Raw genomic sequence first — 65,168 nt, forward strand, 5'->3', positions numbered from 1 at the left:
CCGAAAAGAGCTCGGTAGTGTTTGTTGGCCCACTTACAGACCCTTAATACGGGATGAGAAGGATTTAATGTATACTTCGCAATACCTCGAAGCTTATCTAGAACATATACGGCACGATTATACATGCCCCTCAGACATGGATTTCATACATACATGCTTTTACTATCCCACTAGGTCATAAATTTCCCGCCTACACCTCTCCTCCTACCATCCAATCATCTGTGCATAATGTATTGTATATTTTTTTTATCCAACCGTCTTTAGATATTGTATTGTATATTTTTCTGTTTAATGTTTAGATAGTGGCAGTTATTGTTGACTGCCAAAGGGTGGACTGTCAAAGTCGAAAAATATTGTAATGCATATACCCTGTACTAACCCCATGCACATGCCCGCTGCTCGTGCACTCAGTCCGCCGTGCGTGCACATATCCGCAATTTGCATAGGATCGCTCCTGCGATCATGCGCGTGGTATGGGTATTTACGGCGGAGTTTGTGAGCGCGTAGAGGGTTATTAGAACATGACATATTTAACCCAAATAGTGCATTTTGTACCCATAGTTCCCCTACACCACATTAGCGAGTATCTACAGTTTAAACAGTTCCAGGACTAAGGGATTCGCCTTTGCATGATAGGAAGGGTCAGATAAAGGTTAGAAGGTGATATCTAGTATCCAGCTGTAGGGTATTTTAAGGGTAACATTCCGGAGTTGGTTAGAGAAAGATCGCATGTTCCAGCGTATAGTTATGTGCAGAAGTAGAATATAGATATTAACTGTATTTACTGTATATTATGTATGCGGCGGGAATCCAGTGGATACCACCCACCAGAGCAGTTGGGGAAAGACATCGCCCATCTTTTCAAATCAACCTATGACCTCTCCTGTAATGAAAAGACACATCTGTGTCCAACGGACAATGAGATTACAGTGACCATTGTATGTGTATGTAAGTTGTGTATAAAAAGCCCATTGTTGCCTGGCCGGTCAGAAGACTCTGAACGCTTTCTACCTGACAAGCGGAGGACCGGCCGGGTTGCGCTTGCGAACATTCTCATGTATGTACATTCTCTGTAGCCATTACTCTGTTTTAGATTTACCTTGTTAGCCTGTAGTGTATGATTTGTACTGTTTTACCTTTTGAAATAATCCACGGTGGCCTTAGAACCCTGTGGTTTCAACTACAAATCGGTGTTGTGGCCTCACTTTCCTGCAAGGGTTTAAAAGCATATTTAACTGTATAAGTTTTATAAGCATTGATAAGGTGTACGCACTGCGGGTACTTTATACCGTCAGCGCTACTTAAGGTTTAAGGTATAACATCGTTGCAGTAAGTTGCTGCTAAGGGTTTAAAGTGTAATCATATCATTGCATTGTATCACTAACAAGGTTTAAAGGTTATCAATTGTGTGTGCGTGCGCTGTGCATACTTTGTACCCACAGCGCGGCGTGTGACTCTATTTGTCCTGTATGATCACAACAAGATTGGCTGTCCTGCTTCCAAGCAGACTATTGCACGTTGGATTAGAAATACGATTCAGCAAGCTCATACTACGGCTGGATTGCCGTTACCGAAGTCGGTAAAGGCCCACTCCACTAGGAGGGTGGGCTCATCCTGGGCGGCTGCCCAGGGGGTCTCTGCAGTACAACTTTGCCGAGCAGCTACTTGGTCAGGGTCAAACACATTTGCTAAGTTCTACAAGTTTGACACTTTGGCCGATGAGGACCTCCAAGTTTGGTCAATCGGTGCTGCAGGGTCATCTGCTATCTCCCGCCCATACTGGAGCTTTGGTATAGACCCCATGGTCTTGATGTTGTCCCCAGCATCCTCTAGGATGTATGAGAAAATGGGATTTTGATAACCTACCGGTAAATCCTTTTCTCCTAGTCCGTAGAGGATGCTGGGCGCCCGTCCCAGTGCGTACTTTACCTGCAGTTTAGTTATTAGAGTTACACAAGTTGTGTTATCTTGGTTTCAGCATGTTGCTGCAATTGGTTCATGCCTGTTGGCGTGTGTTATGTTGAATGCCATGTGTGCGGCATGGTTGAGGGTGTGAGTTGGTAGATATCTCACCACTAGTTAAGTAATTCCTTTCCTCGAAATGTCAGTCTCTCTGGGCACAGTTCCTACAACTGAGGTCTGGAGGAGGGGCATAGAGGGAGGAGCCAGTTCACACCCAATAAAAAGTCTTTAGAGTGCCCATGTCGCCTGCGGATCCCGTCTATACCCCATGGTCTTGATGTCGTCCCCAGCATCCTCTACGGACTAGGAGAAAAGGATTTACCGGTAGGTTATCAAAATCCTATTTTTTGGTCTGTTAGCGAACCTGAATAACCTCCTTTGTCAGAAGTGTAACCTGAATTCCCCTACAGCCACCATGAGGAACACTGAAAATATACATGGATACATCCGCCTTACATAATCACTGTAATGAGTACTTCTAAGGAGATTATAAGGGTGGCAACACCAAGGAAAACTGGTACAAAGATAGATGTTATGCCTATGTGGGAAATGTTGTAGATAATAACTGCCATGAACAGCAAGTAAATCACCTACATCACAGGAGCGTTCAATTTCTGTTGGTTAACAAATGTAATTATGTACTGAGCTAATGCTTTCTCACTTCTCAGGGCTCCCCACACTTAGTAAAATCATCTGTGTTCCCGATAAGCCTAGCTATGGGCAGCCTCTGACTCTCTGCTGCGAGGTGACTGGCTGTAAGCGTGATGACGTAACGGTGGACTGGCTAGAGGATAATAAGCTGCTGGGCAAACACCGGAGAACAACCGCACAAGTCACTGAGGAGAAGGATACAATACACTGTACAATGACTATAACTCCCACAGCTCAGGACTCCAGGAAGGTCTACATTTGCAGTGTGAAACACAAGGATTTTGCAGAAGCAGTCAGGAACGAGATCCATGTAACTCTCCCAGGTAAGGAACCATCTTTTATGGTCGCTTTCTTACACTGTGTGTGGGAAACGCTATGTATTACTGTGCTCAATAGTATATATTTAATAATTGGAGCATTTATACTTTAGAAACTACCAGCTGAAGTACCCGGCGTTGTAAGTTATCAATGAGTTGGATGTAACGGTCAGCATATTAAAAATAATTAGTAGCTTAGCAGCTCTTCCACCACACCCATGAGGTGGCTGCTCAGTGTACAACAACGGGAAGTCCGACTGGGACCCCAACTCCCTAGTATGTCTTCTGAGATCCAATGTTACCACTCTGTGAAGTTTTCCTCAAAACCCATCCAGTGGAAGGTCCAAAACAGGCTCCCTGAGTCAAAGTTCTGCCTAGGGTACAACAACTGGGACCTCATCCCCCTAATATGTCTTCTGGGATCCAATGTTACCAACCTGTGAAGTTTTTTTCCAAATCCATCCAGTGGCAGGCCCAGAACAGGCTTCCCGGGTCAAAGTTCTGGCCAGCGTACAGCAACGGGAGGTCCAACTGGTACCCCAACCCCCTAGTATGCCTATTGGGATCCAATGTTACCATTCTGTGACGTTTTCTTCTAAATCTATCCAGTAGCAGGGCCAGAACAGGCTCCCTGGGTCAAAGTTCTGCCCATCGTACATCAACAGGAGGTCCGACTGGGACCCTAAGCCCTTTAAAACTTGGCCAGGATACAACTGAAACACCTTGCATTGGTTTCATCTCAATTGGTGCAGGGGTGTCCGAATGCATAACCGGATAGACAAACAAACAGACCAATGATTTTTATACTAGGTGCTTCATCGCGCCCTACGGGCGCTCTTCACACCGTCGGAAGGGGCTACGCTCCTTTAACCCCTGCACGCCTTTCCTGGGGTTCAATATATGGAGTATTCCCTGCATTCCTAGTTTTGTTAGTGTTTGAATATTGCACAATGAAAGGCCTTCCGATGGTGAAGGGGGCGTAGTCCCTTGCAACAGGAAGGGGTTTGGGGAGTGGGGACCGCGGATGGGGGAGGGGGTATGAAGGCGCTGTGGGTGGGGTAGGAGCAGGGGTGTCGCAGGTGGGGGATGGCAGCTGCAGGGCTGTTGCGGATCGAGGAGGGGTTCCGAAGGCGCTGCAGATGGGGAAGGGGTGGGTGCGGGTGTGCAGTGGATGGGGGAGGTGTCCAGGGGGCGCGGTGGGTGGGGGAGGGGTGGATGCGGGGGTAACGTGGGTGGGGAAGTGGCGGGTGCGGTGCTGTTGCGAATGGTGTAGGCGATGCGGATTGGGAAGGGCCTGCTGCGTGGGTGGGGTAGGGGATCCAAAGGTGCAGCGGGCGGGGGAGAGCCAGATGCGGGGTGTGGCGGATGGGGGAGGGGGTCCGGAGGTGATGTAGGTGGTGGAGGGGCGGGTGGCATAGGGGGTCTGGAGGCGCCGCGGGTGGGTACCGGGGGAGGGGGCCGGGGGGGCGTTGTGTGTGTGGGAGGGGCAGGTGGGAGAGGGGCAGATGCTGGGCTGGATGGGGGAGGGGTTCCAGAGGTACTGCGGGTGGGAAAAGGTGTGGCGGGTGGGTAGGAGGTGTGGAGGCGTTGCGGGTGGGAGAGGGGGGGGTGCAGTGAATGGGGTTAGGGGTCCGGAGGAGGGAGGGTCCGTGTGTGTTGAGATGTGGGGTCCGTAGGCGCTGTGGGTGGGGGTGCCACGGGTGGTGGAGGGACAGGTGTGTGGATTTGCGGTGGATGGGGGAGGGGGTCTGGAGGTGCTGCAGGTGGTGGAGGGGTGTGTGCGCGGGTGGGATAGGGGGTGGGTGCGGGGGTGCAGCGGATGGTGGAGGTGGTCCGGGAGTGTGGGAGAGGTGAGGTGCTGTGGGTGGGGGAGAGGCGGGTGAGGGGCTGTTGCGGATGAGGGAGGGGTTCCGGAGGCGCTGCAGGGTTGAAGGGTGCAGGTGTTGCGGGTGAGGTAGGGGGCCTGGAGGCGCTGCGGGTGGGGGTGCGGTGGATGGGGCGGGGCTGCAGGTGGTGGAGGAGCGGGTGATGTAGGAGGTCCGGAGGTGCAGTGGGTGGTGGAGGGGTGGGTGCTGAGGGTGGGGTAGTGGGTCCGAAGGTGTTGCGGTTGCTGGAGAGGTGGGGGTGTAGGGGATGGGTCAGTGGGTGCAGCGGATGGGGGAGGGGTGAGTGCGGGGGTTCAGCGGATGGGGAGGGGGTCAGGGGATGCGGGAGGGGTGGGGGTGCTGTGGGTGGGGGAGGCGGGTGAGGGGCTGTTGCGGATGGGGGAGGGGTTCCGGAGGCGCTGCTGGTGGAGAAGGGTGCAGGTGTTGCCTGGAGGCGCTGCGGGTGGGGGAGGGAGGGAGGGGGGTGAGGGTGCGGTGGATCGGGAGGGGCTGTAGGTGGTGGAGGAGCAGGTGGTGTAGGGGGTCCGCAGGTGGAGTGGTTGGTGGTGGGGTGAGTGCTGCGGGTGGGGTAGTGGGACCGAAAGTGTTGCGGTTGCTGGAGGGGTGGTGGTGCAGGGGATGGGTCCGGGGGTGCAGCGGATGGGGGAGGGGCTGCTGCAGATGGGGGAGGGGTTTGGAAGACGCTGCAGATGGGGGAGGGGTTTGGAAGACACTGCGGGTGGGGTAGGGGGTCCGAAGGCGCAGTGGGTGGGGGTGCCACGGGTGGTGGAGGGGCAGGTACGGGGGTTTGCGGGGGATGGGGAGGGGTCCAGGGGCGCTGCAGGTGGTGGAGGGGCAGATATCAGTGCACATAGTCTCTGTGGTAGTTAGTGAGGGTTGGTGATGGTGTGAGAGGGGTGAAGGCCAGTACACAGACAGGCAGTTAGAGAGCAGGATGAGGGTGACAGGGCATAGTGACGGGGAGTACTTAGCAGATATAGGGGTGGGCTACAGGTGTGATGTCACAGTGTGTGTACCTTTGCTGTCATGTGTAAGGTATGTGAGGTATATGTGAGGTATGTGTGAGGTATGTGTGAGGTAAGGATGTGCGGGTCGTGGTGGCCACTAACCTCCAGGCTGCTGCTGTGAGATGGTGACTGCAGAGGGAGGGAGCTCAGACCCAGCAGCAATGGGTCGTGGTCAGCATTCCTTCCTGGCCCCGTTCCGCCGCACACTGTCCGCCCCGTCTGACGGGCGTCATTCCTCCATCCTGCATGGCAGCGTCAGCTGCTGTGATCGCGGAGCATAGGTAAGCGTTCGGAGCCCTGTGGGCGGGCAGGCACGGTGTTTCCCTGGAGAGGTGCGGCGCGCGTCCTTAGGCTGCAGACGGAGGGAGCTCCGGCCCAGCAGCAATGTTGATTAGTGCGTGTCCCGTCCTGGCGCTGTCCCGCTGCACATGCTCCGCACCGCTTGCCGCTGAGCATGGCAGCCCTTGTGTGTATGCTGCAGATGCTGATCTAGCGGTGCCTGAGCTAGAGCCCTCTCCCTGGGGTGTGGGTGTCAGGCGGCAGGTATGGTGTGTAGGTGGGAGAGGAGCTGCGGGCGGCAACTCGCTGGCTGCAAGTACCCTCCATATCAGCGCTGTTCCCCTCCCTGCAGATAGTGTCAGTGGCCGTGGTGTACTTTTGCTACTGGTGGCCTGTGCCGGTGCTAGGGTGTTCGGCGCCCCCCTGCAAACTATGAATTTTGCGCCCTCCCATATTCCTTTGTTGTGCATCGGGAAAAGTGGTGTGGTCTCACAACTAAGGGGCATGGCCACACAATAGTACCCCCATTTAAAATTACGCCACAATGTAGCACAATCTTATTCATCTTATACGTAATGCCCCACCCGTAGTAGTAGCGTCCTTATACGTAATGCCCCACCCGTAGTAGTAGCGTCCATATACGTAATGCCCCCCCAATAGTAGTAGTGTCCTTATACATAATGCCCCCCCATTAGTAGTAGCAGTTATATGTAATGCTCCCCAACAGTAATAGTAGCATCCTTATACGTAATGCCCCACCCGTAGTAGTAGCGTCCTTATACGTAATGCCCCCCAGTAGTAGTAGCGTCCTTATACATAATGCCCCCCCAATAGTAGTAGTGTCCTTATACATAATGCCCCCCCAGTAGTAGTAGCAGTTATATGTAATGCCCCACAACAATAATAGTAGCATCCTTATACGTAATGCCCCACCCGTAGTAGTAGCGTCCTTATACGTAATGCCCCCCAGTAGTAGTAGCAGTTATATGTAATGCCTCCCAACAGTAATAGTAGCGTCCTTATACGTAATGCCACCCCTGTAGTAGTAGCATCCTTATACATAATGTGCCCCCAGTAGTAGTACCGTCCTTATACATAATGCCCCCCCAGTAGTAGTAGCATCCTTACATGTAATGCCCTCCCAGTAGTAGCGTCCTTATATGTAATGCCCCCCAGTATTAGTAGTCTCCTTATACGTAATGCCCCCCTATAGTAGTAGCGTCCTTATACGTAATGCCCCCCCCCTATAGTAGTAGCATCCTTATACGTAATGCCCCCCCATAGTAGTAGCGTCCTTATACGTAATGCCCCCCCCCATAGTAGTAGCGTCCTTATACGTAATGCCCCCCCTATAGTAGTAGCGTCCTTATACGTAATGCCCCCCCTATAGTAGTAGCGTCCTTATACGTAATGCCCCCCCTATATTAGTAGCGTCCTTATACGTAATGCCCCCCCCTATAGTAGTAGCGTCCTTATACGTAATGCCCCCCCTATATTAGTAGCGTCCTTGCATGTAATGGCCCCCCCAGCAGTGGCGTCCATAAAGTGCGCACACACAGACATACCTCACACACACACAATTCACACATATATACAAACACACACACCCCACCATATATATACACACACACACACACACACACACACACACACACACACACTATATACACACACGCACACACATTTCTCTCTCACCCTCCACTTACCAAGTCTGGCTGGTCGTCACTGCAATGCTGATTCCACCACTGTTCAGCTGTCTGGTCCCGTGTAGCTCCGCCCCTCTATTCCGTGTAGCTCCTCCCCTTCGTGACACCGTAGCTCCGCCCCCTTTTCGGGACCCGCACTGCACAGTACACAGCCCGCTGTCACAGGTGATTGGGGGGGGGAGGACAGGCACAGCAGCCGGCAGCTAGTGGCCATCCTCACCTCCTATACTGTAAGGTAGGGTCTTGCACCTGACTGCTGCTGGCGCTGGGTATGGGGTAGCTCCCTGCAGCAGATGCAGATGACTCCGCCCAGCTCTGTGACTCCGCCCAGCGTTACGGGCACAGAGTCACAGATTAAGGCAAATATATAGGAGATATATAAGATAAAATATATGGACATGGCACCTAAAGGGGTGTATTTTTTATTTGAAACCAGCCTTTATTTGAAGTAACTCCCTATAAGGCCTATAGATTGTAAACTGGCGAGCAGGGCCTCTGACCTTTTTCTCTGGTTTTGTCTTTTGACTGTTTTAGTCCCAATTGTAACACACAGTGAAATATGCTGGCACTATATAAGTAATTGTTAAAAATAAAATAATAATGTCTATCAGAAGAGTTTGATGGTCCTTTTCCCAATGTTTATTCCAGACATACACTTCAGTTCATGATGTAAGCATACTGCGCAGAAGTTCCATAACAACTTTGGTCCTTATTCAGAGATGGGCGCAGTTACAGCCGTGGTAGCAACTTTTTAGCAGCAGCGGCAATAATATACAAATGCCGAGATGCCCGCTTTCAGTGCCCGTGGAGAGTGCAACAACATCAGTGGCTCCAAACACTCCACCATTGGCGCCCCATCGCTTTCACCGTTAACACTTGCCCTAGCCTATGGCTGGCACAGGATCCAGCGTCAGATGCGACCATGCCAAGCTTGGCTTTCCCTGCCATAATCTTCCAGCAGCTGGCAATCCCAGAAAGACCTCCTGGCCCATCTGCACCTTTATTTCCTCCCCCCGTACTTGGGCAGCTCAGTGGCACCCCCACCTGGTGGCTGCTGAGAGGGGCAGCTGCCGGTCAATTCAGCCTGACCCCAGTGTATAGCCCCAGCAGCTGCTGAGAGACGCAACCATTGATCAGCCCAGTCTGACCTCAGTATACAGACCCAACAGCTGCAGAAAGTAGCACCCACTGGTCAATTCAGCTGACCCATAGTGTACAGACCCAGCAGCTGCAGAGAGGAGCAGCCGCTGGTCAATCCAGCCTGACACCAATATACAGACCCAGTGGCTGCAGAGAGGGGCAGCCACCGTTCAATCCAGCCTGCCCACAGTGTATAGACCCGGAGGCTGCAGAGAAGAGCACCCACAGGTCAATCCAGCCTGACCACACTGTACAGACCCGGAGGCTGCAGAGATGAGCAGCCACCGGTCAATCCAGCCTGACCACACTGTACAGACCCAACAGCTACAGAGAGGAGCACCCATAGGTTAATTCAGCCTGTCCCCAATGTATAGTCCCAGTGGCTGCAGAGAGGGGCAGCCGCTGTTCAATCCAGCCTGCCCACAGTGTATAGACCCGGAGGCTGCAGAGGGGGCAGCCGCCGTTCAATCCAGCCTGCCCACAGTGTATAGACCCAGAGGCTGCAGAGAGGAGTAGCCACCGGTCAATCCAGCCTGACCACACTGTACAGATCCAACAGCTACAGAGAGGAGCACCCATAGGTTAATTCAGCCTGTCCCCAATGTATAGTCCCAGTGGCTGCAGAGAGGGGCAGCCGCTGTTCAATCCAGCCTGCCCACAGTGTATAGACCCGGAGGCTGCAGAGGGGGCAGCCGCCGTTCAATCCAGCCTGCCCACAGTGTATAGACCCAGAGGCTGCAGAGAGGAGCAGCCACCGGTCAATCCAGCCTGACCCCAATATACAGACCCAACAGCTACAGAGGGGAGCACCCACAGGTCATTTCAGCCTGTCCCCAATGTATAGTCCCAGTGGCTGCAGAGAGGAGCAGCCACTGGGGACATATATACTGTAAATAGCAGAGCCTCAGCATTCTGTGATTTTGCGCTAATTATCAATTTCCCGATATAATATAGATATTACTATGGAAGGTAATTATGGGGTCTCAGATTAGGGATGAATAATTATCCTAAATTGACTGAATCAGTCTCATCTAGTCATCAACAGTGTTCAGCCCAGCAGTCAGACAGCGGTCAGTGGCAGTAGGCAGTGTTCAGCCCAGCAGTCAGAGGCAGTAGGCAGTGTTCAGCCCAGCAAGTCAGACAGCAGTCAGTGGCAGTAGGCAATGTTCAGCCAAGCAGTCAGAGGCAGCGGTCAGTGGCAGTAGGCAATGTTCAGCCAAGCAGTCAGAGGCAGCGGTCAGTGGCAGTAGGCAGTGTTCAGCCCAGCAGTCAGTAGCAGTAGGCAGTGTTCAGCCCAGCAGTCAGACAGCAGTCAGTGGCAGTAGGTAATGTTCAGCCCAGCAGTCAGAGGTAGCGGTCAGTGGCAGTAGGCAGTGTTCAGCCCAGTGGTCAGTGACAGTAGGCAGCGTTCAGCCCAGCAGTCAGAGGCAGCAATCAGTGGCAGCAGGCAGCGTTCAGCCCAGTGGTCACAGCGGGCTGTACATCTAAAAATAGCACCAATAATAAAGCATACATTAAAAAATAGCCTTAATAATAATGTCAACATCAAATAATAGCAAATATCAGTGTGTTTGGTACTGATGTCTGCCATTGTGCATTGTATTTATACTCTGATACTCTACTGCTGTTTTATATATTTACCCTGTAACACACTGCATACATTTTGTGGCGTCTTATAACTGAAAGTTAATTTTAATAAAAATAATAATAATTATAGTGAGGAACATTTGGAGGCAGAGGCGGATTGGCCATAGGGTTTACAGGGAAGATTCCCGGTGGGCCGACGCACCCGTGGGGCCTGTTTTGTTTGAGGACATGTGGTCCTATTTATAGACATAATGAATAAGATGCCAAACAATCTGCATATATGAAAATTTCTTTGCCACTTAGCCTGTGATTGCAGATGAACTAGTGTATGCTCTGTCTGCCTGCTTGGCTGACATATAAGATTGAGTGAATAGTGATTGGGATACGGTTGGTGTAATAAGCAAGAAAATATATCTTTCTAAAGAATTATACAGTTTCCTAAATTCTGAAGGTGTATCGTATAATGTGCTCATGATATTTAATTCTATTTCCTTTTAACTTCCCCTTGATGCTGGACACCCACTATCTGGAAAGTCTTGGGGGGAGGGTGCAGCTGCCATGGCCCATGGCTAGACCATACACCTCTGGTGCTGCCCAAGTGGGGCCACTAGTACAAATTTTTTCCAGGGCCGCTTTTTGTTTCCAATCCGCCCCTGTTTGGAGGTGTCTGTGATATGTATTTCTACAGCTGATCACTGGGGATCTGACATATTTATATTTTTTATTGTAGATATTCCACCCTCATTATCGGATATTATTGTCCAACCGGCGAAGCCTGAAGCGGGGAAGGAAGCCTCACTTACAACAACGATATCTGGCTTCTCACCAAAAGACATTCTAGTGCGATGGTATAAAGGATTTAGCACGTTTCCCAATAGCGCTGTGACATCATCAGATCTGCGGATTGGGGAAGACAGTTTATACACTTGTTCTAGCACCCTGAGATTTACTCCTGAGCTAAGTGACCGTAACACGTCCATCCGGTGCGAGGTGACACATGCGGCCACTAAGACCGTCCGACAGATACAATATGATCTGTGTCTCACAGGTAAATGATTCTCACTTGATATTTCTCTCATATTTCCTCAGTATTATTTAACTTCTCATTTCTGTTTGTATTTATTTTATTGTGATGTCATAATCTTACTAGCTGGAATATTTTAGATGGGTGCAATAGATTAAATACTGTGACAAGAACACTGGGATAGTGTTTGAGGGCAGGTATATTTGTCCCAGGTTCTTGTCTTACATGTTTTAGAAAATGTTAACTTCTAGGAAAAATGCTTTTTGTTTTGTCTGAACCTTTTCAGTTTGCTGTAAAAGCTGGGTAAAGGCTCTGAGAGAGAGATAAGGCGAGTTCTAGACATTGGGCCCAGTTCGGGTCTTTGGCCTCACAGAGGGCTAATCAGGGTTTCAGCTGTGTAAGAGTGATATAGTGCTTCTAACCTGATTAGTATGGGCAGACTGCCTGGGAAGGCTGCAGGATCTGTGTGTGAGAGACACGCTTTCTGATGCAAGTAAGCTATACAGTATGTACTGAAGAACTCTGTGTTTTGTTTAGTGACAGTTAGGAACATCTTATGTTTAGTTAGTGCCGGACAGGCAAGGTATTTTTATTTTGGGGTTTGTTTTATTTTCTGTTTCAATAAAACTGGCCGGGGTCAGTTGTACCAGAAACTGGACTTGTGTTGTTCCTCAAACTGCTGCGTGCTGCCATATTCCCCAGGAAAAGGCACCTTGCACCCCTACAGTGTTACAACTTGGTGGAGAATGCGAGCAGGCCGTTCTGCGCATAAGTGAAAGCAGCAGCTTTGTGAGGCCTGCAGAAAACGGTGGTTTATGCAGATACAGCCCAGTGTGAAGTTACTGAGACTCACCCCTGAGGGTTTGATATATGTCCTGGGTGAAAGCAGCTGCAAAGCCGCCTGAAAAATCTGTTGACATGGAGGATCTGCTTAAAGCCTTGCTGCAAGCTACAGCGGCTCAGCAGGAGGCCAACCGACAGCAGCAGGTGGCAATGGAGGAAAATTGGAGACTACAGCAGGAGGCCAACAGACAGCAGCACGTGGCAATGGAGGAAAATATAAGACAGCAGCAGGTGGCAATGGAGGAAAATAAGAGACAACAGCAGGCAGTTGTTGATGAACTTTACAGGCAACAGCGTCAGGATAGAGAGGCCTTAGCAGAAGTGGTGCAGAGACTTGCAGCTCGGGTTGGAGATGTGGCCGTCAGTGCTCCAACCAGCTCTAGTTCTATACGAGCCAGTCACTTCCTGCAGAAAATGACAGAGGCTGATGATGTGGAGGCCTATCTGACCACGTTTGAAAGGACTGCCGAGCGTGAGAACTGGCCGAAAGCACAGTGGGCCAGTCTGCTGGCACCTTTCCTGTCAGGTGAGCCCCAAAAAGCTTACTTTGATTTAAGCCCTGCTGAGGCTCGGGACTATGATAAACTAAAGACTGAGATCCTGACCCGCCTGGGAGTCACGCTGTCAGTACGAGCACAACGGGTGCACCGTTGGCTGTACGCCATGGAGAAGCCTCCGCGCTCCCAGATGCACGACCTTATTCAGCTAACAAAAAAATGGCTGCAGCCAGAGACATTAACTGGTCCCCAGATGGTGGAAAGAGTCGTCATGGACCGCTACTTGAGATCTTTGCCCATGGTCCTGCGCAAGTGGGTGAGCCATGGAAACCCGGGTACTGCTGACCAATTAGTGGACATGGTAGAGAGGTATTTGGCAGCAGAGGAACTACTGATGACCACCCAGCAACCCATAGATCCTCGACAGCGCCCTTCAGTAAAGACTGGTAAGACTGTTCCGTGGGAAAACGTTGCTGGGCGGTTAAGAGAACGCAAGGCTGGAGAGACTGTAAACACTGGCCCTGGAAACAGGCCAATGGGGCTAGAACGGTCTATGCTGCCCAAATGGGTTGATAATCGTGTGGTTAAATGTTTTAGGTGTGGTATGCCAGGTCATGTTATTGCCAATTGCCCAGTCACGCAAGAACCCATGCAATGTGATGCTGCCTTTGAATGTCGCAGAATGTCTTTCTTTGCTAGGTTAGCCTGTACTGTGGTACCTTCACCTGAGCTGGAAAAACAAATGTGTGATGTGTTCTTAGAAGGTAACCGGGTAGAGGCCTTGCTAGATTCAGGAAGTTTAGTTACCCTCGTGAAAGCTGGGTTAGTGAACCCCTTAAAGGTCCAGCAAATACCTATTGGGGTAACTTGCATACATGGGGATACCCAATATTATGCCACTGCTGAGGTGAATATAGAAACTTGTTGTGGGTCAGCAATGGTTAAAGTGGGACTGGTCCCTACCTTGGTGCATGAGGCCATAATAGGGAGGGATTTTCCTCATTTTTGGAAACTGTGGGAATCACGGTTATCAACAGATGTGAGAAGTAAAAAGCCAGTTGATGATAATACCGGTGATTTTATGGATGTACGTGGGTCTTCGGAACTTTCTGGCCCTTTGCCTTTTGCTAGTTTGGCTGGGGAAGTGACAGATGGGGAGTCCAGTGAGGACCCTCTTGCCGGGAACAGAGACATAGTAGTTAGAACTGAAAGCGTGCCTGACCTGGAGGTAAAGAAGGATCTGTTTGCGTCTGAACAGTTAAAGGATCCTACCTTAATAAAGGCTAGAGAGAATGTTAAGATTGTTAATGGGGAACCTGTGGTACCAGGTGACAGGGTTACGTATTCCCACATGGCCATCTGTAATGAGCTCTTGTACCACATTGTCAAAAGGGGTGAGGATGTGGTGGAACAGCTGGTAGTTCCCCAGCCTTATCGGAGAACGGTACTAGATTTAGCTCATAGTCACGTTACCGCAGGACATTTAGGGGCAGAAAAAACCACTGAAAGAGTTTTACAAAGGTTCTTTTGGCCAGGGGTTTATAAAGAAGTGTCTGAATATTGTTCTTCCTGTCCTGAATGCCAGTATCATGCCCCTAGACCCCATTTCAGGAGCCCACTAGTTCCCATGCCTATTATAGAGGTCCCATTTGACAGAATAGCCATGGATCTCGTGGGGCCCTTGTTAAAGTCTGCTCGGGGCCATCAGTATATCCTGGTAATTATGGACTATGCCACTCGATATCCTGAGGCTGTCCCTTTACGCACTATCACAACCAAGGCGATAGCTAGGGAGCTGGTGCAGGTATTTAGTAGAGTGGGAATACCAAAAGAAATTTTGACTGACCAAGGTACTCCATTTATGTCAAGGATCATGAAAGAATTGTGCAAGTTATTTAAGGTCACTCACCTCAGGACGTCCATCTACCATCCCCAAACTGACGGGTTGGTGGAAAGGTTTAATAAAACATTAAAAAGTATGTTAAAAAAGGTTGTTGAGAGAGATGGGAAAAACTGGGATTGTTTGTTGCCCTACTTGTTAATGGCCATCAGAGAAGTTCCTCAGTCCTCTACGGGGTTTTCTCCATTTGATTTGTTGTATGGTAGACACCCCAGAGGGCTGTTGGATGTTGCCAAAGAGACGTGGGAAGGACAGCCCACTCCTTATAGAAGCGTTATTGAGCATGTAACACAAATGCAGGATAGGATTGCAGCCGTGGTACCTGTTGTCAGAGAGCACATGGAACAGGCCCAAAGTGCTCAACAGAGGGTCTATAACCGGAGTGCCAAGATACGGGAATTTGCTCCTGGAGATAGAGTTCTTGTTTTGGTACCCACTGTGGAAAGCAAATTCCTAGCTAAATGGCAGGGTCCATTTGAGATTAGGGAAAAAGTGAATGAGGTTAATTACAAAGTATACCAGCCGGGAAAGAGAAAACCCGAACAGATCTACCATGTTAACTTAATCAAACCCTGGAAAGATAGGTTGTCTCTGTCAGCGGAGCCTTGCCCTTCGGTGTCTTCACCCCGGTTGCTTCCCGCAGTGAAGGTGTCAGAGACATTATCAGCTGATCAGAACAATCAGGTTAAAGAATTTCTCATCCAAAATAGGGAGGTATTTTCAGAGCTGCCTGGCCGAACGACCATAATAAAACATGACATTGTCACAGAACCAGGGGTCAGGGTTCATTTAAAGCCATATAGGATTCCTGAAGCTCAGCGAGAAGCTATTTCTAAGGAAGTTAAAACCATGTTAGAACTTGGAGTCATAGAGGAGTCTAACAGTGAGTGGTCCAGTCCCATAGTGCTCATCCCGAAGCCCGACGGTAGCATACGCTTCTGTAATGACTTTCGTAAGTTAAATGAGGTGTCCAAGTTTGACGCATACCCCATGCCCCGTGTGGATGAGCTTGTAGAAAGGCTGGGAACAGCCAGGTTTCTCACCACATTGGACCTGACCAAAGGTTACTGGCAAATACCTTTATCTGATAGCGCCAAAGAAAAAACAGCCTTTTCGGTTCCGGAGGGGCTGTACCAGTATAAGATGTTACCCTTTGGGTTGCATGGGGCTCCAGCAACCTTTCAACGGGCGATGGATAAAATTTTGAGGCCCCATAGAAAATATGCAGCTGCCTATTTGGATGATGTGGTAATTCACAGTACAGACTGGGGGTCACATTTGGTTAAAGTACAAGCAGTACTGGACTCAATCAGAGAGGCAGGGTTAACTGCTAACCCAAAGAAGTGCTGCCTCGCAATGGAGGAGGTCAAATACTTGGGCTTCACCATAGGCAGAGGTCTGATTAGGCCCCAATTGAATAAAGTTGATGCTATTCAAAACTGGCCTCGTCCAGTGAATAAAAAACAGGTAAGGGCTTTTTTGGGAATTACTGGGTACTATAGACGGTTTATTCCTAATTTTGCGACCACAGCGGTGCCGTTGTCAGACCTTACCAAAGGGAAGCAGTCAAATGTGGTGAAATGGAACCCTGATGCAGAAAAGGCGTTCCAAGCGTTAAAAGTGGCTTTGTGTTCACAACCGGTGTTGATAACACCAGATTTTTCAAAAGAATTTGTGGTACAGACAGATGCCTCAGAGGTAGGGATAGGTGCTGTGCTGTCCCAAACCAGAGATGGGGACGAACACCCTATCATTTATTTGAGTAGGAAACTCAATGAGCATGAAAGGAAAAGGAGGCTTTGGCCATTAAGTGGGCACTAGATACCTTGAGATATTACCTCTTGGGTAGACAATTCAGACTAGTGACAGACCATGCCCCTTTAAAATGGATGTATGTAAATAGAGGCAAGAATGCTCGTGTAACTAGATGGTTTCTAGCGTTGCAGGACTTTAAGTTTACTGTCGAACATAGACCGGGAACACAATTGGCCAACGCAGATGCATTGTCTCGCATCTTCTGTTTGGGGGCTACAAGTGTTCCGGCCCCTAGGTCGAAACAGGGGAGGGGGATATGTGACAAGAACACTGGGATAGTGTTTGAGGGCAGGTATATTTGTCCCAGGTTCTTGTCTTACATGTTTTAGAAAATGTTAACTTCTAGGAAAAATGCTTTTTGTTTTGTCTGAACCTTTTCAGTTTGCTGTAAAAGCTGGGTAAAGGCTCTGAGAGAGAGATAAGGCGAGTTCTAGACATTGGGCCCAGTTCGGGTCTTTGGCCTCACAGAGGGCTAATCAGGGTTTCAGCTGTGTAAGAGTGATATAGTGCTTCTAACCTGATTAGTATGGGCAGACTGCCTGGGAAGGCTGAGGGATCTGTGTGTGAGAGACACGCTTTCTGATGCAAGTAAGCTATACAGTATGTACTGAAGAACTCTGTGTTTTGTTTAGTGACAGTTAGGAATATCTTATGTTTAGTTAGTGCCGGACAGGCAAGGTATTTTTATTTTGGGGTTTGTTTTATTTTCTGTTTCAATAAAACTGGCCGGGGTCAGTTGTACCAGAAACTGGACTTGTGTTGTTCCTCAAACTGCTGCGTGCTGCCATATTCCCCAGGAAAAGGCACCTTGCACCCCTACAGTGTTACAATACATATACTAATGTCTACTGTAAGAAATACAGATGTGCCATAGGAATGCGTTTGGCATCCTGGCGGTTGGGATGCTGGCAGTCATGTGACCGATGCCGGAATCCCAACACCGCTCAGGAGACCAGCGTCGGGACGCCGACAGCTGACAACCCGAAGGTAAGTATCTGTGGGGATATTAGGGTTAGGGGAGGGGGGAATAGGATTAGGTGCTAAGGGGGTGCTAAGCCGTAGCCCCCCTCCCCAAAATTTAGCCCTAGCTGCCACCCCCCCAGATTTAACCCTAGCCATCACCAGAGGAGGGTTAGGGTGGAGGGAGGGTTAGCCTACTTACCCCCCAAACTTGTCAGGATTCTCGGGTTTTGGGATGTCTGGGTCCGTCATGTGACTGCTGGCATCCCGAACGCTGGGATATTGTATCACACCCATGTCCTCATACACCCAACCTCAATACACCATACAACCTGAGTAGCCTAAGAAATGTTATACCAGCGCTGGCTGAATAGATGAATCAGTTAGAATTTGTGTTAATACTATAATAATAATAAAAATGATAATAAGGATGGTTTACTCTGTGTAAAAAAGTCACAATTTATTTAACATAACATCTGTAACAGATCTAAAAGAAAGGAATTCCTATAGCCACTAGGTGGCGATAAAATTTCAATATATCTTGTCTGGATAAAGTTTCATAGGTTCTCCTGTGTTAGAATTGTCCATTCCTAAAGGCTAGGACGACTTCCCTTTATGCATTCACTGTATGGGTAAATAATTACCAGATCCCCACGTTGGTATGCATCAGCGTTGGAACAAGTCCTTTGGTCGCTGTAGGGGTAGCGTAGACCGATTTGATGATAAGGTCCAGTGATGGGAGAAACGTCCAAATTGTACAGAGGAATGACACGGCTTAGCGGGCCGGTTTGGAGAACAGGATCCAGGCAGATAATTAGGCTCAAGTCCCAATGGACAGGATAGGCTCAACGCGTTTCACTGGTAAGATCCAGCTTCCTCAGGAGCATAAATTTTATGAGCATAGGGTCCTCCATTTATACCCTTCCTAATGAACTGATTAGCATCACCTGTTTGGATTAACACTAATGCACAAAGAGCAAACCATCCACAATAATAATGTAAAAAACTCTCATTCCAAAGTGCAGACTTAGTATCACTTTATAATTATATTATGTTTAAAAAACGAGTATTTCTCTAACGTCCTAAGTGGATGCTGGGGACTCCGTCAGGACCATGGGGTTTAGCGGCTCCGCAGGAGACAGGGCACAATAATAAAAGCTTTAGGATCAGGTGGTGTGCACTGGCTCCTCCCCCTATGACCCTCCTCCAAGCCTCAGTTAGATCTTTGTGCCCGGCCGAGAAGGGTGCAATCTAGGTGGCTCTCCTGAGCTGCTTAGAATAAAAGTTTAAGTTAGGTTTTTTATTTTCAGTGAGTCCTGCTGGCAACAGGCTCACTGCTACGAGGGACTTAGGGGAGAGAAGTAAACTCACCTGCGTGCAGGATGGATTTGCTTCTTAGGCTACTGGACACCATTAGCTCCAGAGGGAGTCGGAACACAGGTCTCACCCTGGGGTTCGTCCCGGAGCCGTGCCGCCGACCCCCCTTGCAGATGCCGAAGTTGAAGAGGTCCAGAGGTCCAGAAACAGGCGGCAGAAGACTTTCAGTCTTCATAAGGTAGCGCACAGCACTGCAGCTGTGCGCCATTGTTGTCAGCACACTTCATACCAGCGGTCACTGAGGGTGCAGGGCGCTGGGGGGGGCGCCCTGGGCAGCAATGTATTATTGCCCTTGAGGCTATATGGATGTATTTAACCCCTGCCAGATCTCACAAACTCCGGGAGAAGAGCCTGCCGTTTTAGGGGGCGGGGCCTATTCTCCTCAGCACACGGCGCCATTTTCCTGCTCAGCTCCGCTGTGAGGAAGGGTCCCAGGCTCTCCCCTGCACAGCACTACAGAAACAGGGTTAAAACAGAGAGGGGGGGCACTTATTTGGCGATATGATTACATATGTGAAAATGCTGTAAGGGAAAACACTTGTATAAGGGGTTGTCCCTGTATAATTATAGCGTTTTTGGTGTGTGCTGGCAAACTCTCCCTCTGTCTCCCCAAAGGGCTAGTGGGGTCCTGTCCTCTATCAGAGCATTCCCTGTGTGTGTGCTGTGTGTCGGTACGTGTGTGTCGACATGTAGGAGGACGATGTTGGTGAGGAGGCGGAGCAAATTGCCTGTATTGGTGATGTCACTCTCTAGGGAGTCGACACCGGAATGGATGGCTTATTTAGGAATTACGTGATAATGTCAACACGATGCAAGGTCGGTTGACGACATGAGACGGCCGGCAAACAAATTAGTACCTGTCCAGGCGTCTCAGACACCGTCAGGGGCTTGTAAAAACGCCCATTTACCTCAGTTGGTCGACACAGACACGGACACTGACTTCAGTGTCGACGGTGAAGAAACAAACGTATTTTCCTTTAGGGCCACACGTTACATGTTAAGGGCAATGAAGGAGGTGTTACATATTTCTGATACTACAAGTACCACAAATAAGGGTATTATGTAGGGTGGGAATAATCTACTTGTAGTTTTTCCTGAATCAGATAAATTAAAGTGTGTGATGATACGTGGGTTTCCTCCGATAGAAAATTATTGGAGGTATACCCTTTCCCGCCAGAAGTGAGGGCGAGTTGGGAAACACACCTTAGGGTGGATAAGGCGCTCACACGCTTATAAAAACAAGTGGCGTTACCGTCTCCAGATACGGCCGCCCTCAAAGAGCCAGCTGATAGGAAGCTGAAAAATATCCTAAAAAGTATATACACACATACTGGTGTTATACTACGACCAGCAATCGCCTCAGCCTGGATGTGCAGCGCTGGGGGCGCTTGGTCGGATTTCCTGACTGAAAATATTGATACCCTTGACAGGAACAATATTTTATTGACTATAGAGCATTTTAAGGATGCATTTCTATATATGCGAGATGCGCAGAGGGATATTTGCATTCTGGCATCAAGAGTAGATGTGATGTCCATATCTGCCAGACGATGTTTATAGACACGACAGTGGTCAGGTGATGCAGATTCCAGACGGCACATGGAAGTATTGCCGTATAAAGGGGCGGTCCATCGGACCTGGTGGCCATGGCAACAGCTGGAAAATCCACTTTTGTTACCCCAAGTCACATCTCAGCAGAAAAGGACACAGTCTTTTCAGTCTCAGTCCTTTCGTACCCATAAAGGCAGGAGGGCAAAAGGCCAGTCATATCTGCCCAGGGTTAGAGGAAAGGGAAGAAGACTGCAGCAGGCAGCCCATTCCCAGGAACAGAAGTCCTCCACAGCTTCTGCCAAGTCCGCAGCATGACGCTGGGGCCATACAAGCGGACTCAGGTGCGGTGGGGGGTCATCTCAAGAGTTTCAGCACGCAGTGGGCTCACTCGCAAGTGGACTCCTGGATCCTACACGTAGTATCCCAGGTGTACATTGGAAATTCGAGACGTCTTCCCCTCACAAGTTCCTGAAGTCTGCTTTACCAACGTCTCCCTCCGACAGGGAGGCAGTATTGGAAAAAAATTCACAGGCTGTATTCCCAGCAGGTGATAATCAAAGTACCCCTCCTACAACAAGGGAAGGGGTATTATTCCACACTATATTGTGGTACTGAAGCCAAACGGCTCGGTGAGATCTAAAAGATTTGAACAATTACATACAAGGGTTCAAATCAAGATGGAGTCACTCAGAGCAGTGATAGCGAACCAGGACGATATGGTGTCACTGGATATCAGGGACGCTTACCTACATGTCCAAATTTTGCCCTTCTCACCAAGGGTATCTCAGGTTCGTGGTACAGAACTGTCACTATCAGTTCAGACGCTGCCGTTTGGATTGTCCACGGCACCCCGGGTCTTTACCATGGTAATGGCCGAAATGATGATTCTTCCTAAAAGAAATATGGACGCTTTCCTGATAAGGGCAAGGTCCAGAGAACAGTTGGCGGTCGGAGTAGCACTATCTCAAGTAGTTCTACGACAGCACGAGTGGATTCTAAATATTCCAAAATCGCAGCTTTTTCCGACGACACGTCTAATGTTCCTAGGAATGATTCTGGACACAGTCCAGAAAAGGATGTTTTCTCCCGGAGAAGAAGACCAGGGAGTTATCCGAGCTAGTCAGGAACCTCCTAAAACCAGGAAAAGTATCAGTGCATCATTGCACAAGGGTCCTGTGAAAAATGGTGGTTTCTTACAAAGCGATCCCATTCGGTAGATTTCACGCAAGAACCTTTCAGTGGAATCTGCTGGGAAAATGGTCCGGATCGCATCTTCAGATGCATCAGCGGATAACCCTGTCTCCAAGGACAAGGGTGTTTTCTTCTGCGGTGGCTGCAGAGTGCTCATCTATGAAAGGGCCGCAGATTCGACATTCAGGACTGGGTCCTGGTGACCACGGATGCCAGCCTGAGTGGCTGGGGAGCAGTCACACAAGGAAAAAATTTCCAGGGAGTGTGATCAAGTCTGGAGACTTCTCTCCACATAAATATACTGGAGCTAAGGGCAATTTACAAGGCTCTAAGCTTAGCAAGACCTCTGCTTCAAGGTCAGCCGGTATTGATCCAGTGGGACAACATCACGGCAGTCGCCCACGTAAACAGACAGGGCGGCACATGAAGCAGGAGGGAAATGGCAGAAACTGCAAGGATTCTTCGCTGGGCGAAAAATCATGTGATAACACTCTCAGCAGTGTTAATTCCGGGAGTGGAAAACTGGGAAGCAAACTTCCTCAGCAGGCATAACCTCCACCCGGGAGAGTGGGGACTTCAGCGGGAAGTCTTCCACATGATTGTAAACCGTTGGGAAAAACCAAAGGTGGACATGATGGCGTCCCGCCTGAACAAAAAACTAGACAAATATTGCGCCAGGTCAAGGGACCCTCAGGCAATAGCGGTGGACGCTCTGGTAACACTGTGGGTGTACCAGTCAGGGTATGTGTTCCCTCCTATGCATCTCATACCAAAAGTACTGAGAATCATAAGAAGGAGATGAGTAAGAACGATACTCGTGGTTCCGGATGGGTCAAGAAGGACTTGGTACCCGGAACTTCAAGAGATGCTCACGGAAGAACCGTGGCCTCTACCTTTAAGAAAGGACCTGCTCCAGCAGGGGCCTTGTCTGTTCCAAGACTTACCGCGGCTGCGTTTGACGGCATGGCAGGTGAACGCCGGATCCTGAAAGGGCATTCCAGATGAAGTCATCCCTACCCTGGTCGAAGCCAGGAAGGATGTAACCGCAAAACATTTTCACCGCATTTGGCGAAAATATGTTGCGTGGTGTGAGGCCAAGAAGGTCCCTACAGAGGAATTCCAACTGGGTCGTTTCCTACATTTCCTGAAAACAGGACTGTCTATGGGCCTAAAATTAGGGTCCATTAAGGTTCAAATTTCGACCCTGTCAAATTTCTACCAGAAAGAACTGGCTTCAGTGCCTGAAGTTCAGACGTTTGTAAAAGGGGTACTGCATATACAGCCTCCTTTTGTGCCCCCAGTGGCACCTTGGGATCTCAATGTTGTTTTGAGTTTCCTAAAGTCACATTGGTTTGATCCACTCACCACTGTGGAATTAAAATATTTCACATGGAAGGTGAAGATTCTATTAGCCCTGGCTTCAGCCAGGCGTGTGTCAGAATGGGCGGCTTTATCATATAAAAGCCCTTACTTAATTTTTCATTCTGACAGGGCAGAATTGAGGACTCGTCCTCAATTTCTCCTTAAGGTGTTTTCTGTTTTTCACATGAACCAACCTATTGTGGTACCTGCGGCTACTAGGGACTTGGAGGACTCCAAGTTACTTGACGTTGTCAGGGCCCTGAAAATATATGTTTCCAGGACGACTTGAGTCAGAAAATCTGACTCGCTGTTTAGCCTGTATGCACCCAACAAGATGGGTGTTCCTGCTTCTAAGCAGACGATTGCTCGCTGGATTTGTAGTACAATTCAGCTTGCACATTCTGTGGCAGGCTTGCCACAGCCAAAATCAGTAAAAGCCCATTCCACAAGGAAGTGGGCTCATCTTGGGCGGCTGCCCGAGGGGTCTCGGCTTTACAACTTTGCCGAGCTGCTACTTGGTCAGGGGCACACCCTGACTGAGGAGGACCTGGAGTTCTCTCATTCGGTGCTGCAGAGTCATCCGCACTCTCCCGCCCGTTTGGGAGCTTTGGTATAATCCCCATGGTCCTGACGGAGTCCCCAGCATCCACTTAGGACGTTAGAGAAAATAAGAATTTACTTACCGATAATTCTATTTCTCGTAGTCCGTAGTGGATGCTGGGCGCCCATCCCAAGTGCGGATTGTCTGCAATACTTATACATAGTTATTGTTACAAAAATCGGGTTATTCTTGTTGTGAGCCATCTTTTCAGAGGCTCCTTCGTTGTTATCATACTGTTAACTGGGTTCAGATCACAGGTTGTACGGTGTGATTGGTGTGGCTGGTATGAGTCTTACCCGGGATTCAATATCCTTCCTTATTATGCACGCTCGTCCGGGCACAGTATCCTAACTGAGGCTTGGAGGAGGGTCATAGGGGGAGGAGCCAGTGCACACCACCTGATCCTAAAGCTTTTATTATTGTGCCCTGTCTCCTGCGGAGCCGCTAAACCCCATGGTCCTGACGGAGTCCCCAGCATCCACTACGGACTACGAGAAATAGAATTATCGGTAAGTAAATTCTTATTTTTTCTCCTATTTAGACAGATAAAACAGAAGGAAACATAAGATAGTGCCGATCACGTGACTTGTCTCGTCACGTGATCGGCAAAGGTAGCAATCCCATTGGTCAAAAATGTTACTCTATGGTCACATGATGACTAGCATGTGACCCCGTACTAAAAACCCTTCGTCCAGGGTACATCCCTGCTCCCACTGGGACCTAGACGGTCCTCCGCCCCTCACACAGATCTATCCCACCCGACGGAGCGCCCACGTGACGTGCGTCAGCACCCGACACGTCACGTGAGCGCATCCCACGTTCTGCTGGCTCCCCTTCAAACCAAAGACCCGGAAGTCTATGGAGTAGTTTAATATAATGTTATGCACGCCGCGGGTCGCAAAGGATCCGCCAGGTCCTGTGTGACTCCGCTTGTGCCAAGCATTTTTATTTGTGTCTCTTTCACCTGAATTTGCATCTTCAGGCCCCCATACATCAGCAATCACAAAAATAAACAATTTGCAGATTCTGAGTTTTTTGCCCAGATTTAAAGATTCTCACTCCACCAATTTGCAACCATACATTACAGATTTTTCAGTGATTTCCAGATCATTTTCAGCAAATACAGATCTTCCCGTCTTGAAAGGCTCCTCACAGTCTGCAAATCAACTGATTGTTACCATACATTAGCAATCTACAGCCCCAATTGATCTGTGAAATCCATCACGTTGGAAAACCTGATTTAACTAATCAATTGGTCATTGACTGTGGGTAATTGTATACCCCCCATAATGTCTGACGGTATACTGTGAATTATATAATAGACCTAAGCCATTGAAATATTTTTATATTGTTTTTTTATTTATTATTTAATAGTGAGATTTTGAATTGAGTGGCAGTTAACAGGTAGAAGGTGTGTGTGTGTGTGTGTGTGTGTGTGTGTGTGTGTGTGTGTGTGTGTCTGTGTGTCCCTGAAGCAACTATTCTTTTACATACATGACTTCTCCTGTGCACACAGCACCCGGCTCCTGCACCCAAAATTCCCTATGAGCGCACAACAGGAGAGGAGGGAGGGGAGGCACAGCGCACACTACAGGATAGAAGGGAGGGGAGGCACAGCGCACACTACAGGATAGAAGGGAGGGGAGGCACAGCGCACACTACAGGATAGAAGGGAGGGAAGGCACAGCGCACACTACAGGAGAGGAGGAAGGGGAGGCGCAGCGCACACTACAGGATAGAAGGGAGGGGAGAAGCAGCATCCACTACAGGAGAGAAGGGAGGGGAGGCGCAGCGTACACTACAGGAGAGAAGGGAGGCAATGCGCAATGCACACTACAGGAGAGGAGGGAGGGAAGGCACAGCGCACACTACAGGAGAGAAGGGAGGGGGGCACAGCGCACACTACAGGAGAGAAGGGAGGGGGGGCACAGCGCACACTACAGGAGAGAAGGGAGGGAAGGCACAGCGCACACTACAGGAGAGAAGGGAGGGGGGGCACAGCGCACACTACAGGAGAGAAGGGAGGGGATGCACAATGCACACTACAGGAGAGGAGGTAGGAGAGGCACAGCGCACACTACAGGAGGGAGGGGAGGGGAGGCGCAGCATCCACTACAGGAGAGGAGTGAGGGGAGGCACAGCGCACACTACAGAAGAGAAGGGAGGGGGGGCAAAGCGCACACTACAGGAGAGAAGGGAGGGGAGAAGCAGCATCCACTACAGGAGAGAAGGGAGGGAATGCACACTACAGGAGAGGAGGTAGGAGAGGCACAGCGCACACTACAGGAGGGAGGGGAGGGGAGGCGCAGCATCCACTACAGAAGAGAAGGGAGGGGAGGCACAGCGCACACTACAGGAGAGAAGGGAGGGGAGGCACAGAGCACACTACAGGAGAGGAGTGAGGGGAGGCACAGCGCACACTACAGGAGAGAAGGGAGGGGAGGCACAGAGCACACTACAGGAGAGGAGTGAGGGGAGGCACAGCGCACACTACAGGATAGAAGGGAGGGGAGAAGCAGCATCCACTACAGGAGAGGAGGGAGGGGAGGCGCAGCGTACACTACAGGAGAGAAGGGAGGGGAGGCACAGCGCACACTACAGGAGAGAAGGGAGGGGAGGCACAGCGCACACTACAGGAGAGGAGGGAGGTGAGGCACAGCGCACACTACAGGAGAGAAGGGAGGGGAGGCACAGCGCACACTGCAGGAGAGAAGGGAGGGGAGAAGCAGCATACACTACAGCAGAGGAGGGAGGGGAGGCACAGAGCACACTACAAGAGAGGAGGGAGGGGAGGCACAGCGCACACTACAAGAGAGGAGGGAGGGGAGGCACAGCGCACACTACAGGAAAGAAGAGAGGAGAGGCGCAGTGTACACTACAGAAGAGAGGGGAGGGGAGGCACAGCGCACACTACAGGAGAGAAGGGAGGGGAGAATCAGCGCACACTACAGGAGAGAAGGGAGGGGAGGCGCAGCGCACACTACAGAAGAGAAGGGAGGGGAGGCACAGTGCACACTACAGGAGAGAAGGGAGGGGAGGCACAGCGCACACTACAGGAGAGAAGGGAGGGGAGGCACAGCGCACACTACAGGAGAGAAGGGAGGGGAGGCACAGCGCACACTACAGGAGAGAAGGGAGGGGAGGCACAGCGCACACTACAGGAGAGAAGGGAGGTGAGGCACAGCGCACACTACAGGAGAGAAGGGAGGGGAGAAGCAGCGTACACTACAGGAGAGGAGGGAGGGGAGGCACAGCGCACACTACAAGAGAGGAGGGAGGGGAGGCACAGCGCACACTACAAGAGAGGAGGGAGGGGAGGCACAGCGCACACTACAAGAGAGAAGGAAAGGGAGGCGCAGTGCACACTACAGGAGAGGAGGGAGGGGAGAAGCAGCGTACACTACAGGAGAGGAGGGAGGGGAGAAGCAGCGTACACAACAGGAGAGGAGGGAGGGGAGGCGCAGCACACACTACAGGAGAGGAGGGAGGGGACAGAATCTGAGGGTGTTACATATCACTGAGGACCCTGCTGTCCCTGAGACGAGGGTCTCTATGTTTAAAGGAAAGAAACCTGAGGTAACGTTTCCTCCCTCTCATGAACTTACCGCTCTTTCTCCTTCATCCACTAGGGGCCACTGGAGCGTAGTTACAATGGGGAAATAGTAGGCAGTAATTGGGAGCTGGCACTTTAAAATTCTAACACTGTGGCTAGCTCCTCCCCTACTATCTCCCCTCCAAGCCAGTCTTAGTTTAGTGCCCGAGGGAGCTGGTTCACTTGGGTTTAGCTGAAGAATTTTTTCTTTTTACTTTATTATTTTTATTTTTCTTACTTACACACACAGACTGGCAGCTCTGCCACTGCCAGTCTGCACCGCGGGAGCTGCCGGTGGGGTCCCATCGCAGCTGAGGGAGACACTGAGCTCTCCTGAGTTGGCCGGACACCGCTGCGTGCGGCGCGTGTCGGGGCCGCTCCACCAGCAGAAGATTCCGGCAGCATGGCAGCGGTGAGTATAAGCGGCGCGTGTCGGGGCCACTCCATCAGGATCCTGCAAGCAGCGGTGAGTACAGACATACACCTCACTCCCCGCTTCCTGCTCCCATACATGGGGGCCACGCTCAGGGTCCCTGGTCTAATCCCCCCCCCCCCCCCTCCACTCATACAGTATGGGCTGTGTAACAGTTTGCATTAAAAAAATAATAATAATAATTTGATTTTGGAGGCACCTTTATGATTTTATATTAGGCGCCATTACTAGGGGGCGGAAATTAATCCCGCAGTGGAGCTCTGTGGCTCAACAGACTAATGCAGAGATCTGTGGTATAGAGGGACCTGGGTTCAAGTCCAGTGCCACCTAGATGATTTCTATTTAGACCCGGCAGGCTAAGCGCCCCGCTCCCCGGCCGCGGCTCGCAGGGCCGTCAGGGGATGCAGAGCGCTCCCCGCTAAGTTTGCGCGGGAGCTTAGTACTTTGGACAGAGCATAGGGGGCGGAGCTTTCTCCCGCTCTGCTCGGCGGGCTCAGCTCCCCGGCCGCGGCTTGTGTGATCGGCGGGGAGGCAGGACGCTCCCCGCTGACTTAGTACTAGAAGTGTAAAAGTTTTTACATTTGGGCGCCATAACGGGGGGCGGGGCTTCCTCCCGTCTTGGACCTCGGCTCCCGGCGGCTACCTGCGGCTCGGTTGGTGCTGGCGGCCATTTCCTCTCTGAAGGGGAAACCTCTACCCGGACTCCACTGCTTGCTGTGATTGACAGGGTCTTCTCATCACTGCAGTGAGTAGTTTTTCTCAATGTGTTCCTCCTGTGGCACACACATATATATATAAATGGATATAGTTGTACTGTGTGTGTCGAGGTGTGTGTATATATATATATATATATATATATATATATATATATATATATATATACATATTTTGTTATATGTATACAGGTTGAGTATCCCATATCCAAATATTCCGAAATACGTAATATTCCGAAATACGGAATTTTTGGAGTAGGACTGAGATAGTCAAACCTTTGTTTTATGATGGCTCATTGTACACAAACTTTGTTTAATACACAAAGTTATTAAAAATATTGTATTTAATGACCTTCAGGCTGTGTGTTTAAGGTGTATTTGAAACATAAATTAATTGTGTGAATGTACACACACTTTGTTTAATGCACAAAATTATTAAAAATATTGGCTAAAATGACCTTCAGGCTGTGTGTATAAGGTGTATATGAATCATAAATGCATTCTGTGCTTAGACTTGGGTCCCATCGCCATGATATCTCATTATGGTATGCAATTATTCCAAAATACAGAAAAATCTGATATCCAAAATACTTCTGGTCCCAAGCATTTTGGATATGGGATACTCAACCTGTATTATATTTTATATAGTTTGTTTTTAATATATAATATTATATTGGATTATATCTATATATGCATATATAATCAATTAGCGCCGTGGATTTTACAGTTAGGCGCCATAGTGAGGGGGCTTAAACCTAACTCTCAGGTCAGTGCCCCTTTGTCAGGGGGGCTATGGCTGTTAATTCAACACGGAGTCCCCTGTTTATGGTATATGGAGTCAGCTCACTACTGCTCTATATCAGGGCACAGTTGGGCTCACTGAATATTTACAATAATATAGAACTACAAGCTCCACCGACATATATTATAATAATGCAGACCTGGGTTCACGTCCCATATATCTTCACCCTGCAACATTAATTTTCCCCCCGGCTTTACTCACAGGCTAGCCGCCATTTCGGACCAGCGGAGCTTACTAAATTAGCAGTACACTACATACACGGGTGTTGTCACCCCTTTATTACTCCTTTGTTTCACTTGGTAATAATACTGTGTGTAATTTGGGGAATGTGTGTGGTGTCAGCCAAATAGCCCCTGTGGCTCAGTACGCTTATAGCGGGGACATCTGAACACAGATTGAATTCCATCAAACACCAACTTTAAGGGAAATGTCCCTGTCACTGCACGTTATAGTGCAGAGTTTATAGAGGGTTACACTTCTTTAACCTGTCTTTTCTCTTTTCGTTTAACTAAACGTAACACCCAGGACAGAGAATTCCCTGTTATGTGTAGATTGTGCGGTGGAGCCATCTGATTAGCCCCCAATGCAGCTGCAGGACGTTCCTGTTTGAACAGCTCAGCTTATGCAGGTAAGGTCACCGTTACCAGAGACCCCGTCCGTCATTTCTTCTCCCCAGGATTCAAAAAAGATCTTGCTAACCTCCATGTTACACGAGATACTGATTATGTTTCGGTGGAGTCTGAACCAGTATCTCAGGATATTAAGGTGTATTGTACAGCAGTTCGTCTGGTGCTGCAAGTAAAGAGGATGGACGCTTCAGGTCCCTTGGGGTTTTGACGCCAAGGAAGAAATGACAGCGACTTGTTCAGTTTCGAATGAGCTGGGCATGCTCCGGTAGGCGGCCGGGAAACATCCGAATTCACAATTTCAGGTATCAAACAATGTTTGTTTGCCTATCTTTTTCCCGCAGATAACAGGAAACGATATCAGGACTCTCCAGGGTATACACCTCAATGTATCGCCGGTCCAACAGGCTGTCGTTTTTCCTGGGGCAGCCTTGCTGAGGGATCCATCTGAGAGACATATCCGACAGCAGGGGTTCGACCTTGTCCGGAGCAGGTAGGTTGTGGAACAATTGTCCTCTAGGTTACATAATTCGCATCAGGATCAACTGATGCTTTGGGACAGATCAGAATCACGATTCTGCTTTATATTCTTTTGAGGTCTCCACGTCTGTATACTCGGAACCTGCAGTTTCGCTTGGGCTGTCTTAACCCGACGACCTCTGGGGCTGTGACAGTGACAGGTGAACATGGATTCCTAAGGGCAGCTGGTTCAGGGGATGGAACTTCCTGCATGATTTCTCAAACCATTGGAGGTAAGTCCACTTTTCTTTCCCCTACGGCTGCCCCAGCTCCAAGACGGACCTTTACCGGTCTTTCGTTTAGATCTTTCCGTGCCCTTTCAGGCTTTCGACTACAAGTCAGGGGCGGTATCTCCGTCGCCAAGGGATCTCATGGTAGCAGGCTGAAGCATCCTCGGTTCAGTCTGATTTTAGGTCATCCAACACACCCACCGCAGGTCAGACCTTCCTACCACCTGGGGGGTCCCAGGGTAGGCGCCTGTCGGTGGTCCTACTGGGAGGACTGGGAAGGCTTGGGCGGTTACAAACTCGATTTTGGAGTCCAACCGTCTCAGGGGTCCCTCGGCATGGGTCGGCCGGTTTACGATGACAAGACAGTCATACTGCAGGCGGCGCTCCAGATGCTTCTAACCGCAAAGGGTGTTGATCCCTGTTTTCGCATATCATTTGAATCGGGGCATTTCTCAGCCCTTTGTTTTCTTTTCCCGTGCCGAAGCCAGAGGGTTCGGCCAGGCCTATTCTGGTCTTAGAATCCTTTCAGTCTGTGATTGCTAGTTTGAAGAAGAAAGGGGGTTTTACGCGTCCCTTGTCTTCAAGGATGCCTGTTTACTGAACTCTTTTGGGTTTCCACATCGGTCTTTTCTCAGATTCGCATTACAGGATACTCATTTTCAGGGTCAGTCCTTTCTATTCGGTCTCTCTTCCGCTCCCACAGGGTTCAGGAAAATCACAGAATAGCTCTTTTTCAAAGGCAGGGAGTGACGGTTGTTCCCTAATTGGACAATCTACTGCTGGAATCCCACTCAGCAGATTAGGTTGCTTCTGAATATCCGGAGGATCCAAGAGCTTCTGGTTCGACACGGGTCCAATTTATGTTCCTCGTAGACTGTTCTCAACTCGGTCCGTCAGAGGATTTTTTCCTTCCTCGGGACCAGGTACTCTTTCTTCAGTCAAGTTGCGATGCGATGAGTGGTCGCCTACATTCCCCTCTGAGCGGAGGACAACAGTCTTCTTTCCAGGTCAAGCCGCCAGGTCAGACTCCCGGGTGAGGGGACATTCCCCGGAGTTTTGTCAGCTGGTCCGCTGTTGGCGGAGATTCCGGATCGACCTCAGGGCGTTCTGACTGACTCTTAAACCCTTTACTACTCTCGGACGTGAGCTCTGGCGGCAATAACCGAGGATGCCATCAGGGCTCCTTGGAGTTTCTGGTTAGTCTATCTTGCCTCCTTTTCTATTTCTACCTCACTTTCGGTAACACAGGAGGGGAGAATGCGCGTAGTCCTCCTGGTGGATCCGGTTTGGCCGTGCATGACTTAAAGATCCAGTCTGCACCTGTTGTCAGTAGAGGAGCCTTGGCTCCTACCTCTGCAGGACTGTCTACTTCAACAGGGTCCTTTTTCTTTGTTCACTCTTACACTGGTGTCGTTTTACGGCGTGACTGTTCACGAGACCTCAGAAGGGAGAAGTTCCCTAGTTCGGTTGTGCCTACTGGGCCCCGATTTCGGAAGTCGGTTACCTCTTCTCGCTTTTGCCACTTTGGGAAACTTTTAAGGGGCATAGTGTGGATAACAGGGCTTTTCCCGTTTTGATTTACCATTCAGCCGTCATCTTTGGTTTTCTCTGGGTGGTTTGCTCGGCTGCGCTTCAAACTACGTTGACCTGAATTTTAGGTCTCTGCCCTTTCGATTTTCTTCCAAAAGAAATTAGCCTGGCGGCCGTAAGTTCGGGCTCTCTTTCAGGGAGTACTCTATTGGCAACTCCCCCTTTTCGACGGGGGTTACGGCTGAGCTTCAGACTCAGCGGTCATTTCTTCCAGGTGGGATGTCCGTTTTTCATATAAATCTGACACTGGTGTTTTCGGCCCTCTCTAAATGTTGTCAGGGCTCGCTGACTCTCTCTACAGAGGTCTTCGGCTATTCGACGAAGTGTTTTCTTCTTTGTTCTGTACGATGCTCCCGTACTAAATAGCCGGGGTCCCAGCATACGCTGGGCCGTTAGATACATCTGACCATCAGACAGTCTTATTGGCGGTTGCTCGGGAGCCTCCGTTTTCCATATCAGCGCACTCTACGCGCGTTGTGGGACCTTCGTGGGCGGCTGCCCGTGGGGTCTCCATGACTACTTTATGTCGGGCGGCTACTTGGTCGGGCCGACATACGTTTGTCAAATTCTGTAAGTTTGACACTTTTGCGGCCTCTGCATCACAGTTTGGCCGAGCGGTTTTACAGGACTCTCAGCGCTCTCCCACCCGTTTCGGGAGCTCTGGGACGTCCCCATTGTAACTACGCTCCAGTGGCCCCTAGTGGATGAAGGAGAAATCAGGATTTTGGTACTTACCGATAAATCCCTTTCTCCGATTCCACAGGGGCCACTGGACGCCCGCCCAGCGCTGTTTCCTCCTTGTTTTTTACTTAAAGGTTTGCAGATCACTAGGTGCCTGCTTGTTCAGTGCAGGTTAACCTGCTTTTTGTTAGGTTCTGTTCCAGGTTTAGTTTGTGTTATCCTGGCTTACAGGGCGTCATTAACCTCCTCTACCTTAAGGTTTGTTTATTACAGCTCTCCTCGGGCACAGTTTTACGTAGACTGGCTTGGAGGGGAGATAGTAGGGGAGGAGCTAGCCACAGTGTTAGAATTTTAAAGTGCCAGCTCCCAATTACTGCCTACTATTTCCCCATTGTAACTACGCTCCAGTGGCCCCTGTGGAATCGGAGAAAGGGATTTATCGGTAAGTACCAAAATCCTGATTTTTGAAAAGGCTTGGAAAGCTCCTGACAAAAAGTGGCTGATTCCCAGGAGAATTTCAATGGCATACCAGTTTCCCTCTGAGGATAGGTTAGGGTGGGAGTCATCTCCCACGGTGGACAAAGCTCTGGTGCGATTGTCCAAGAAGGTGGCGCTACCGTCCCCTGACACGGCAGCCCTTAAAGATCCTGCAGATTGTAAACAGGAAACTACTTTGAAATCTATTTATGTCACTACGGGTACACTGTTTAGGCCGGCCATAGCATCGGCATGGGTGAGTAGCGCAATTGAAAAATGGGCAGATAACTTGTCATCTGACTTAGACACCCTGGATAGGGATAGCGTGCTTTTGACGCTGGGTCATATCAAGGACGGTGCAGTCTATCTAAGGGAGGCTGCGAGAGATATTGGCCTCTTGGGATCAAGGGCCAATGCCATGGCAATCTCGGATAGGAGGGCGTTGTGGACTCATCAATGGAATGGTGATGCTGAGTCTAAAAAGGCTATGGAGGCTCTGCCCTATAAAGGTGTAGTTTTGTTTGGAGAAGGTCTCGCGGACCTGGTTTCTACAGCTACCGCGGGTAAGTCTTCATTTCTGCCTTTTGTCCCTACACAGCAGAAGAAAACGCCTCACTATCAGATGCAGTCCTTTCGGTCTAATAAATTCAAGACAGGACGAGGGTCCTCCTTCCTTGCTGCTAGAGGTAAGGGAAGGGGAAAAAGGTTGCCGGATGTGGCTAGCTCCCAGGAGCAGAAGTCCTTCCCGGCTTCTGCTAAATCCACCGCATGACGCTGGGGCTCCCATGCCGGAGTCCGCACCGGTGGGGGCGCCTCTTCAGCTCTTCAGTCAGGTCTGGGTTCACTCGGGCCTAGATCCTTTGTTGCTGGAAATTGTGACCCAAGGATACAAACTGGAGTTTCAAGACGTGCCCCCACACCGATTTTTCAAATCGGCCTTGCGAGCTTCTCTTCCGGAAAGAGAAGTAGTGTCTGCTGCAATACACAAGCTGTGTCAGCAGCAAGTCATTGTCGCGGTACCACCGTCACAACGGGGAATAGGGTTTTATTCAAGACTGTTCGTGGTCCCGAAGCCGGATGGTTCGGTCAGACTGATTCTGAACTTAAAATCCCTCAATCTGTTTTTAAAAAGATTCAAGTTCAAGATGGAATCTCTCCGAGCAGTGATCTCCAGTCTGGAAGGGGGGGATTTTATGGTGTCAGTCGACATAAAGGATGCTTACCTGCATGTCCCCATATATCCTCCTCATCAGGCGTACCTGAGGTTCGCTGTTCAGGATTGTCATTACCAGTTTCAGACGTTGCCGTTTGGTCTTTCCACGGCCCAGAGGATTTTCACCAAAGTAATGGCGGAGATGATGGTGCTCCTGCGCAAGCAAGGGGTCACAATTATCCCGTACTTGGACGATCTCCTGATAAAGGCGAGATCAAAGGAGCAGTTTCTGAAAAACGTTGCGCTCTCCCTGACGGGTTCTGCAACAACATGGCTGGCTCCTAAATTTGCCAAAGTCACAGTTGATTCCGACAACACGGCTGTCGTTCTTGGGCATGATTCTGTACACGGAACTACAGAGAATTTTTCTCCCGTTCGAAAAAGCTCTGGAAATCCAGAACATGGTCAAGGGAATTCTGAAACCAGCAAGAGTGTCGATTCATCAATGCACTCGAGTGCTGGGGAAGATGGTGACGGCTTACAAGGCCATCCCGTTTGGCAGGTTTCATACCAGAGTTTTTCAGTGGGACCTGTTGGTCAAGTGGTCCGGGTCCCATTTACACATGCACAGGAAGATATGCCTATCTCCCAGGGCCAGGATTTCTCTCCTGTGGTGGCTCCAAAGTTCTCACCTCCTAGAGGGTCGCAGGTTCGAGATCCAAGATTGGATCCTGGTGACCACGGATACGAGTCTCCAAGGTTGGGGAGCGGTGACACAGCGGGAAAATTTCCAGGGAAAATGGTAGAGCCAAGAAGCTTGTCTACACATAAACATTCTGGAATTAAGGGCTATTTACAACGGCCTGGTTCAAGCGGAACATCTACTTCGCGGCCTACCCATCCTGATTCAGTCGGACAACATAACAGCGGTGGCGCACATAAACCGCCAAGGCGGAACAAGGAGCAGTGCGGCGATGGCGGAGACCACAAGGATTCTTCGCTGGGCGGAAAAACATGTAAGCGCTCTGTTAGCGGTCTTCATTCCAGGCGTGGACAACTGGGAAGCAGATTTCCTCAGCAGGCACGATCTCTATCCAGGAGAGTGGGGTCTTCATCAAGAGGTCTTTGCAGAAGTGACGAGTCGTTGGGGATTTCCTCAAATAGACATGATGGCGTCTCGCCTCAACAAGAAGCTTCAGACGTATTGTTCCAGGTCAAGGGACCCTCAAGCGATAGCAGTGGACGCCCTGGTGACACCTTGGGGGTTTCAGTCGGTCTATGTGTTCCCTCCACTTCCACTCATCTCAAAGGTGATAAGGATCATAAGAAGAACAGGGGTTCAGGCGATACTCGTTGTTCCAGATTGGCCACAGAGGGCCTGGTATCCGGATCTTCAGGAATTACTCATAGGAGATCCCTGGCCTCTTCCTCTAAGAGAGGATCTGTAACAGCAGGGGCCGTGCGTGTTCCAGGACTTACAGCGGTTGCGTTTGACGGCATCCCGGTTGAACGTCAAATCTTAGTTCGGAAGGGTATTCCCGGAGAGGTCATCACCACTCTACTGAAAGCTATAAAGGAGGTAACGGCGAAGCATTACCACTGTATTTGGAGAAAATATGTGTGCGAATCCAATAAGGCCCCTACGGAAGGTACAGACTTTCGTGAAGGGTGTGCTGCACATACAACCTCCATTTGTGCCCCCAGTGGCATCATGGGACCTTAACTTGGTGTTACAGTTCCTTACGTCCCATTGGTTTGAACCTTTACAAAAGGTTGAGCTGAAATTCCTCACTTGGAAAGTGGTCATGCTATTGGCCTTGGCATCCGCGAGGCGGGTGTTGGAATTGGCGGCTTTTTCTCACAAAAGCCCCATTTGGTTTTCCATGTGGATAGAGCGGAGTTGAGGACGCGTCAACAATTCCTCCCTAAGGTTGTTTCTTCATTTCACATGAACCAACCTATTGTAGTACCTGTGGCTTCTGAGGCCTTGGATGATTCAAAGTCTCTCGATGTGGTCAGAGCTTTGAAAATGTATGTAGCCAGAACGGCTCGTATCAGGAAAACTGAGGCGCTGTTTGTCCTGTATGCTTCCAACAAGATTGGGGCTCCTGCTTCTAAGCTGACTATTGCACGCTGGATTTGTAATACGATTCAGCATGCTCATTCTACGACTGGTTTGCCGTTACCGAAATCGTTAAAGGCCCATTCCACTAGGAAGGTGGGCTCGTCTTGGGCGGCTGCCAGGGGTGTCTCGGCGTTACAATTTTGCTGAGCAGCTACTTGGTCGGGTTCAAACACTTTTGCAAAATTCTACAAGTTTGATACCCTGGCTGATGAGGACCTCATGTTTGCTCAATCGGTGCTGCAGAGTCATCCGCACTCTCCCGCCCGGTCTGGAGCTTTGGTATAGATCCCATGGTCCTTTTGGTGTCCCCAGTATCCTCTAGGATGAATGAGAAAATAGGATTTTAATACCTACCGGTAAATCCTTTTCTCTTAGTCCGTAGAGGATGCTGGGCGCCCGTCCCAGTGCGGACTCTATCTGCAGTATTTGTTATTAGTTATTGCTTTGGTTACACAAAGGTTGTGTTTTGGTTCAATCAGCCTGTTGCTGATTGTTTTGGTTCATGCTGTTAACTGGTTAGTTGAATGCCATGTTGTACGGTGTGGTGTGGTGTGGTGTGGTGTGGTGTGGTGTGGTGTGGTGTGGTGTGGTGTGAGCTGGTATGTATCTCACCCTTGGTTAACAAAAATCCTTTCCTCGAAATGTCCGTCTCCCTGGGCTCAGTTCCTATAACTGAGGTCTGGAGGAGGGGCATAGAGGGAGGAGCCAGTTCACACCCATTTAAAGTCTTAAAGTGCCCATGTCTCCTGCGGATCCCGTCTATACCCCATGGTCCTTTTGGAGTCCCCAGCATCCTCTACGGACTAAGAGAAAAGGATTTACTGGTAGGTATTAATATCCTATTATTACCTCCCGTTCCTGGGAGGTAATAATAGGATATTAATACCTACCAGTAAATCCTTTTCCATCTGAATGCAGAGAGTAAGATTTCCAGTGGGTGTTCCTACCCACTGGAAATCTTACTCTCTGCATTCAAATTCGTTCTATGTCTCCGAGCATTAGCCAATGGGACACTTGCGCAGAGCGACTAGGACTTAAAACATTGTCCGTTTGCGATCGACATCGCCACTGCATCCATCATCAGGCTCATTGTTTTCCAGGCGTTGGCTTGTGCTGTGTATCCCCCTATTCGGCCGCCGTCCTCCCCTGTTATGCATGCTGCTCTTTGGCCCTCATTCCGAGTTGATCGCTAGCTGCAGTTGTTCGCTGCGTAGCGTTCATCTTAAAAAAACTGCAAAACTGCGCATGCGTATGCACCGCAATGCGCACGTGCGACGTACGGGTACAAAGAGCATTGTGGTTTTGCACAGGTTCTAGCAACGCTTTCAGTCGCACAGCCGAACGCAAGGAGAATGACCGGAAGTGGGAGTTTCTGGGTGGCAACTGACCGTTTTCTGGGAGTGTTTGGAAAAACGCAGGCGTGGCCGGGCATTTGCTGGGCGGGTATCTGACGTCATTACCGTGTCACTCGTCGCAGCAATCATCGCACAGAATGAGTAACTACAGGGCTGGTCTTGTTCTGCACAAAATCTGTTTGCTGCCGTGCGGCTGCACAGGCGTTCGCACTCCTGTAAAGCGAAAATACACTCCCCCGTGGGCGGCGACTATGCGTTTGCACGGCTGCTAAAAACTGCTAGCAAGCGATCAACTCGGAATGAGGGCCTTTATCTGCCAATAATCTGTCTGCTACTGTATAATAGGAGACTTTCTATGTACTGTACATTACTATATCTCATGTCTGTATTTCTGATGTATTATTAGGAGTCCCTGACGCTGTAGCTGGAAGCAGAAACTCATCACAGAGACCAAGTAAGTGATACTGATTACTGAGTCATTTAATAATTTCTGTGAGTGAAAAACTAAAATGTGGTTTTATGATGATAAAAACAGGGACAATGGAAAACATTAACTTTAAAAAATACAAAAAAACATTTGCTCAAACTCAGGATAGTTTTCAGTCACACTGTTAGGATCCCCGGATGTGTTCCTTTCATTCATATTGCAATGTATGTACTGTATAACATCACTGACTGTACAAGTAAATTCAAGAAGGTTCAAAATCTGCTCAGTGACCGAGTCATTTACTAATGTAATTTCCTTTTTCCCTCCACAGGAGCTGAAAGGAAACCCTTTAAAATAAGAGGAATTGAGTGCCTGACGGACAGCCCCCGAGTGGGCGATGATGTCACACTTAGATGTAACGTTGATGGATGTAACGCGGATGACTGTGAGTTCTCCTGGTATAACGGAGTATTTCCTATTGAGGGTAATACAGAAAACGGAGACCTGGAGGACGGTTCCGGCAGCTTCTCCACAGTCATCTTCACAGCGGAGGAATCGGACAGGAGTTGTACAATCAGGTGTGAGGCCTGTTATAACTATCAGACAATCGAGGAAACTTTCACTCTGAGACTGGGGTAACAGGACACGATCTGATGGGAGATATCTTTTTCTATACAATGGTGGAATCTTCTCACAGAATAAAGATAGAGATTGTGAATCATATAATTGGGTAATCCCAGTTACACATTTCATCTGAGGCTCTACAACAAAACCTCAACAATGTTGAACATTGAACAGACCATATAGAATGTTCTACTTCAGTTGTATAAAGAACACAGCAGTATCAGGATAAAATATCAGTTTAGGGGATATTTCATCAGCAGAAGAATACACATCTGTGGCGCTTCTCAATACTACTGACATCTTATCTGTGTCTGAGACTTTGGGGCTAATTCAGCAAGGATCAGTAAGTAAGGGAGGGGGGCGGCCGGCGTTGGGTACGGATTGCATACTTTGTGAGATGAGGGGAAAATATCTGCTCAGAATATTGGGTGACCCTAGATTAGAATTTATGAATTTACAGACACGATGAGCGGTGCTACTTGGATGCATGGACAGTAGCAAACATTTTCTCCACTACATCTGACATCAGTGGTGGGTCCAACTCTAAATCGGCACCAAAATGTGACAAATGCCAAATGGGGAAATACTCCCGGTAATATCATGTATATGTAAGCAAGGCTCAGCAGCACTTTGTGTGTAAATAACCACAAAAACATACATATAATAACATTTTTATATATTAATGTACTGTTAGGGTGGGTAGCCGTTGCTTAACTTTGGGGAAATGTAGACGGTTGACAGTGTACTCTCTGTTTCAGGCTGCCTATCTCTATCCAGGTGCTATAAAGGCTGAATTTGTAGGTGTCTGGGTTATAGCTCACAGCACAATTGGTACGTGACAGGTTATATGCCTTTCTGCCTTCCATCTTGTGTCAGTGAAAGCTCCTATTTTGCTAGTAGCTGAACCTTCGCTGCTGACTTGGTTTGTCCTGTTTATTCTCCTGTCCCTGATCTTTGCCTGCTCCTGGATTATGTGTTTGTTTGCCACCAGCCCTGACCCAGCACTGTCTATAGTCTTTCAGCTGCTAGCCCTGACCCGGCATTGTCTAACATTACAGACTCTCTACTACCATCTGAGTCTTATCTTCTGCCAGTATCAGTCTTGAGTCCAGTTAATACTACAGTATCCAATACATTTCGTTTTTCAGCCTTCTCTAAACCAAAACCTTGGGTGGAGAAGCTTTTATTAATTGGAGCTGAAAACTCAGAGGCATCCGAGCACCGTTAAGAATGTATGTATTCTTTTTCTATCTGTTTATTTGTATTGGCAAACAGTTGGCAAAGAGAAAGACAAGTTGCCACCCAGAAAAGAAGATGGATGCCTACTGGAGCCATTTGGAACTCTTTCACTACTGCGTATACAGATGCAGCCTATACGCAATAACGTATTTCCCTATAGTTTGTAAACTTACGAGCAGGGTCTTCCTACCTCTATGACTGTTTGTTATTACCCAGTTTTGTTTTATCATTGTGTCCAGTTGTAAAGTGGAACATAATTTGCTGCACTATATAAGAAACTGTTAATAAATAATAAATAACGAGGAACACCAACTGCTCGGGGAGACTGTTGGTTACGCAGACTAGACAAGGCTGTAGCGGTGAAGGCACCATGTTATTGTTTTGTTTCCAAAACTAATTTTTAATAAAGCATTGCATCAAGTACAATAGTCATCAAATAAGTTCACGTTTACAATAACACACGATATCAAATATAGACAATATTGTTATGTCCAAATAATCCTTCCCATGGGAATTCTTAAAAGGCATTACGAGTCAAGCTCAGGTCCACACATCAATGGAGTCAATATAACAGTATGGAGGAGTCATCACAGCAAAGGACACCATAAAGTATGAACATCCTAAATCTCCAATAAAAGTCTGGATTCATACCATTCCGTATTCTGAACAGATCTTCTAATCCATTCCTGAAAGTCCACTGATAAAGTTGCTATATAACTTTCCCAGGACTCAAAGAATTTGGAGACTAGTTTATCCTTTTCTAAGGTAATTTCCAACCAGTCCAATTGGAAAATGATGGTGAAGTTTCCTCTTGGAAAGGGTCAGAGGAGGTGGGGAATGGAGAATCCATGTTTGTAAAATGGATTTACGGCAGCTGCGCTGATTGCCAGCCGTAATTTTCTGAACCCCGTGGAGACCCCAAAGATCGCCCATTCCGCAGTAAATGGTAAATAATTCACGAGGTTGTCTATTGAGTATTTCCTGACCTGCAACCAGAAATGTCTTATCAAGGACACTCCCAAAGCTATGGAATAGATCCACCACCGGTTGACGACATTCATGTGAAGCGGACGTACCCGCAAGGAATTGCCTGTGAGGGAGTAGTACGCTCTATGAAATATGTTGAAAAACAATTCTTGATACTGTGCAGATGGGAGTAAACAACATGAGGTTATTAAATTTTTTAGTAACACATGGAAATCCAATTGGAAAGTCAGTCATACATTGCAATACTGCTGAGTGGTAGTATGATCCATTGGTGCCCTCAAAAGGAGATAATGCACAGATATCGCTTTTTTAGCTGACGGCGACCCCAACAGAGCGTTCAAAGGACTCGACCAGTCTTCCTCAGAGAAATGTGCAATTACTGAGCTTGCATAATGCTGCATCTGAAAGTACGCCAATGTATGCCTCTGAAGTGTTGGGAAAAGTTGTGTAGCCTGAACAAATGTCCTAGGTTCTTTAGCTGAGCTGTCTACCACATCACCAATAATCTAACCCCTGCCTTCCAGGGTGGTGTAACTGGAAAGGTGGCTTCCCCGTGCTGAAATGCCTCGTTCCCCAAGAATGTTCAAAAGAGTATTTGTGAGCAGTGCTATTTTTCAGAAGGAACCAAGTTCCTGAACCTGTCCTGGGCCAAAATGTATTTTCCATAAATAAGTTTTATTTTAAAACTCATTTTGAGTGCCTTATTTTCTAAAGTATAATCTACTCTATCTAGCTATCTATCTCTATCTACAGTATCTATCTGACTATCTATCTATCCATCTATGTAATCACTATATACAACACACACGCATACTGATATGGAGACACAATTTTTTAATAGCTCCCTCCCAGACCCGTAGTTCCTGAACCTATTTTTCCAGAAAAATAGTGCCGATTGCGAGCGTTCAAATTAGCGGTACGTTGTAGCTTATGCCAGAGTTTATATACCGACCACAGTAAGGGGTTATCCTTTCACACCTGATCTGTTTCGGCCTCGCTCTTACAAAGGAAAGTGATTCAATTGCCATCCAAGAGGAATTGTTGTTCCAATAATGTATTGGCGGATGTTTCGCTAGAGGAAGCCAATCCCGGAGATATCCTAATAAGGCCGCATAACTATATAAGTGGATTTTGTGTGAAATGAATGCCCCCATTTACCTTGAATTGCCGTAATTTTAGCAGTGCTGTTTCTGGCTGTTTACCTTTCCATATGAAGCAACGGAATATTTTGGTCACATCAGATTGTCTAATTAACAGTGGTAGGGATTGTAGTAAATATAAGAGACAGGGAAAAGTAGACTTTTTAATCAAACTGGCCCTACCGAGATAGGATAGTAACACATGGTTCCAGCCATCTAGTTCAGTTGAGATAGCTGCGACTGCTTCCCCAATATTCATTTTATATCATTTAGAGAGACATTTTGGAAGTTCGATGCCGAGATAAATACTATCCGATTTTGCCCATGTCAAGGTGCCATGTTTTATACGTACATGATCGTACATTATACACACCCCGAAAACAGCCATGACACACCTACAATTTTGCAGCCACTCCCCGTTATCACCCCCAAACGATCACGTCCTGTCAATCACTCTGCAATGACATCTTCAGGGCAATCATAAACAAAGGCATCTTGACACGTGCACAGTGCGATTGTGGCACATGCTCAGTCTGCTGATAATTGCTTCGTTGTACAATCATGAATTAGGCCAAAACATTGACCAAAACAGAGCATATGACATGCATATAAATTATAAATAGACATCATAGCCAGAGCCGGCCCTAACCAATATGAGGCAAGATTAGACACAGGTGCCCCCAAGCACCACCGCTAGTTCTGCCTCTGACCCTGCACCCTTTTCCCAGCACCATCATCCCTTACCAATAGCAGTCCTCATTTTAGTGCTCCTACCCACTATATTTTAAATAGGAACACTGTGCACATTTGGCGCACAGCCCAAAAGTGGGTGTGTCATTGCTGGGAAGGGGCATGGCCGCACAATAGTACCCCCAATTCAAATTACGCCACACAGTGCTGCAACTTTATTCACATTTTATCATGAGATAGTGTCCCTTATTCATGTTACATCACACAGAAGTACCACTTTACCTTATATACGTTACTCCTCACAGTAGTGCCCCTTATTCACATTACACCACACTGAATTGCTCCTTATTCACATTACACCACACCATATTGCTCTTAATTCACATTAGACCACACAGTAGTGCCCTTTCTATACGTTATGCCACACAATAGAGCACCTTATACACATAATACCACACAGTAATGCCTCTTACACATATGACATTCATTATTAATGTCATTATAAACATAATGCGCCTAAAATATTATGCCAACCTTTATTAATGCTCTTATACACATAATGTCCCTTACACATTTGCCGCACATTATTAATGCCATTGTACACGTAAGTACACACATAATGTCCCTTACACATATGCCGCACATTATTAATGCCTTTATACATATATAATTACACACATAACTTTCCTTACACATATGCCGCACATTATTAATGCATTTATACACATGACACACATAAAGCCCCTTACACATATGCTGAACACTACTGCACAACCGACCCACCCGCACACAGCACTCACATGGTTGCTAACACTGTGACCTCTGCCTCTGCTTGGATACAGGTATGTCCTCATATATCTTGCCTCAATACACCATGCAGCAGGAGATGCCTGGAGTGAGTCAGCTGGCAACTCAAGGCCAGCTCTGCTAACACCGGGCGCCTTGTTTTGATAAAAATGCATCTTATTTGTATTACTATGTAGTTGGGATGCACAAGCAGTTTCTGCTGATTAAAATGATATGCGGCTTGCCTATATTCTGTGTGTGACTGCAGCTGTATCTGCATATGAAATGCTACGTTACACTCATTTCCAGGAATACACTGTAATGTAGCATTTCGTATGCAGATACAGCTGCAGTCACACGCAGAATATAGGCATGCCATATATCTTTTAATCAGCAGAAGCTGCTTGTGCCCCTAGGCATACCAAATGCCCTAGGCATTTGCCTAGTTTGCTATTATCAGAGCCGGTCCTAGGTTTAGGCAAACAGGTAATTGGACACACACACACTAATCTCTGAAGGTAGTGTGACAAGTAAAAAAAACAGATGCAAAATTATCTAAAGAGCATCATAAATCTGCAAACACAAACAGCCTATCAGTATGGAGAAATGGGGCATAATTGCATATCAAACCCCAGTGCAGCCTGTCTCAATTTGCATTGATATTAGATGTTAGAGCATTTGTTTACTTTTTCTTAACTTACTACCATAGATGGATTGAGAATTTAAAGTGTCCCTACAAAAATATCTCAAAGTGGCCTCACATAGGTGTACTAAATCAGCTATAGGATGGAGCCAACTCAAAAATAGTTGGGGTTAGCATACCATTATCCCTAGCAACACTCAAGTTTGGGTGGAACCACAGCAACTGTAGTGCCTGACACACTGTGGGTGAGATGTACTAAGCCTTGAAAAGTGATACATTTCACGGTGATAAAGTACCAGCCAATCAGCTCCTAACTACCATGCTACAGGCTGGGTTTGAAAATGGCAGTTAGGAGCTGGTTGGTTGGCACTTTATCACCGTGAAATGTATCACTTTTCAGAGCTTAGTACATCTGGCCTGTAGGCTAATCGTCCAAAAGTAGGCGGAGTCTGCACACTGGTAGGTGAAGTACATCCATTGGTTATGCGAGTCTGTAAAAGTACTTTACTGCACCGGTAGGAACACTTACAGCAGTTCACTAGGGGTAGTGTCTATGACACTGTAATTCTGTTAAAAAAAAACACAGGATAATGGAGCCTGGATCACAGCAGCAGGAGGTTTAAATAGTTTGTAATAAACTGAGGGCAATTTTATAGAAGCCTCAAAACCCCATTCAGAGAAGATTAATGAGTGACCATGACCAAGATTACATTTAGTAATCTCACTCTGATGTTTCTGCAACGCGTTTCGTGGGTGACCTCCGGTTCTGCCTGAGGAAGAGCAGAGACATCAAAATGAGACAGCAACATTTCTTTATTTTTTCTTTATTTTTGTTTTAAAACATCCTTGTGATTATAATATAGCCTGTTACTTTCACACTGATGCATACAATTATTCATCTATTGTCTACTATTGTGATATTGTTCTCTCACAGACAATAGTATATTTGTATCAATTGTTTACTTAAGGGTTTGTACCCATATTGGTTTACAAATAAAGACCAGGATTAATGATTACCAATTGGACATTCTATGATTTACAGCTCCGTATTGAATAAGAATTTACCACTCATACATGTAGTTTCTGCTATGACCTGCCAAATAGCAGCGGACTATAAAAAACTAACGCCTTCCCCTATGCAGGTGTTAGTTTCCCGAATATGGTATGTATACAAAATGGAATACATGACCGCTATAATTTGAAACTCCTCTGAATCATTTGATAAAGTTTGGTCCCCCTGGCTGGCATCTCAACACGCTTCCTCACCATTTGTTACCTGATATACTTAAAACAATGCTTAAAATTATGGAGCCTGGAGGTCACCCACTCCTTCTCTTCTTGACTTATTCTCTTTTCCTCCCTTTATTCACTTTTCTCCTTTCCTTTTCTATTTCTTCCTACCTTTCCGTTCTCTATCATCAATTCTCTTTAACGGATAGCCACAATGCCGCTGCGATGATTCCCTCCTGCTATTTTAGCTCCAAAAATTGGATCATATCTGTTGTCAGAATTTGTTGTTTTTTTCCTGCAATTTAACTGGCAAAGTTTATTATGTGTTTTATATGCTGGGTTTTTTTGTGATCCTCTCAATAAAGTGTGTTTAAAAAAATAATTTGCCACTTTTATTCTGTATCAGCACTCAGATGCAGTCCTACAGTATATTAATAATAGTTGTTAAGTTCGTCTAACTTTCAGGAAAGAGCAATACCTTAATACACCAGTGTTCGGGCCGCTGCGACCGCTCAGTGTGTGTGATAAACCTCTATGAATGCGTACACGTTGCGTAAGCACGCAGACTCGTTGTAAGCACAAAGTAGCTATACGTGCGGCGGAATACACTTTAAAACCCCTAACAGGAAAGGAATGCGACACCAATTGTATATGTTATGTTGTGGTCCAACACAGCAACAAATATTTACTTAAAAGTGGGTTCACAGAGAAATACAACAATACAAGAGAAAAGCTACAACCAATGGATACATACGTTTGTTCGCCTGCGCCACCCGGATCCGGTCCTCAGTCAGTCTAGCAAGATGACCTTCAGAGAATTAGACTGGGACCGGCCAGCAGGCTTGGTTTTTATACAATTGTCCAAAATATAGTACAAAGGAATCTGTAATCTCTTCTTTCATAGGTCAAAGGGCTGGTCATTTACAGTACATGAGGGGTCATAGGTGGGTTTGAATAGGTGGGCGATGCCTGGTCTAGGTGCACTTGCAGGTGTCCTCCACTGGGTTCCCACCGAATATCAGGAGTACAGTAAATGCAGTGTGATATTAATTTTGTTTTCCTGCACTTATCTATGCGCAGGAGCGTGCTACATTCTGCAAGCTGCAATCGGAATATTGCCCTTGAAATACTGTACATCTGGATAACAAACATCACATCCTAACCTAATTCTGTCCCCTCATATCCTGTAAAGTTGAATCCCTCTGTTGCTATACCTCTGAAGCAAATGTAACTTGCTGGTGTGGTGCGTGTAGGCTATGTGTAAATTATGCACTATGTGGATTAAATATCAGATATGTCTTTGTGGCTTTTCCATGCGAATGCGTATGCTACCGTATTTACTCATACCATGCGCTAATAGCCTAATACGCAAAACTTCGTGAGCCAGTGTATACAGCGTGCGGGTATGCGCATGCACGGCAGAACAAGCACGCGCACGGAGGCCACTCTGTGTGGTGTTTGCACGTGATGCATGGGGGTATAATATTTTCGACTTCAACATAGTGAACCTGAATTACACCACCAGTTAAATATTTACTGTATGCACATTTACCGTACCGCCTCTTCTACATTTATTCTCACACCACTGTATGTATGTATGTATGTATGTATGTTCGGCACCCCTGGAAAATTTCCCCCAAGGATTGCAGAGGTTATAGGAAAAACACGAATGCGACAGTCATCGATGTTGTGGAATAGAAATATGTGGCGGGCTATAACAGCATCCAAGATCGCCGGAGGCACGAGATACCAGACGATCTTGGACATTTTATTTAAAAGTGGTAATCACAAGGCAAAACCATGCCGTGTAAGTGATTGCCCCTTTAAAAAAATATCCTAGTCCAATAAAGTATATTTAAAAAATATATATATATCCTAGATCAAACGGCATCTTGCACCTCTGGCGATCTCGGACCGCCGTTACATCCCACTGTATGAATGGTTGGGGGTCTAGAAGCTATATAGGACCCCAGACGCTAAAGGGATTTTGATAGTGTGAAATTAATTTTAGATGCTTAATTTAAAACTCGTACCATCTGATACTCTGACATATACAGTAACCATTGCTGCATCCGTAGTTATAATACCCTCAAAAGCAGAGCCAGCGGAATCCAAAGGTCCGGTGCTGTTGTTGGCTTTTGGGAGGAGATGATGGTATAAGTGATGGAAGGAAAAGCACATAAGGGAAGAGGGCCCTGCTCGTGAGAGCTACCACGCTAAACTATACCTCTCTCAGATATACCTGCCCATCACTCACCAACACTCCCTGGTGGAAAGCGGTTACTATACTGTGGAGATGTGCCCTGCGGGCGCATCGGCAGCGCTGGGTGCGTGGCGGCGGGTGTCCGGTGCAGGGATTACCCTTTTCCCTGCACTGGACCAGAGGCTGCGGAGGCGTTTGAATCTTGGCGCCCTCCGGGAGCCAATCGCGGCTCCCGGAGCGGCAGCCAATCGGAGAGGGGCGCGGCGAGCCAATCGGCGTTCGCCGTGTCATAGGCCCCGGCGTCAGACGCCGGGCGGGAGCCGTTCGGGGAGGAGGCCGCGCCGAAGAGCGGCGAAGATCAGAGGGACGCCGGGCGCGCGCGGAAGAGCGCGAAGAAGAAAGAAGCCGGGTCCTGGAGAAGAGGGTCGGCGCGGAGAAGAAGACGGCGGCCGCTGAAGAGGCCAGAAGACGTCTGGCTCCTGCAAGAAGATGTCCAGCGGCGGCTGGACGCGGAGCAGCGGAGGCGGCGCCGCTGGCCAGGACGGGTCAGCGGCCGAAGATCCATGGAGCAGGTGAAGCCTCGGTGAGGCAACCTTCACCCCCTCCCCTCTTCCTCCCTCGACCACCAGGGACGGGCATTAGGCCCGAGGGCACAATTCAGGCACTAGGCCTGTGGCGCAGCTAGGAGTTTGGGGCCCCAATATTTGATTAGGTGGTTTGGGCATTAGGCCCAAGCCACCCTACCCCTGCGGCACCAGTTAGGCGGGCATTAGGCCCGAGGGACAAATCAGGCAATAGGCCTGTGGGCAATAGAGGGCATTAGGCCCTAGTGTGTTTTGGCCAATTAGGGAGTATTAAGGTGACCCTGGGCACAAGGCCCAGGTCACCCAACGGGCAGCAAGTTAGGCGGGCGCTAGGCCCGTGGGCGAAGTCAGGCCTCCGGCCTGAGCGCAGTCAGGGGGCGCTAGGCCCAGCGAGTAAGTACCCCCCCCCCCAAGGTGAATAAAGGTGGCACTGGGCACTAGGCTCGGGCCACCCGGAGGTGTTTAGGTGGGCAGGCCGTGTGGCACCCACCCCCTTCCAGCGGCAGGTAGGGGTTTAAAGGGACAACACCGTGTGATCTTGCATTCTGATATTGTGATGTATGTTGTTACCGTGCAGGGCAAATTGTCTGTGTTTGCATAGTTTTGTTGCACCACACCCACAGAGCTAGTTTGAGGGCTCTGCTGTTGTAGTTAGTATAGGGTGTGACACTAGGTTAGAGTTAGGCCCTGCACGGCTGTTTCTCTTTGCCTCCTTACAGGGACCTGTAAGTGGAGAAGATCGGAGTGCAAGACTTGTGATGGTGAGTAGCATCCGTGTACGTTTGTCCCTTGTCTGTCCCCGAGCGCCGGAGTCGGGATTGCTCACGGACGTGAGAATCCTTTTCATCACACTACGTGCGAAAGCGCGAGTGTGTGAAATCTGGGTGGCTGAGGCTTTGTGCCGGTGATGACCATTCACCCAACCGGTGAAGGTCGCGGTCACCCCTGGGGTATCCCCTGTTCCAGTGGAAGAAGGGTCGATACCCCCTTTAATGTAAACCATTCTCTCCTCAGCTCAGTCGTCGGTCAGCTCCGAGAGGGAATCGCCGTGTCCGGATCCGACTGAAGATTTCCAGGTCCGTTACAGGTTCCGGTACCTGAAGGTGAGAGAGAGCGGCGCCTGGTGAGTACAGAGTCTACACATGCACGGCAGCAGGCACCACACGCGCCGCAGCCGCACCTCTCACACTTGGCGTAGTCGGCAGGATAAAAGAGACCGGATCACGGACACGATGTGGAACGCCACCAAGAAGACCTCCCTGCGGACGGCTCCGGAGAAGACTCACCCCCGGATGTGTGCGGACCAGAGCGACTGGGTGACGGTGTCTGGGGCAGACATCCTGAAGATGGTGCAGCGGTCGGTCCAGCGTGGAAAAGAAGAGCGCCGGGAGAAGGGGCGCAAGAAGGCCGCTGTGACGCCCTGCAAGAAATGTCGGCAAACAGGGCACTTTGCCAGCGAGTGTACTTGGCGAGAGACGTCCCCAAAGAAGGTGGTCCAGGAAGCGGACCGAAGACGTCAGCAGGGCCAAGCGAAGAAGGAGTCCTGGTGTTTGCTCTGCGGAAACTACGGGCATGAGCACAACAGTTGTCCTTGGGACGAAGAGTTGAGCGAAGACGAGGTTGATTCCTGGTGTGAAAGCTGTGGAGATCCCCGACATCGGCTCCTGGAATGCCCATGGACGGAAGACAGGACGGACTACGAGGCCACGGTGAAGCAGATGACGGAGTCTCGTCAGCAGCTTTGGGACCGGGTGGCTGCAGAGCCTGTGTGTGCGCTCTGCGAGGCGAGAGGACATGCGCTTCCCGATTGTCCGTGGAATGAAGACCGGATGATTGCGGATGGTCGCGCCCAGAGATGGGAGGAGGAAACCAGGGAAATGGAGCAGAAGGCCTTGCTTGAAGTTAGTTCGCAGGTGCCCATTTCCTCTGAGCCGGAACCAACGGGTGAAGATTCCCCAGTGAAGGAGGTGGACCAGGAACCGTCTTGGAGAAGGTGGCAGTGGCCCTCCCTTGTTGGAAGTGTCGGCGACCAGGACATGCGGCCAGTGAGTGCCCCTGGGAAGATGCTGCGGACCTACTCTGTCCCAAGAAAGTGACCCCAGTAACGAAGGATCCTTTCCCGCATGAGACGGAGGTGGACGACTGGGAGGTGAAGAGGCCACGCTGCCAAGAAAAGCGTGAAGACCCAGTGACTGAGACGTCCGGAAGCTCCCCGCGATGGAACCGTCCACGACCAGGACGTGCGGGACAGGATTGTCCTGGATACCAAGAGATGCCAGCGGAAGCAAAGGAGTACGCTGAGGAAGTAACGATACCAGCGGAAGCGAAGGAGTACGCTGAGGAAGCAGAGGTGCCAGCGGAAGCGAAGAAGTACGCTGAGGAGGAAAATAATACCCCAGTCCAGATATCGGAAGAGGACTCGGACTACGGTGAGCTGTCCGCCGACGAATCCCTCCCAGAACAGATGGAGGACGACTCTGGCATCGGAAGTGCCGACGAGAGTGACTGGCAGGATCGGGTGGAGTCGTGCCCCCAGTTGAATGCCCTCCGTGAAGAGGAGGAGGTAGTCCTGGGGCAAGAAGACCTGCCGGAAGTGCCGAAAGGGACGGACGTACGGGGAGAGGATTGTGATGCCGTGGGAGGACCCGTTCCAGAGGAAGACATAGGACCTTTGGAGATGCCCCACGAGGAAATGCGACATATGGTGGCTGTTGCCCGGGAGGGAACGGATGCCCCGGAGGATTCCGCTGTTGGGTGGTGGTCGATACCACACCCGGAAGACAGGGACGAAGCCACAGACGATATAGGAGGTCGAGAGTGGGTGACTGTTGTCCCCGTGGAGGAAGATTCCCCTTGGTGGCCAACGTCGAGCGACCGTGAGGAGATGCCACTCCCCCAGAGAATCCACCGATGGAGGTCAGGACGTAAGAGGAACCCGGAGCTGGAGGAGGAAGGATGTGGGGTCCAGGCTGGGCCCCCGAATGTACCTTCGCCGGAAGGACCTTGGAATTCCCTGACCCGCGGACAATGGACGTCGTGGAGACCTTTGTAGGGACTACAAGGGAAAAAGGGGGGGGGAAATGTGGAGATGTGCCCTGCGGGCGCATCGGCAGCGCTGGGTGCGTGGCGGCGGGTGTCCGGTGCAGGGATTACCCTTTTCCCTGCACCGGACCAGAGGCTGCGGAGGCGTTTGAATCTTGGCGCCCTCCGGGAGCCAATCGCGGCTCCCGGAGCGGCAGCCAATCGGAGAGGGGCGCGGCGAGCCAATCGGCGTTCGCCGCGTCATAGGCCCCGGCGTCTGACGTCAGACGCCGGGCGGGAGCCGTTCGGGGAGGAGGCCGCGCCAAAGAGCGGCGAAGATCAGAGGGACGCCGGGCGCGCGCGGAAGAGCGCGAAGAAGAAAGAAGCCGGGTCCTGGAGAAGAGGGTCGGCGCGGAGAAGAAGACGGCGGCCGCTGAAGAGGCCAGAAGACGTCTGGCTCCTGCAAGAAGATGTCCAGCGGCGGCTGGACGCGGAGCAGCGGAGGCGGCGCCGCTGGCCAGGAAGGGTCAGCGGCCGAAGATCCATGGAGCAGGTGAGGCCTCGGTGAGGCAACCTTCACCCCCTCCCCTCTTCCTCCCTCGACCACCAGGGACGGGCATTAGGCCCGAGGGCACAATTCAGGCACTAGGCCTGTGGGCAATAGAGGGCATTAGGCCCTAGTGTGTTTTGGCCAATTAGGGAGTATTAAGGTGACCCTGGGCACAAGGCCCAGGTCACCCAACGGGCAGCAAGTTAGGCGGGCGCTAGGCCCGTGGGCGAAGTCAGGCCTCCGGCCTGAGCGCAGTCAGGGGGCGCTAGGCCCAGCGAGTAAGTACCCCCCCCCCCCCAAGGTGAATAAAGGTGGCACTGGGCACTAGGCTCGGGCCACCCGGAGGTGTTTAGGTGGGCAGGCCGTGTGGCACCCATCCCCTTCCAGCGGCAGGTAGGGGTTTAAAGGGACAACACCGTGTGATCTTGCATTCTGATATTGTGATGTATGTTGTTACCGTGCAGGGCAAATTGTCTGTGTTTGCATAGTTTTGTTGCACCACACCCACAGAGCTAGTTTGAGGGCTCTGCTGTTGTAGTTAGTATAGGGTGTGACACTAGGGTAGAGTTAGGCCCTGCACGGCTGTTTCTCTTTGCCTCCTTACAGGGACCTGTAAGTGGAGAAGATCGGAGTGCAAGACTTGTGACGGTGAGTAGCATCCGTGTACGTTTGTCCCTTGTCTGTCCCCGAGCGCCGGAGTCGGGATTGCTCACGGACGTGAGAATCCTTTTCATCACACTACGTGCGAAAGCGCGAGTGTGTGAAATTTGGGTGGCTGAGGCTTTGTGCCGGTGATGACCATTCACCCAACCGGTGAAGGTCGCGGTCACCCCTGGGGTATCCCCTGTTCCAGTGGAAGAAGGGTCGATACCCCCTTTAATGTAAACCATTCTCTCCTCAGCTCGGTCGTCGGTCAGCTTCGAGAGGGAATCGCCGTGTCCGGATCGGACTGAAGATTTCCAGGTCCGTTGAAGGTTCCGGTACCTGAAGGTGAGAGAGAGCGGCGCCTGGTGAGTACAGAGTCTACACCTGCACGGCAGCAGGCACCACACGCACCGCAGCCGCACCTCTCACAATACCGCCAGTCGGGTTCCCATTTGTCGCAATACCAACGCCGGAATCCCGACAGAGGGTGAATTGCCGCTGCCAGGATACCGGCGACACAGGCTATTCTCCCTCTGTGGGTGTCCACAGTGAGCCCGCAAAGGAGCTTTCTAGCACTCGCCCCGCTGCGGGCATTCTGGCGGACGGGATCCCGCTGTCAGGGTCATGACAGCCAGGCTCCCGTCCGCCGACAATTGGTACATATTCCCTCCCTGGCAATCTACCTCACCCAGTGAAATACCATTCATTCACTACCCCTCCTGGACGCTATAACTTACCTGTGAGTCTGGGCTTGGTACAGGTTACTGGCGGCTGAGATCCCGGCGATCGGCATACCAATGCCTGGATCCCGGCTGTGGAATGCTAGCGGGGGGAAGCTTGCCACAGATTCTATTCCCACTCTATGGGTGTCGTGGACACCCATGAGTGGGAATAGTCCCTGCTAGTTGGCATGCCGACTGTCGGGATTAGGGGTTGGTAGGTGCCGGTAATGTGACCAGCGGATTCCTGATCGCCGGTCACATAACTACATCCCGTGAGTCCCATGACTGATTGTGTAATCCCCTTTTTCTCTAACGTCCTAAGTGGATGCTGGGGACTCCGTAAGGACCATGGGGAATAGCGGCTCCGCAGGAGACTGAGCACATCTAAAGAAAGCTTTAGGACTAACTGGTGTGCACTGGCTCCTCCCCCTATGACCCTCCTCCAAGCCTCAGTTAGATTTCTGTGCCCGACGAGAAGGGTGCACACTAGGGGCTCTCCTGAGCTTCTTAGTGAAAGTTTTAGTTTAGGTTTGTTATTTTCAGTGAGACCTGCTGGCAACAGGCTCACTGCATCGAGGGACTAAGGGGAGAAGAAGCGAACTCACCTGACTGCAGAGTGGATTGGGCTTCTTGGCTACTGGACATTAGCTCCAGAGGGACGATCACAGGTTCAGCCTGGATGGGTCCCGGAGCCGCGCCGCCGGCCCCCTTACAGAGCCAGAAGAGCGAAGAGGTCCGGAAAAATCGGCGGCAGAAGACGTTCCTGTCTTCAATAAGGTAGCGCACAGCACTGCAGCTGTGCGCCATTGCTCTCAGCACACTTCATACTCCGGTCACTGAGGGTGCAGGGCGCTGGGGGGGGCGCCCTGAGATGCAATAAAACACAGAAATACCTTACATGGCAAAAAAAAATACATCACATATAGCTCCTGGGCTATATGGATGCATTTAACCCCTGCCAGAATGTACAAAAAACTGGGAGATAAGGCCGCCGAAAAGGGGGCGGAGCCTATCTCCTCAGCACACTGGCGCCATTTTCCCTCACAGCTCAGTTGGAGGGAAGCTCCCTGTCTCTTCCCTGCAGTCACTACACTACAGAAAGGGTTAAAAAAAAAGAGAGGGGGGCACTAATTAGGCGCAGTATTAAAACATACAGCAGCTATAAGGGGAAAAACACTTATATAAGGTTATCCCTGTATATATATAGCGCTCTGGTGTGTGCTGGCATACTCTCCCTCTGTCTCCCCAAAGGGCTAGTGGGGTCCTGTCCTCTATCAGAGCATTCCCTGTGTGTGTGCTGTGTGTCGGTACGTTTGTGTCGACATGTATGAGGAGAAAAATGATGTGGAGACGGAGCAGAGTGTCTGTAACAGTGATGTCACCCCCTAGGGGGTCGACACCTGAGTGGATGTACTGTTGAAAATTACGTGACAGTGTCAGCTCTATATAAAAAAACAGTGGTTGACATGAGACAGCCGGCTACTCAGCTTGTGCCTGTTCAGACGTCTCATAGGCCGTCAGGGGCTCTAAAGCGGCCGTTACCTCAGATGGCAGATACAGACGCCGACACGGATACTGACTCCTGTGTCGACGGTGAGGAGACAACCGTGATTTCCAGTAGGGCCACACGTTACATGATTGAGACAATGGAAAATGTTTTTATACATTTCTGATAATACGAGTACCACCAAAAAGGGGTATTATGTTCGGTGAGGGAAAAACTACCTGTAGTTTTCCTGAATCTGAGAAATAAAATGAGGTGTGTGATGATGCGTGGGTTTCCCCCCGATAACAATTGATAATTTCTTAAAAAGTATTGGCTGCATACCCTTTCCCGCCAGAGGTTAGGGTGCGTTGGGAAACACCCCCTAGGGGGGATAAGGCGCTCACACGCTTGTAAGAACAAGGGCTCTACCCTCTCATGAGATGGCCGCCCTTAAGGATCCTGCTGATAGAAAGCAGGAGGGTATCCAAAAATGTATTTACACACATACTGGTGTTATACTGCGACCAGCTATCGCCTCAGCCTGGAGGTGCAGTGCTGGGTTGGCATGGTCGGATTCCCTGACTGGAAATATTGATATCCTAGATAAGGATAGTATATTATTGCCTATAGAGCATTTAAAAGATGCATTTCTATATATGCATGATGCACAGCGGAATAATTGCCGACTGGCATCAAGTATAAGTGCGTTGTCCAATTCTACCAGTAAAATGGTCAGGTGTTGCGGATTCCAAACGGCATTTGGAAGTATTGCCTTTGAAAGGGGACATTTGGGGTCGGTCTTTTAGACCTGGTGGCCACGGCAACAGCTGGGAAATCCACGTTTGTACCCCAGGTCGCCTCAAAATAAGACGCCGTATTATCAGGCGCAGTCCTTTGTTGGCAAGCGGACAAAAGGTTCCTTTTTTCTGCTCGTGACAGAGGGAGAGGAAAAAGGCTGCAGAGATCAGCCAGTTCCCAGGAACAGAAACCCTTTCCCGCCTCTGCCAAGCCCTCAGTATGACGCTAGGGCTTTACAAGCTCAGGCACGGTGGGGGCCCGTTCTCAATGAATTTCAGTGCACAGTGGGCTCACTCGCAAGTAGACCCCTGGATCCTTCAGGTAATATCTCAGGGGTACATATTGGAATTCGAGACGTCTCCCCCTCGCCGTTTCCAAAAGTCGGCTTTACCGACGTCTCCCTCTGACAGGGAGGCAGTTTTGGAAGCCATTCACAAGCTGTATTCCCAGCAGGTGATAATCAAGGTACCCCTCCTGCAACAGGGAACGGGGTATTATTCCACACTTTTGTGGTACCGAAGCCAGAGGGCTCGGTGAGACCGATTCTAAATCTAAAATCTAAAATCTTTGAACACTTACATACAGAGGTTCAAATTCAAGATTGAGTCACTCAGAGCAGTGATTGCGAACCTGGAAGAAGGGGACTACATGATGTCTCGGGACATCAAGGATGCTTTCCTTCATGTCAAAATTTACCCTTCTCACCAAGGGTACCTCAGGTTATGGTACAGAACTGTCACTATCAGTTCAGACGCTGCCGTAGGGATAGTCCACGGCACCCCGGGTCTTTACCAAGGTAATGGACGAAATGATATCCCTTCGAAGGAAGGGAATTTTAGTTATCCCTTACTTGGACGATTCCCTGATAAGGGTAAGATCCAGGGAACAGTTGGAGGTCGGTGTAGCACTATCTCAGGTAGTGTTGCGGCAGCACGATTGGATTCTCAATATTCCAAAATCGCAGCTGGTTCCGACGACTTGTCTTCTGTTTCCTAGGGATGATCCTGGACACAGTCCAGAAAAAAGGTGTTTCTCCCGGAAGAGAAAGCCAGGGAGTTATCCGAGCTAATCAGGAACCTCCTAAAACCGAACCAAGTCTCAGTGCATCAATGCACAAGGGTTCTGGGTAAAAATGGTGGCTTCCTACGAAGCAATCCCATTCGTTAGATTCCACGCAAGAACTTTCCAGTGGAACCTACTGGACAAATGGTCCGGGTCGCATTTTCAGATGCATCAGCGGATAACCCTGTCACCAAGGACAAGGGTATCCATCCTGTGGTGGTTGCAGAGTGCTCATCTTCTAGAGGGCCGCAGATTCGGCATTCAGGACTGGGTCCTGGTGACCACGGATGCCAGCCTGCGAGGCTGGGGAGCAGTCACACAGGGAAGGAATATCCAGGGCTTAGGGTCAAGCCTGGATACATCACTTCACATAAATATCCTGAAGCTAAGGGCCATTTACAATGCTCTAAGCTTAGCAAGACCTCTGCTTCAAGGTCAGCCGGTGTTGATCCAGTCGGACAACATCATGGCAGTCACCCACGTAAACAGACAGGGTGGCACAAGAAGCAGGAGGGCAATGGCAGAAGCTGCAAGGATTCTTCGCTGGGCGGAAAATCATGTGATAGCACTGTCAACAGTATTCATTCCGGGAGTGGACAACTGGGAAGCAGACTTCCTCAGCACGACCTCCACCCGGGAGAGTGGGGACTTCACCCAGAAGTCGTCCACATGATTAAAAAACTCGACAGGTATTGCGCCAGGTCAAGAGATCCTCAGGCAATAGTTGTAGACGCTCTGGTAACACCGTGGGTGTACCAGTCAGTGTATGTGTTCCCTCCTCTGCCTCTCATACCCAAGGTACTGAGATTGATAAGATGGAGAGGAGAAAGCACTATATTCGTGGCTCCGGATTGGCCAAGAAGGACTTGGTAACCGGAACTTCAAGAGATGCTCACGGAGGATCCGTGGCCTCTACCTCTAAGAAGGGACCTGCTCCAGCAAGGACCCTGTCCGTTCCAAGACTTACCGCGGCTGCGTTTGACGGCATGGCGGTTGAACACCGGATCCTGAAGGAAAAAAGGCATTCCGGATGAAGTCATCCCTATCCTGATCAAAAGCCAGGAAGGATGTAACCGCAAAAACATTATCACCGCAATTGGCGAGAATATGTTGCGTAGTGCGAGGCCAGTAAGGCCCGACGGAGGAAATTCAACTGGGTCGATTCCTACATTTCCTGCAAACAGGAGTGTCTATGGGCCTGAAATTGGGGTCCATTAAGGTTCAGATTTCGGCCCTGTCAATTTTCCTCCAAAAAAGAACTAGCTTAAGTCCCTGAAGTTTAGACGTTTGTAAAAGGGGTACTGCATATACAGCCTCCTTTTGTGCCTCCAGTGGCAATTTGGGATCTCAATGTAGTTTGGGTTCCAAAAGTCACATTGGTTTGAACCACTTAAATCTGTGGAGTTAAAATATCTCACATGGAAAGTGGTCATGCTGTTGGCCCTGGCCTGGGCCAGGCGCGTGTCAGAATTGGCGGCTTTATCCTGTAAAAGCCCTTATCTGATTTTCCATTCGGACAGGGTGGAATTGAGGACTCGTCCTCAGTTTCTCCCTAAGGTGGTTCCAGCGTTTTCACCTGAACCAACCTATTGTGGTGCCTGCGGCTACTAGGGACTTGGAGGAATCCAAGTTGCTGGATGTTGTCAGGGCCCTGAAAATATGTTTCCAGGACGGCTGGAGTCAGGAAATCTGACTCGCTGTTTATCCTGTATGCACCCAACATGCTGGGTGCTCCTGCTTCTAAGCAGACTATTGCTCGTTGGATTTGTAGTACAATTCAGCTTGCACATTCTGTGGCAGGCCTGCCACAGCTAAAATCTGTAAAAGCCCGTTCCACAAGGAAAGTGGGCTCATCTTGGGCGGCTGCCCGAGGGGTCTCGGCTTTACAACTTTGCCGAGCAGCTACTTGGTCAGGGGCAAACACGTTTGCTAAATTCTACAAATTTGATACCCTGGCTGAGGAGGACCTGGAGTTCTCTCATTCGGTGCTGCAGAGTCATCCGCACTCTCCCGCCCGTTTGGGAGCTTTGGTATAATCCCCATGGTCCTTACGGAGTCCCCAGCATCCACTTAGGACGTTAGAGAAAATAAGAATTTACTTACCGATAATTCTATTTCTCATAGTCCGTAGTGGATGCTGGGCGCCCATCCCAAGTGCGGATTGTCTGCAATACTTGTACATAGTTATTGTTACAAAAATCGGGTTATTATTGTGGAGAGCCATCCTTTCAGAGGCTCCTCTGTTATCATACTGTAAACTGGGTTCAGATCACAAGTTATACGGTGTGATTGGTGTGGCTGGTATGAGTCTTACCCGGGATTCAAAATCCTTCCTTATTGTGTACGCTCGTCCGGGCACAGTATCCTAACTGAGGCTTGGAGGAGGGTCATAGGGGGAGGAGCCAGTGCACACCAGTTAGTCCTAAAGCTTTCTTTAGATGTGCCCAGTCTCCTGCGGAGCCGCTATTCCCCATGGTCCTTACGGAGTCCCCAGCATCCACTACGGACTATGAGAAATAGAATTATCGGTAAGTAAATTCTTATTTTCTTGATACCATTTAGATAGCAGACCATGTGTTACAGGGAGGATGTTAGTTTCTGGGTATATACTGTATGATAAAAGATACAGCTACCCCTGTAACTGCCGCAGACTAGGCTCCGTATTCACCTCAATGTGAAGGTTATACTACCACTATATTGTCTTACACAAAACTGAGCTGTTCTGTTAATATGAGATTCATAGGCCTCAAATTTGTGACAATGTGCGAAATGCAGCAAAGTGAAAAATGCGTCCAAACCTCCGAAATTGCAGTTTCCAGAGGTTTGCCCGCGTACCGCATATATGCACTAAGCCCCGGAATGCAATAGATTCTGGGGTTTGGTTGTGTTGGACAGCGCCATTTTCAGATGGCGTTGCTCTATAGTAGCCTATGAGCTTCTATCGCACCTTCCTGCTGAAAGGGATCCAACCAGATCCCTACCAGCACCCCCGCGGCATTTGTGTCACTCAACGCATGCGCAGATAGGACTCCGGGTCATAAACCCCCAAAGTCCTATCATTGCATGGGACAGCTCTTACCAGAGGAGCTGTCCTTTGTGATTATATTCATGCATGCGGTGATAGCAAATTCCGCTATGCATGCGGAGAGTGGCGGGATACATCGCTACAAAATGCAATGCTTGCTGCTTCCCGACCAATGTGTAGATTTAAAAAGGAACATTGAGAAGGTTCAATCGATGTAGTCACATGTGGGATTTGTGTGTTATGCAGATACATTAATGGGTTTTAACAGATCATTTACAGTCCCCTTATGCTCTGATCTGTCAAAGAACACACGGATGGCATAGGTGGTATCAGTGCTGACAGAGTGACCAGAGGCAGCTACTACTGGATCTAACGGATAGCCAGGAAGAGCTGTTATAGTCATAGGTAATTAGCATTAAGGCTGAGACAAGACACAGATCCACGTTCTGATCTCATTAAAATCATAGAAAACACGGGAATGGTCCATTATAGTTATAATGTGTTACCAAATGATAAGAGGGGGATTATCATAGTTACATAGTTGTTGAGGTTGAGAAAAGACAATTGTCCATCGAGTTCAACCTATAGAGCTATATGCTGTAATACATCTTTTTACACATTACATCCTTGGATGCTATTGTCGGCTAAAAATTTGTCTAATCCTCTCTTAAACACCTCAATTGAGTAAGACATTACAACTTTCTGTCAGTGAATTCCATAATGTTACTGCCCGCACTGTGAAGAAACCCTTCCTACGGTTGGTGTTAAACTTCCTCTCCTCTAACCTTAGAGGGTGACCGCGTGTCCTGTGTACGGGTCCCTCGATAAATAAGGCTGCCTGAAAGTTCCTTATATTGTCCCTTGTTGTATTTGAAGATATTAATCATGTCCCCTCTTAGACGCTTTTTTTCTAGTGTAAACATATCCAACCTAAATAGCCTTTCCTCATAAGCCAATGACTCTAAGCCTTTAATCAGTTTTGTAGCTCTTCTCTGAACCTACAGTATTCTAGTTTTACTACAGTATGTCTTTTTTATAGTGATGAGCCCAGAACTGTACACAGTATTCTAGATGGGGCTGTACCAATGATTTATACAGTGGTAGGATTACACTTCCATCCCTGGTCTCTATTTCCCGTTTTATGCATGCTAATACCCTACTGGCCATAACTTCAGCATTACGAACTACTGCTAAGTCTACTGTCAATGATCACCTCCAAATCCTCCATTACTGATTTTCCAAGAATTACCCCATTCAATGTATAGATTGCCTGTTTGTTTTTGATCCCAAAATGCATAACTTTACATTTCTCTATATTAAACTTCCTACTCCACTTTTCTGCCCAAACCCCCAGTTTAGTTAAGTCTGTTTGGAGAGAGTCAACATCCCGATCTGATCTAATTATCTTACAAAATTTAGTATCATCTGCAAAAATGTATACTTCACTCTCAATACCATCTCCTATGTCATTTATAAATATGTTAAACAGCAGAGGTCCTAGTACAGACCCTTGAGGTACACCACTTAATACTTTAATATGTTCCAATGTTGTGTAAATGATTGGCACTTTAAAAAAAATGGGAAATCTCGCACCAATTCTCACACTTCCTGCTTCTCGCAGGCTATTACACCCCGCCCCCCCCCCTCCCAAATCTCTTCAGAAAGAACCAGACAACACATCCCAACACCTATATACGGGGGATTTCAATGACCGCGGGTAACTGGCGCTGGGGGCTATTCAATTATCCCTGATAAGCCAATTTTTTTTGTGCGCCCAAATTGGATTGCCCAAAAACATACAGGAGATACATCGGGAAAAATCATGACAAACATCCGTTTTTCACTCCTGATGTTTCTTCTCTAAATGAATTCCCCCCATAGACTGCTGCTTGCATACACTAGATAACCCGGTCCAGTCCATTGACCCATTGAGGTCTCATTAAAACAAGCCCTGCTTGTGCTGGTTGGATAGGATTTGGGTGTAGAGCCACAGTGTCTACATCCCCCTACAAGTCTATTAGAATAGACTAACCAGAACATTTCCAATTTTTTTCAACCAATTAATTGGATTATCTTTTATACTTGTTGTAGTTTTCAACTCATATTTAATCAGCTACACCATTGGTGATACTTTATCTTTAAGAGACATATGTGGGCTGATCTGTATGTGTGTACACAGATACCATTACATTCTTACTGATTAACCGTGGTGGAATATGAGAGTGTGGATCTTTTCTTAAAATAATTAGATAAAAGTTATGTTTCTCTGACGTCCTAAGTGGATGCTGGGACTCCGTAAGGACCATGGGGAATAGCGGCTCCGCAGGAGACTAAGCACAAACTAAAGAAAGCTTTAGGACTAACTGGTGTGCACTGGCTCCTCCCACTATGACCCTCCTCCAGACCTCAGTTAGATTTTTATGCCCGGCCGAGCTGGATGCACACTAGGAGGCTCTCTTGAGCCTGCTAGAAAGAAAGTTAGAATTAGGGCCCTCATTCCGAGTTGTTCGCTCGGTAAAAATCTTCGCATCGCAGCGATTTTCCGCTCAGTGCGCATGCGCAATGTCCGCACTGCGACTGCGCCAAGTAAATTTGCTATGAAGTTAGGATTTTTACTCACGGCTTTTTCTTCGCTCAGGCGATCGTAGTGTGATTGACAGGAAATGGGTGTTTCTGGGCGGAAACAGGCCGTTTTATGGGCGTGTTGGAAAAAACGCTACTGTTTCCGGAAAAAACGCAGGAGTGGCCGGAGAAACGGCGGAGTGTCTGGGCGAACGCTGGGTGTGTTTGTGACGTCAAACCAGGAACGACAAGCACTGAACTGATCGCAGATGCCGAGTAAGTCTGAAGCTACTCAGAAACTGCTACGAGGTGTGTAATCGCAATATTGCGAATACATCGTTCGCAATTTTAAGATGCTAAGATTCACTCCCAGTAGGCGGCGGCTTAGCGTGAGCAACTCTGCTAAAATCGCCTTGCGAGCGAACAACTCGGAATGAGGGCCTAGGTTTTTTATTTTCAGTGAGATCTGCTGGCAACAGACTCACTGCTACGAGGGACTAAGGAGAGAAGAAGCGAACCTACCTGCTTGCAGCTAGCTTGGGCTTCTTAGGCTACTGGACACCATTAGTTCCAGAGGGATCGAACACAGGGCCCGACCTCGATCGTCCGGTCCCGGAGCCGCGCCGCCGTCCCCCTTACAGAGCCAGAAGCAAGAAGTGGTCCAGAAAATCGGCGGCAGAAGACTTTCAGTCTTCAACAAGGTAGCGCACAGCACTGCAGCTGTGCACCATTGCTCCTCATGCACACCTCACACTCCGGTCACTGATGGGTGCAGGGCGCTGGGGAGGGGGGGGGGGGCGCCCTGAGCAGCAATAAGACACCTTGGCTGGCAAATATGCACCATATATAGTCCAAAAGGCTATATAGGTGTAAATTAACCCGCCAGATTTCCAGAAAAAGCGGGAGAAAGTCAGCCGAAAAAGGGGCGGGGCTATCTCCCTCAGCACACTGGCGCCATTTTTCCCTCACAGCTCCGCTGGAAGGATCGCTCCCTGGCTCTCCCCTGCAGTCCTGCATACAAAAGGGTAAAAAAGAGAGGGGGGGCACTAAATTTAGGCGCAATATAAATATATTAAGCAGCTATAGGGGAAAACACTCTGTTATAGTGATATCCCAGTGTATATAGCGCTCTGGTGTGTGCTGGCATACTCTCCCTCTGTCTCTCCAAAGGGCTTTGTGGGGTCCTGTCCTCTATCAGAGCATTCCCTGTGTGTGTGCGGTGTGTCGGTACGGCTGTGTCGACATGTATGATGAGGAAAATTATGTGGAGGCGGAGCAAATGCCGGTAACTGTGATGTCACCCCCTGTGGGGTCGACACCTGAGTGGATGGACTTATGGAAGGAATTACGTGAAAGTGTCAACTCCTTGCATAAAAGGTTTGACGACATGGGACAGCCGGCTTCTCAGCCTGTGCCTGCCCAGGCGTCTCAAAAGCCATCAGGGGCTCTAAAACGCCCGCTACCTCAGATGGCAGACACAGATGTCGACACGGATTCTGACTCCAGTGTCGACGACGATGAGACTAATGTAACTTCCAATAGGGCCACACGTTACATGATTGAGGCAATGAAAAATGTGTTGCTCATTACTGATACTACCCCGGGTACCACAAAAAAGGGTATTATGTTTGGGGAGAAAAAACTACCAGTAGTTTTTCCCTCATCTGAGGAATTAAACGAAGTGTGTGAGGAAGCGTGGGCTTCACCCGATAAGAAATTGGTAATTTCTAAAAGGTTACAGGTGACGTACCCTTTCCCGCCAGAGGATAGGTCACGTTGGGAAACACCCCCTAGGGTGGATAAAGCGCTCACACGCTTGTCAAAAAAGGTGGCACTACCGTCTCCGGATATGGCCGCCCTAAAGGAGCCTGCTGATAGGAAGCAGGAGGCGATCCTGAAGTCTGTATATACACATACTGGTATTATACTGAGACCAGCTATTGCTTCAGCATGGATGTGCAGTGCTGCAGCTGCGTGGTCAGATTCCCTATCGGAAAATATTGATACCCTAGACAGGGACACTATTTTGCTAACCATAGAGCATATAAAAGACGCTGTCTTGTACATGAGAGATGCACAGAGGGATATTTGCCGGCTGGCATCAAAAATTAGTGCAATGTCCATTTCTGCCGTGAGGGGTTTATGGACCCGGCAGTGGACAGGGGATGCAGATTCTAAAAGGCACATGGAAGTTTTGCCTTATAAGGGTGAGGAGTTATTCGGGGATGGTTTTTCGGACCTCGTTTCCACAGCAACAGCTGGGAAGTCAGCGTTTCTACCCCAGGTTCCCTCACAGCCAAAGAAAGCACCGTATTATCAGGTACAGTCCTTTCGGCCCCATAAGGGCAAGTGGGCTAGAGGCGCGTCCTTTCTGCCCAAAGGCAGAGGTAGGGGGAAAAAGCTGCAACATACAGCCAGTTCCCAAGAGCAAAAGTCCTCCCCCGCTTCCGCCAAGTCCACCGCATGACGCGGGGGCTCCACAGGCGGAGTCAAGTACGGTGGGGGCCCGTCTCAAAAACTTCAGCTATCAGTGGGCTCGCTCACAGGTGGACCCCTGGATCCTTCAAGTAGTATCTCAGGGGTACAAGCTGGAATTTGAGACGTTTCCCCCCCGCCGTTTCTTCAAATCTGCCTTGCCAACAACTCCCTCCGGCAGGGAGGCAGTGTTACAGGCAATACACAAGCTGTATTCCCAGCAGGTGATAGTCAAGGTGCCCCTCCTTCAACAAGGACGGGGTTACTATTCCACAATGTTTGTGGTACCGAAACCGGACGGTTCGGTGAGACCCATTT

At 49.1% G+C, this 65,168-nt stretch overlaps 1 gene segment (V, D, J or C); it reads left to right on the top strand.

Moving 5' to 3' along the window:
* Nucleotides 1-2,430: 2,430 nt before the first annotated feature.
* On the top strand, nt 2,431-44,156 carry LOC134968633 (Ig heavy chain C region-like). The segment is given in 5 exon segments: nt 2,431-2,479; nt 2,631-2,936; nt 11,266-11,583; nt 38,359-38,406; nt 38,711-44,156. Coding segments are annotated over 5 exon segments (1,029 nt in total).
* Nucleotides 44,157-65,168: the final 21,012 nt, after the last annotated feature.

Source organism: Pseudophryne corroboree, chromosome 11 (assembly GCF_028390025.1).
Source record: "Pseudophryne corroboree isolate aPseCor3 chromosome 11, aPseCor3.hap2, whole genome shotgun sequence".
NCBI classification, from domain to species: domain Eukaryota; kingdom Metazoa; phylum Chordata; class Amphibia; order Anura; family Myobatrachidae; genus Pseudophryne; species Pseudophryne corroboree.